The sequence below is a fragment of the Saccopteryx leptura genome, chromosome 5, assembly GCF_036850995.1.
Source record: "Saccopteryx leptura isolate mSacLep1 chromosome 5, mSacLep1_pri_phased_curated, whole genome shotgun sequence".
Taxonomy (NCBI): Eukaryota; Metazoa; Chordata; class Mammalia; order Chiroptera; family Emballonuridae; genus Saccopteryx; species Saccopteryx leptura.
This window is the reverse complement of record NC_089507.1, coordinates 216,516,497-216,586,285: the sequence shown is the minus strand read 5'-3', so window position 1 is coordinate 216,586,285 and position 69,789 is coordinate 216,516,497. Positions and strand designations below refer to the sequence as shown.

At 57.4% G+C, this 69,789-nt stretch overlaps 1 protein-coding gene across 4 annotated transcripts; it reads right to left on the bottom strand.

Moving 5' to 3' along the window:
* Positions 1-18,843: 18,843 nt before the first annotated feature.
* On the bottom strand, positions 18,844-61,584 carry LOC136405169 (tyrosine-protein phosphatase non-receptor type substrate 1-like). 4 transcript variants are annotated; one of them, XM_066384262.1, is made up of 9 exons: positions 60,513-61,584; positions 59,366-59,453; positions 40,202-40,558; positions 35,023-35,343; positions 34,144-34,473; positions 31,628-31,741; positions 28,625-28,649; positions 22,147-22,198; positions 18,844-19,993 (listed from the first exon to the last, which is right to left on the bottom strand). In XM_066384262.1, exons 2-9 carry the CDS (start codon positions 59,442-59,444, stop codon positions 19,739-19,741), a joined length of 1,533 nt encoding a protein of 510 aa, XP_066240359.1. In that variant the 5' UTR covers positions 59,445-59,453; positions 60,513-61,584; the 3' UTR covers positions 18,844-19,738. The 4 variants fall into 4 exon arrangements, with proteins under 4 accessions (XP_066240359.1, XP_066240362.1, XP_066240360.1 ...); XM_066384265.1 differs by having other exon boundaries at positions 22,159-22,198; positions 60,513-61,581; XM_066384263.1 differs by lacking the exon at positions 60,513-61,584 and adding an exon at positions 60,324-60,486.
* Positions 61,585-69,789: the final 8,205 nt, after the last annotated feature.

The window sequence follows — 69,789 nt, the reverse complement described above, 5'->3', positions numbered from 1 at the left end:
GACTGCCTCCCCGTTTCCAACTTCGGAAAAATACAAATAAAATAAATAAATAAATAAATAAAATGGAAAAAAATTTTAATCCCTAAAATATTGGAGGGGTATATTCAACTCCAGTAGTCATCAAAAATAATAATAATAATAATAAATACATAAATAAATAAAGATTAAAAAAATTCACAGACAAAATAGCAGCATAATTTGAAAAACAACCACTCACATATTAATGAAAATATAAGGAAGAGATGGTCTCATATGTTGCTGATGACATTATCCATCATTATAATACTTCTGGAAGGCCATTTAGCAGAACTTATCAAGAGCCTTAAATATGTTCATATCGTTTGACTCAGCAATTTCACAACTAGAACATTCTATCCTCAGGAGCCAGTCGGACAGGTGCACCATGATTTATCCATGAGAGTGCTCACTACAGCAGGGCTGATATTATATTAGTCGGAAGTACAGGACTTGATCAACGTGTCCATTTGGAAGGCCGCCCTGCAACCTTCGAAACCAAAGAACGCAGAAGAATGAGGACTTGGGAAATGTTCACGAACGATTGTTTAAGAAAACTCGGTTATAAAATTATATGCGTTGAATCGTCGCCCATACTTCCTGTGGGCTTTCCTGATGCCGTTGACTCATTTGGTCCCTACCGTGCTCTTGGGCAGCAGGTCTGGTCCTTGTGGGGGTCGGACCTGGAGCAAGGTGAGACTTCCCTGCAGACAGCTGGCCGGGGAGCAGGCGCTGGAGTCAGAATTCTAACCTCTGACGCTAAACCCCAGAGCCCGGGACCTCAGCAGCCACACCAGCAATTCCCAAAACGGGGTCCCCGGACCAGCAGCTCTGCATAAGGGCTGATCCCCAGGCCCGACTCCAGGCCTCAGATCAAAATCGCCGGGGGCGGGGGCCAGCCACGTGTGCGAGCAAGCCTCTCAGACCGATGCACCCTGCATTTGGAGGACCACCACTCTACGCCACGCCCCTCTCTCCGGAAGCTCTGTTTCGAAAACGCATATGTGTGTATATATATAAAAAGAATGTCTGATGAATTTTAGTCACTAACATTTTAACAGCATCATCTCTGGATGGTGCAACTCTGGGTGACTTTCAATTTTCTTCTCTGAGAATATTTTTTTGGGGGGGGGTCATTTCTAAAAGTTACACAGTGAACATTTGTGACCAGGAAAATAATAATAATAAAAAAAAAGACATTCGCCCTGGCCGGTTGGCTCAGTGGTAGAGCGTTAGCCTGGCGTGCAGAAGTCCCGGGTTCGATTCCCAGCCAGGGCACACAGAGAAGCGCCCATCTGCTTCTCCACCCTGCCCCCCTCCTTCCTCTCTGTCTCTCTCTTCCCCTCCTGCAGCCGAGGCTCCATTGGAGCAAAGATGGCCCGGGCGCTGGGGATGGCTCCTTGGCCTCTGCCCCAGGTGCTAGAGTGGCTCTGGTCGCGGTGGAGCGACACCCCGGAGGGGCAGAGCATCGCCCCCTGGTGGGCGTGCCGGGTGGATCCTGGTAGGGCGCATGCGGGAGTCTGTCTGACTGTCTATCCCGGTTTCCAGCTTCAGAACAATACAAAAAAAAAAAAAAAAAAAGACATTCTTTGTTTTAAAGAAAAAAGTCCCCAGGGAGAAGGAGCTCTGACTTAAAGCTCGGTGAGCGGGTCTATATTTGTGGGAGGGGGCTCTGTAGAGGGGAATAGTTTTCCTAAGTCATGCAGAGGTTCAAGCAGGGCTTCTAGAGGTCATGTGAGTCACCAGGGGGTCTTCTTAAAATGCGCACTCTGACTGGGCAGGTGAGGGTGGCTGGGATTCCAGGTTTCCAACCAGCTCCCAGTTAAAGCAGGTCCAGGGACCACACTTGGTAAAACAAGGGCCATGAACGATATAGGCTGTGGGCTCCCAGGGGACCTTTTCTGGTTCAACGATGTGTTCCCAGGGCAGAGAGCAGAACAGTGGAATTCTCGGACACATGTGTGGAAATCCTGTAACCCGGCGTCTCACTGGGGACCCAGGAAACTGGGGTCTGACCGTGGCTCTGCACCGGCTGCCAGCATCTTCCCGGGCAAGCCGCGGCCTCTCGACGCTCACTGGGCGGGCTGACCTCTCTGGGCTCCCCGTGTCTGTGACCTGATGTCAGTCCACCTGAGATTTCAGCCTTTGCACAAAACGAGAGGCACCAGGACGTTGGCAGGAGCAACAGGACCGGGAGGTGCCGTTCGAGAGGCCCAAGGAAGGAAGAAGTTGGAAATGGAGAAACAATCTCCTCATTGAGGTTTCCGTAGAAACGTGAACTCATCCACACAGTCTACGTGCTGCATTCGGATTACAGGTTAGGCGCGTAAGCCTGAAATAAATTACATACTCTTTGTATTATTCAGCACCGTGCTGTGTAATAATAAATTATATAGTTATAGGCCTCAGCCCGAGTTATAACAAATTATACCACGGTGTATAATTACCCTGCACTGCACCATATAATAATAAATTAGACAGCTACAATCCCAAGTTGTGATTCCAGAAAGAGATACGAGGGTGAGCGGGGGTTGTTGATCCACTTCTCTGATCAGATCCTTGTTGTCAGGCAAGCTGGGGGCCAAAGGAGGAAGGGACTGGTCCTTCCTTCCTTCCTTCCTTCCTTCCTTCCTTCCTTCCTTCCTTCCTCCCTCCCTCCCTCCCTCCCTCCCTCCCTCCCTTCCTTCCTTCCTTCCTTCCTCCCCCCTCCCTCCCTCCCTCTCTCCCCCTCCCTCCTTTCCTCCCTCCTTCCTTCCCTCCCTTTCTCCTCCCTCCTTTCCTTCCTTTCTTCCCTCCTTCTTCCCACCTATATGGATGCCTCCTTGATTCCAAGTACAGACTTGACCTTGAAACCCGGACTAATCAGAGCCAACGCCCAACCTCAAGGGTTCCCAGGCTGCAGGGAGAACCACCCGTAAACTGAGGATGCAACACGGTGTGATAACAGCCGCGTGATCGTACAACAACAGAGGCAGCCCGGTATCAAATGCATCGGCACAGGGGTGGCCTCTTCACAGCCCTGCGGGGCGGGAGTCACCGTCTCCATCTGACAGGTGAAATGAGCAAGGCTGACATGGCGGGCCAGGGTCACACAACGGGGAAATGGCAGAAGGGGACATGAGCTCAGGACTCTGTGGTGCTTGCTGGCTCTGGTCTTCCGAGGATGCTATTCAATGGAGTCAGCTTAGAGAAGTAAAAAATTTAAGAAAAAAAAATTAAGGGCCCTGGCATCGCCCCTGGTGGGCGTGCCGAGTGGATCCCAGTCAGGCGCATGCGGGAGTCTGTCTACTGTCTCTCCCCGTTTCCAGCTTCAGAAAAATACAAAAAAAAAAAAAAAAAAAAAAAAAAAAATTAAGGGTAAAAATCAGGTATGATAAAAATTGCACTTGACACGTGGTCCGTAGGAGAGCCCAGGTCGGAGCCCGCACACACGGCTTCCCGGTGAGTCCATGGTTAGCAGGACCTTCTGCAGCAACCGCCGGACCGGGCTGCCTTCCCCTCCGGAGACCGTGAGCCGGCATGGCGTTAGTGGATATGAGCACTTGTTGTAAGTGCTTTACAGGTGGTAAACTTATTCCACCCTCTCAGCAACCTTCTGAAGGAGATATTCTTTTTTTTATACCCATTTGACAGAGGAGAAAACTGAGGCACCGGATTGTTCAAGTTTGCGCAACAAGTTTAAGTGACTCAGCTGGAATCTGAACTTAGATGCGTCCGGTCGGCCGAACCCCTCATTCCTGGCCACTGGAATCCTACTATTTTGTGTGTGTGTGTGTGTGTGTGTGGGAGAGAGAGACAGAGAGAGAGAGAGAGAGTCAAAGAGAGGGACAGATAGGGACAGACAAACAGGAAGGGAGAGAGATGAGAAACATCAATTTTTCATTGTGGCTCCTTAGTTGTTCATTGATTGCTTTCTCATATGTGCCTTGACGGGGGAGTGGGGGGCTACAGCAGACCGAGTGACCCCTTGCTCAAGCCAGCGACCTTGGGCTCAAGCTGGTGAGCCTTGCTCAAACCAGTTGAGCCCGCGCTCAAGCTGGCGACCTCGGGGTCTCGAACCTGGGTCCTCCGCGTCCCAGTCCGACACTCTATGCACTGTGCCACTGCCTGGTCAGGCTGGAATCCTACTTTTAAAGAAACGCACACACATTTATCCTTAAGGTCGAAACTTATCAAGGGGTTGTAGGGCGAGAGTCCCCGAGGGACTGCATGTTGGAATGCATCTGATACTACAATACATTCCAATACATCTGTGTTGTGCTATTTTTTTTTTTTGTATGAAAATGATGCCGTAAGTGAAAAACCTGTATGTTCATTAAAGTCCCACGCACAGATGGGGGGAACAAAAGAGGCGATTCTCATAGATCTTCACCTGCGTCCGCTCAGGGCGTGCCTGTGCCCATTGAACCACTGGTGCCTTATTCAATTATTCATCTTTCTCTTCTTTTTTTCCTTTGTCGTAAGAGCATGTTAAACACGTAGAAGCTATGATTCCATCGTCAACTGAGTGCGAAGGAAGCCCCAAGGGCAATGGAAGTGAAGGCAGGCACCTCTCTGCCTGTGGTGGTCAGGGGAGGCTTCTGGGAAGAGGTGGTATGAAAGGTGCAAAGGGTGAACGAGAGCTTAAAGGGCATTCCAGCCGAGGAGAGGGGTGAAGGCCGAGCCCTACAGGCCAGAAGAGATTGTCTTCAGGGAACTATCGAGTCTTTCTGGGTGGTTGTGTGAGCTGGGGACGAGGTGAGGCGGGGCGGCAGGTGGAACCCTTCACCGCCTCCAGGAAAGAATGGGGACTTTATCCTGAAGGTGGCGATGGTCAGAGGCTGGAACTCAGGATTCCTCGGGGACCTCTCAGCTTCACAAGGTAGCCCAGGAGGGGGAAACGGAGGTCCTGCGAGGACCACCCTCAACCTGTCCTACTCCCCCCCCCCCCAGGTTGACCGAGGGCTTGTTCTTCTTGTCACGCCTGGCAGATGGAGAAGGCTCCATTGGTGGCCTTGCCGGGAGGACACCTATTGGGGGGATAAAGAGGGGGTGGCCAGATAAAATACAGAACGCCCACGCCCAGGTAAATTGAAAATTCAGATAGATAACAAATGTGTTTTTAGTACAAGCCTGTCCCAAATACTGCATGAGATAGACTTACACTAAAAAAAAGCGTTCGCTGTTTAGGTGAGGTTCACGCAGAGATGGACAGCAGGTCAGCAGCGAGATGGACAGCAGGTCAGAGCCTGCGTGAGTGGCCTCTCTGTCTAGCGCCGTGCCCCGACCTCCAGAGCTTAAAAAAGACGGGGGGCATCTTGGGCCTTGGGGACCTCCGGCACAATGCTTCCTGCCCATGGCCAACGTCAGCCCAGAACCACCCAGAACCTGAATTCTGGGACTTACAGCTCCGGCTTGGCTGGGTTGAGACAGTTCAAAACCCCGTGGCTGGAGGCGAAACACGATCGCAGAGAATGGGAGTCCTGGGTTTTGCGCCCCGTTTCCGCCCTTGACTGGCTCCGTCCCCCTGGGTCCATTCATACTTCCCGATGCCTCGGTTTCTTCTTTTGTACAATTTTTTTTTTTACAGAACTCATCCCCTCCCCCTCCCAGAGCTGCTGAGAACATAAAATGAGACAATGTGTCCGACCTGACAGCTGCCAACTTCATCAGCAGTTAATGAATAATAATGACTACTTGTTTCAAAGAGTTTGCTATCCATCTATTTCACTGTGGGAAGAAGAAAAAGAAGAAGAAGAAGAAGAAAGAAAAAAAAAGAGGCACTCGTCTTAAAAGATAAAATATTAAGGAACGGGTGTGTTGCAAAATGCTCTCCCAATTAAGTAACTCACCAGGTCAGTCTGGGAAAGATAACATAAACCTTCTTCAAAGCGTCGCCAGAGTGCCGAGATTAAAATCAAGACGCCCACCCGCGCGCACCCTTGTTATACGTCTCAGCAACCCTTCCCCTCTCCCGCAAATAAAGCACACCAACAAGCTTTCAGCGATGAGGAAATGGTGCAATTACGCTTGGACGCGACTGCAGAGGCTGCGGCTGCTGATTATTAAGAAGAAAATAACTTTCTTTGGAAAAGGGGGAACTCATGAAGAAGGGACAGCAAGTCTGGCAGCCCAGTCGCCCCTGGAATGTCAGCGGGGAGGCTGCCCGGCGGGGTATTGGCCACCAGGGGGAGCTGACCCGGCCAGGTGTGGCCTCCTCCACGCGTCGGGGGAGGCAGAGGGCGGGGAGGAGAGCAGCTCTCTTCTCCATTCCTGGTCCTTGATCATTTGTAAACTTGGGGCCTGTTGGTACTGACATCTCAGCGCCGTGCTTTGTCTGCACGGCTGAACAGAAATAAAAAAAAACAAAACCCAAAACAGTAGCAACTTCACCGTGGTTGGAAGAATAGGGGTAAACTGACCATCTTCACGGTGCTGAAGGCCTCTTTCTGACTCCCACCAGAACAGGCGGCCTGTGGGCAGTTTTTTGTGTTTTGTGGGGTGTGTGTGTGTGTGTGTGTGTGTGTGTGTGTGTGTGTGTGTTTTGTAGCCACTTAGCTTGCTTCTGAGATTTTTCTTTTTAACAACTTGTAATTCCAGATTGCAACAAGAAATACGAATTGCGTTCAAGACTCGTGGCTGTGCGCGCCAGGGGCTGGCGAGGTTGGGCGAAAGGGTTCCCAGGGGCAAAGCAGGAGCAGGAAAGTTCAGAGTGGAAACTGCCCCCCCCCACACACCCTGGACCGTGGGGGTGAAATGAAAGGCAACGTGGCCACCTGGATGTGAGATATATATATATATATGTATATGTAGATATAGATATATTTATATCTATTTATATCTATAAAATGTTTGTGTGTTACACCCATCCCCCACTCTTAGGAATTTCTGCGCAGCGATGTTTATTGCAAAACGGTATGCAAAGGAAGGGAAACGTTAGAAACAGTCCGATCCTTCCTCAGCGGAGATCGACGCCCTCCCCCTTCTCCTTCCTCCTCCAGGGCCCCTGCTCTCGGTTTCTACCCATCAGCGGAGTGGTTTGTGGAAATTTGCATGAGAGCAGGCCTCCGTCTCCCCCTGGTCCAGGGGCTTCGTCGTTGTCTTTGTTTTGTTGTGTTTTTCAGGAGAAAAGCCAAGCACTCACCATGGCCCTACCTCGCCAGGGCCCTCCACTGGCCTCTCCACCATCATTTTAAACATGCTCCTGGTCTCCTTGCAGTCTAACCACAGCGAGCTCAGCCCAGCTCTCCCCTCAGCCTGGGACATCCTAGCCCGGTCCTCTCCCCCTGGCCTCCCCGCTTCTCCCGCGGGTGGCCGCGTGACAGCCCGCGCCCCGTCTCCACGGGGAATTAGAACAGGGCCTCTCCATTGCTCCCTGTGTCTCGCCGCCCCGGCCCTCTCCATCACTTGGCGCCCATCTTATTTTCTTCGTAGCGCTCGGGCTGGCGAAATGGTCTCGATTATTTATTTGCGTGCTTGTTCACTCTCAGACCAGAGCTGAGAACCCAGGGCGAGCGCAGTAATGCGTCCTGTGTCCTTGTCCCGGCTAGAGAAGCTGCCTCCGCGCGCGCACGCGTGCGCGTGTCTGGCAGATGAATGGACGCGGGAACAAACCGCTACAGGAACCCTACGAAGCGGTTTAAAAGAAGGAGGAAGGCGCTACGTGCGCGACTGGGAAAGGGACCCTAAACATCAAGGACAGAGTGGATTATGAGCCCATTCACGTAAAAACAGAGCTACACAATAAGAAAATATTTTCACTAAATGGTGATGAGTGATGACCTCACTGGAGGTTGCGGGTGGGGTGGGGGGGCTGAGGTGAGATGCAGGGAGCCCTGGACGTCAGGGGAGGGGCCCGGGGCCAATTCTGTTATTACAGTGCGCTAGGTCCTCAGAGGAGGGACGCATAAGGCCTGAGGGGTGTTATAAGAAATTTATTTACCCACCTGCGCACAGGCCAGCGTCTGAGACCCCAGCGCCTTCACCAGCGAAGATGAGAAGCCTCCTCCCATTATCGGACTGAGTTTGGCGGTATTTCCTGCTGCAGGGGGGACACATCTGTTACTGGTCGCGGTTCAACAATGGGGAGGGGGTGCCGAGTAAGTAACAGATCACTCAGATAAGTGAGGAGGGGGTGACTGACTAGCAGGCTGTCCTCGGAGGTAAGGCACCAACCAGGATGGCTCAGGTCAGGAGCTACGGGAACTGTCGGGGTGCCGCGTCACCTCAAGTTCCCCCTGGCTAGTAGCGGCTTTTGGTAAGGGGGGGGCCCTGGCCCGTACCTACCCACCATGCATTCTTGAGCAAGTCACCCCTCTTCTCTGTGCTCACCTGGCAACCCCGGGGGTGGTCCGGAGCTGGCGGAGAGGACTACACTGGCTGACGTCCCCAAACTGCCTAGCCAGCTCGAGCTGTCCACACGAGGTGCCCATCAGCAAAGGTCGTGAGCCTTTGAAAACAGGCCTAACCTTCGCTGCCCAAAGTCCTGGTCCGTTTCTCGGAGCCAGGACCACAGGGAGTCTCCACAGAACCTGGGTGCTTGGTCCAAGGCGAGAGTCTTTCCCAGGCCCTCCAGCTGTCACCCAGCCTGCGGCTCCCGCTGGGCCGGAATGCCACTCGCTGGGTGGCCCTTGCCAGGGGACCAGCACAGGGGGCATTCCTGACATAGCTGAGCTTCCCAGCTCCGGGCGCCAACGGCAGCGGGCACGATTTCAAAGCGCCTCTGCCCGCTTCTCCTGAAAGACAAGATCTTCTTTTCTTTGTTAGTTCCCCCCCCCCCAACTCTGAGAGAAAGTTTATTTAGAATGTCACAGAGGTAGGAGAAATGGGCTCAGGAAGTAAGTTACAGAGGCAGAAGAAGGGCCCTTGGAGCTGAGGAGAGAGAGGCGAGGAGGAGGCCGTGCCGGGGACGGTGGAGGGCGGGGAAAGGTGTGGACTGCTCCCCAGAGAGCGCCTGGAACGACAAGATTGTGAAACTTGTCCTGCATCAGCAGAACCGGCGGCTTGGCAGGGAAACCGAGTTAGGAGCAAGTGGGCTCAGGAACGCAGCGCCGTTTCCGTGGAAGGGCGAGGTCCTGGGCAAACCTCCAGTGCGGGCGGTGCGTTTGGGCTCCGGGTACCCACGCCCTCGGAGCCCTCGTCGTGGACTGCGAGTTCACGTTCATGGCCGTGATTAGTGGGCAATCCCTGCCTCACCTGATTCCCTTGCCCTAGCCCCCACCCCTGTCCCCGCCAATAAGGACCTGGGGCTCTTCTGTTCCCCCTCGTGTGTCCACAGTATGACCTACAGTAGACGCTGGGGGGACCGTTCTTGGATGAATTTCCCCCTTCTGCCCCCGCCGTGTCATACTGGAAAGGCCCTGAGATCTAATAGCGCCTCTGGGACTAACGAGCTGGTCACTGTGTCCTCGGCTTTCAGAGCCCTAAGGCTGCAGAGACAGCCTGTCTGGGGTTGAAGCCAGGCTCTGCCTCCTACTGTCCTTATCACCTTGGGAAAGTTCCTTCAGGCCTCCGTGCCTCAGTTTCCTCCTCCCTCACAATGCCTAGGTCACAGGTAGGCACGAAGGATACATGAATGAATGGCTTGCACTAAGGATAGGGACAGGAGAAGGTCTAGATAAATATTCACTCGTCTGTACTTTTAAAATTATGATTTAATCAAAGTTATCAAGGTATAACTTCCAAACAATAAAAGACACCCCTTATAAGAATACTGTTCAGCCCTGGTGGTGGCTCAGTGGATAGAACATCAGCTTGGAGTATGGACATCTGGGTTTGATGCCCAGTCATGGCACATAGGAGAAGCGACCATCTGCTTCTCTTCCCCTCTCTCCCCTCCCCTTCTCTCCCCCTTCTCCTCCCGCAGCCAGTAGCTCCATTGGCTCCAGGCCCTCAGGATAGCTCAGTTGGTCCAAATGTGTCAGCCTCAGGTGCTAAAAATAGCTGGGTACTCAAGCATCGACCCCAGACAGGGTGTGGATCCCAGCTAGGGCACATGCGAGAGTCTGCTTCACTATCTGCCCTCTTTTCACCTAAAAACAAAACAAAACAAAACAAAAATCAGAATACTGTTTGATGAGTTTGGATAAATAAGCCACCTCAATGAAGACCAAGGGTGCTTCAAACTCCCAAAAGTTCCCTCTGCCCTGCAGTCAATCCCCGCCTCCGCCCTCCCCCGCCCCCCTCTCCCCCCCACCCCCCCCTCCCCCCCCCACCCCCCTCTCCCCCCCCCCTTGCCCCCTAGGTCTCTGCTTCCTGCCCTGATGGATGCGTTTTGCTGGGTCTGTAACTTCATGCAAATGGAGTCACCCAGCGTGCACGCGCACGACGTCTGGCGGTGTGTGTGCTCAGCATAACGTGTTTCCGCGGTCCATCCGCGCTCGCTGCTGCGTGGTACTGGTAGTTTGTGCCTTTTTATTGCTGTCGCGCATGCTATCGGCAATTATTTTCTCAGTTTCAGTTTCCTCATCTGTAAAATTAGGTTAATAATTTCCACCTGGTAGAACGCAGCGACGAGCAGACAGGAGGGTGAGCCACGCTGCAGCCTCTGTGATTCTCCCGTGGAGGACCCGCCACCCACACACAGGGTGGCTCCGCCCACCGTCTTCCCCCCATCTCCCCCTTCCCCCCACTGCCCGGATGGGCCCCTGCCAACGTTCCGGGGAGCCTGGCCCCCAAAGGGTCAGGACCTCGTGGAGCTGATGGGGGAGAAACTTTCTGAATAGCTGCACGGCCCGAGACGATGGCAGTTGTTGTGTTTGTTTTTTTTAATTCTTCGCCTTGTGTCCTTTTTCCTACTTCCCCGTTTTCAGGATAATTAAAATGCAAGCTGGCACTCCTTGCAAGGAGACAGCTGAAGATTTAATTGCCCCAAGAAATATTTTTCAGCGAAAGGTCCCGCAGTAATGGCACCTCCCGGCCCGGCCACCCCAGCGCCTCTGCAACCCTCACACGGGATTAGCGGTAATGCGTTCATCTGCATGGGCGCGGGGCTCTATTTCCTGGCACCCAGGGCGACGCGGGGCCTGAGTGGGAGCTGACAGCCTCCGTAGGGCCCCAGCCTTCTCGCCATTAAACTCTCACCCGGCCTCATTCCGGAGACAGCTCTGTGGCCCAGAGCCACGCGGCCGGCTGCTGCGGCAGCTGACCCTGCCTTGCCCAGAGCAGCCTGCGGGGACGCAGCACCTTCCACCACGAGGGCTTGGCCTGGTGTCCTTGAAGCAGGGCCGGGGAGGACACGTCCTACCGAGCCGCCACCGCCAAGCCCCCAGCCCTGCGGACTCTTGAAGTGGCTACGTCCCCAGCAGCGCCAGGGCTGTGTAATTTCGGGGGAGGGGAAGGCGCTGTGCCATCCATCTCTCATCCTGTTTTCCAAGTGGCCCCGGCTTCCCCAGAGGAGACATCAAAGGCTCAGACGGGGGTCACTAGCTCCTTGCCCGCTGGGGAGCGCGCATCAATTTTTTTTTTTTTTAAGTAAATGACTGCTCTGAACCTAGAGATCACGATGACCGTCTGGGGTTTGGAGTCCTATTCCAAACAATTTCCAGTTCTCTTAAAATGTCATGCAATCTCCAACTTCTAGCTTTCTTTCTTTCTTTTTTTTTTTTTTACATTACTCTCATGTTTTCCTTTCCGCCCTCCTCCTGCCTTCCTCCTATCCCTTCATTCCTCCTCCTACGCAGCCAACAGATATTTACTGGATGCCTTCTAGGGGCTGGGCGGAGGAGTACATTGCTGAGCAATGGCAACACCTTCCTCGCCCCAAGGCAGCTCCCAGGGCAGTGGAGGGGAGGGATGTTAATCAAATAATCACAGGGTCCCCGTGTGATTGCAAACGGTGACAGACCTTACAGAAGAGAAGTTCCAGGCAGGAGTGTTACCATGGTGTTTGAACAAAGAAACTTGGCCCAATCTTTGGATTGGAGGTCTAGCAGGAAAGACCCAGCAAGTGTTCCCGGCAGAGGGAGCAGCATATGCAAAGGCCCTGTGGTTCGTTCCAGGAACTGACAGGCCCCTGATGTCGCAGGGAGTGGTGGGGAGAGCAGTGCTGTAGAGGGCTGCAGAGTTCAGCAGGGGCCAGCCCACACCGGGCCAGCTTTCTTGGGCTTGGCCCTGCCTCTTTCATAACCTCTCTGACTCCTTCGTCCACATTCCTCAAGCCTCAGCTCAAGGATTTCCCTTTCAGGAGGCTTTTCTGCCCTGTGGTCGGCTGAGGGAGGCCCGTGGGCCTTCTCCTGAAACTGAGAAATAAGACGAAAGATGCTATTACGTCCTTTTTTATCGCCGTCCTGGGGCGTTGTTTAAAAAGGCCGTCGAAGGGGTTAGTTAATTCTGCGTGCTCTGTGCCTGAGTCTGACCTGGCTATTTGATGAGGGCCTAGGTTTTTGTAAAGGCGCACGCTAATTCGTACATTTTTGTCCAGGAGAGGTGCCACTGACTTCTGTCTTTAGAAATAATAACTCCAAAGGTATGATTCTTTTTTTTTTTTTTTTGTCATCTTAGAGAACATCAACCTAAAAAAAATCTTCTCTCTTCCTTTTTGGGAAATCTGTAAACACCCATTTACTGGACTCTTGGAATCAGCTGACCCCTCCGGCCGGCTCACTCGTTAATGTGTTCGTTCTGTAGCTGTAGGTCTCGTGTTTGATAGCTTCCTGGAAATCTCACGCTGCCCCCACCCACCACCCACCCCTGTTCTAGCAGCATTCCTAATTGTATTGGAATTACCAGATGCTCCGACTCCCTCACGGCCCATGAGCTCACAGGGGTGTGGCCCATCTTTCTTTCCTCAACAATGTTGCTGCAGAAATTTTGCACTGGGCAAGTTCACTGTGGGAGCTTGAGAGGTAATTATTGGCTGAGTGAGTGATCTTGAGCTTATCTCTTTACTGTTGAGAGACCCAATTTTCTTATCTGTGACATGAACCCCGCAGTACCCATCCTATATCCAAAGGCTGTAACGTTGTAACATTTCGGTGAAATCAAGAATTCAAGCCCCCAGACTCCTGTCTGGCACCAGGCGGCCTTCAGTCCCCCTTTCCCCAGGGGCTGGATCCTAAAGGTAGGAAATGAAGTTCATGGCCGTGGTCTGGTTGGGGAGGCACTACATTACTGCAGGGTGACTCACTGTGGGGCCAGGACAGTCACAGGGACATCCACCTGGTGTGGACAGAGAGCCCAGTCTGGGCTGGGGAAGAGCAGGAAGTGTCCTCAGGAAGGTCAGGTGGGGTGAAGGAAGAGGACCCTGAAAACCAGGCTGGGGTGCTGGAGTCCCCAAAGTTGGTGAGAGGAAGCCCAGGCTACTGAGGGAGGGAGGGAGGGAGGGACTTAATAAAACTATTTCAGCCGGAAGAGGAGTCCCACCATCTCTGAGCTCCTCCGCGAACTTGGCCTGTGTGTGTGTGTGTGTGTGTGTGTGTGTGTGTGTGTGTGTGTGAATATGTATGAATACATGGGTGTGAATGTGTGAGTGTGAACGCACATGGATGTGATTGGGCGAGACTATGTATGTAAACGTGCCAGTGATTATGAGCATGATTGTGCAGGACCGTATGCAAGTGTGGGGGTGTGAAGGGGTGAGTGTGAGAGTGTGAGTGTGTGTATATGAATGCACGTGAGGTGTGTGATGTGTGAGTGTGTAGGGAGGTGTGTACGTAGACTGCTCTCTGCCCCACTCTGTTGCACAGGGTCTTAGATCTAGGTCGACTCTATCTGACCTTCATGAGAAGCCCCTTGCGGTGAAGACATCTATTGTCCCATTCCTCAGGTGACCCAACCAAGGCTTGGAGGGGAAGCTGTTTGCCCAGGGTCACAGGGTGAGGACTGTGTGAGCTGCTGCCTCTGTCACCCTGGGGAAAGGGGAGGGCGTTGGATGAGTGAGGACAGTAATTAAGGGAGTCTCAGTCGATGAGATGACAGCTAGACGGCTCGCCCCGGGAGCCAGCCTCGGTCTTCACGCCCAGCTTGGCACTTTTTCTCTCACTGTTCCGTGTGCTATTTTGGTCACTGGGATGCTATCTTTCAAATGAACTCAGCCACACTCCCCCGAACCCCTCCTGGGAACCGGGCCCTGAGCTGGGCTTGGGGACCAAAAATAAAGCGTTGACACCATCTTTAAGAAACTGCCAGGCTGGAGCAGGCATCAAAGTTGGGGGTCAAGTCCCCAGGGGCACGGGGCACCAGTCTCTTTGAAACTCGGAGGTAAAACTTGCACACAGGGAAGTGCGGACGTGCGAAGCCACCACGGAAGGCCTCTTCCATGTGCGAGCCCGTGTGTAACCACCGCTTGGAGGGGGGAGCCACTCCCCTCACCCATCGTGCCTTCCAGCACCTTCCAGCACCTTCCAGCACCTTCCAGGGCCTCCATCGCCGCTCCCTCCAACGATAGCCCCCCCCCCCCGCCCCGACTTCTGTCACCAAGCCCTGCCTGCTTTTAACATCTAGGGAACATGTTTTTCGAAAGCATTTACAATTTCATAATCTTGCATTTGGAGAACAAACCCGGACCTTGGTCAAGCACCGTGCTGTGGTTAAGGGACGGGTGCATTGGGGACCCCAGAGGGTGGCAGACCAAACCTGGGGAACCCCCAAGGGCACATCTGCTGGCTGGTGATCAGGCAGGGGCCTGGGACAGCCCTGATGCTCTTTGGGGTGCGACCACGTGGTGTTTGTGGCTCCTTGTAGAGCTCAGGGCACCCCAACAGTGTCTGAGGGCACCGCTGTCTCTCCAGCAACCCCCAGCCCCCCCTTCAGCTGCCCACCCAGTGCCCACCCACACCCCCGGCTGCACCACTTCCTGGATGGCGGCCTTTGGACAAGATATGTAATATCTCTGTGCTTCAATGTCTCAATTAAACAAGGGATCATCACGGTGTCTGGTGTCTACCTCGTCGGTTTGTTAAGAGGATGGAGTGAATTGATGTTACATAGTTAATATTTGTACAGAATTGGAAGAAGGCTGTTAATACATAGTAAGGGCTTATATAGAAATGAAATAAGATAAACACATGTCTGGAGGGGATATGCTAGAAGACTCAGTGGCTTTGGCAGTTGGGCATTCGAGTCTTGAGGAGGGGGCGGAGCTTCCCCTGATTATCACGTAAAGTGGGCTGGGTCTCTGGGGGGCCTCACGGAGTCGGGGGTTCCCCTCTTTCTCCTTTGCACCGGGATCCCGCAGGAGGTGTCCAATAAATGCCAATGCTGGCCTGAGTTCTTGGCAGGCAGGAAGAGGGTCCCTTGGCTCCTATCAACGCTCGTTTGGGCTGCCAATCTGCACGGAGTTGGGGGGGAGGGGTTGGAGCCCTGGAGAAGCCCCGCCCGGGTGCTGCAGGGAATCTGTGTCTCCCCCCCCACCCCCCCACCCCCGCCCAGGTGCTGCAGGGAATCTGTGTCTCCCCCCCCACCCCCCCACCCCCGCCCGGGTGCTGCAGGGAATCTGTGTCTCCCCCCCCACCCCCCCACCCCCGCCCAGGTGCTGCAGGGAATCTGTGTCTCCCCCCCCACCCCCCCACCCCCGCCCAGGTGCTGCAGGAAATCTGTGTCTCCCCCCCCACCCCGCCCCGTCTCCTTGGACACGCAGTTCTTCATTCCTCCCCCCCACACCTTCCCAGAAAAACAGAAGGCATCTTTCCGCCCACTCAGCCTGGAGCCATGCCTCCAATACCTCATCCCGCGAGTAGCACACAGATGTCACAGAGCGCTGAGTTCTTCAGCGCAGCCAAGGTCCTGGCCTGGGAGGCAGGGGACCTCCCAGCCCTGCAGGAGGCTCTGTGCCTTCAGATGGTCACCGCTCACATGGATGAGGCCAAGGGCTCAGTCTCCGGGGCCCTAACCCATCTGAGTGCAAGTCTCTCTGCTCAAGTACAGATTCCTGTGTGATTGGTCAGGTCAGGTCACGTGCACGCCCTGAGCCTCATCTGTCCTTCTCTGCAAAAGGGGCGTGAGCAGCCCGGGTCGGGTTGCACCGTTGGTTAGAGATTCATCCCTTTACACCAGGGTTGCAGGTTCGATCCCTAGTCAGGGTACATACCAGAACCAACCAATGAATGCATGAATACATGGAACAAGTAGTCAGTGTTCCCCTCGCTCTAAAGTCAATAAAATCTTTTTTTAAAATTTTTTATGGCCATGAGCACTGCTGACAGTGATGACAGTTAAAGGAGGTGGCAGAGTGTGGTGGGGAAGAGCCAGACTCCTGGGGTTCAAACCCTAGCTCTGCTCCGGGACACTGGGGAAGTGACTTGACCCCTCTGTGCCTTCGCAGAGCTCATTCACCTGTACAATATGGATAACGGGAGTTCCGGTCTCACACGGTGGCTGGGAGGGATTAGACAAGTGAGTACCTGGAAATGCTCGGCATGTCGCCACCCTGCACTGTCCGCAGCAAGACGCGAGGTGTCGAGGTGAGCTCGCTGGTGACAAGCTGGGCACTGGAGTCAGGAAGCTGGAGTTCTGAGTCCCAGCAACATCACTCATTAGCTGTGTGACCCTCTGGAAGCTACGTCGCCTCTCTCTGTCTTGTCTATAACACGAGGTCAATAAAATGACCTCCCCCGAGTTGTGAGGTCGATGAGTTTAATCAATGAAAAGTACCAACACACCCGTGAGCATGAAATATTATAGCATGGCCATTCCTATTATTAACAGACTCACGGAGGGCAGGTGAGGAAGCTGGTGTTTACTGAGCACCTACTAGGTCCTAGCACTTGACATGGATCATCTGGCAAGGATCTTCTAGGACGCGCAGTAGGTTTCTGCATTTGGGAAAGTGAGGTCCTGCTTGTCCAAGATCCTGCGTGCGGGGAGGGGTGACCAGACCCCGGATGTGCAATGTTTGGTGGGGGGAGGGGAGAAAAGACCCAATGCTGAGTGAAGGACTGCGTGTCCCAAGCAGAGGGCTTGGTGCCTTCTGACCCCCTTTAATCCCACAGTAACCCTGGCTGGGGGTGTTACTGTCCCCGCTAGCTGATGACGGACCTGAATCAGAGAGGAGAGCGGATTGAATTCCTGCAGCGTCGGGGTTCAAACTCAGTTGTCTGTGGGAATCCCGCCCACGCAGGTGCCTTGGGCACAGCCTCACACTCACTCCCTCCGAGCCGGGAAATCAGAGTCTCTGTGTCTATTTAAAACCCAAGAGAGGGGACCCCACACGCCATCTTCTTCTGGGCTCCTGGACGCGGGGGTGGGGGTGGGGGGGGATATACTCACGAGAGACAAGGACACTCAGCACCCCAAGGGATTGTTGTTACCCAGAAATCTTTATTACAAAAATATTTTGCAAGCCAAAAAGTTTAAGTTGCAACTATATACAAAAATGGGGCCTGTTTCCTTCCCAGCAGTCTTAAAATAAACTCTCCAAACCACGCTCCTTCCGCACCGTTGTCTCGACCTCTTCCTTTTCCTGGGGTTCGTTCGATACACACGGTACGAGACTCCGGGCTGCCCGTCGGCTGAAAACTAACGACACGGCTCCCTCGGCCTCAGTCCCCGGCTCCCCTTCCAAAATCCAAAATTAAATTAAATTAAAATGGCACCAAGAAAACATTCTTTCAAGATTCCGCGTGAGTGTGTACGGGTGTGTGCATTCTCTCTGGGCAGAAGAGAGGGTGACCGAGGGTGACCAAGGTTTACAAGCCAACCTTTTGGAAATTTGGAAATGGCCCAAGCCAGGTGGCTGGGGGGGCACTGGGCTCCCAGATGCCACAGAGACATTCTAGCGCATCGGGCCAAAGCTGCCCACACGGCCCTCTGGCTCCGCTCATCCCTGGATGCCGTCATGTGAAACATCAAATCACCGTCCCCCAGAGAACAGAGTCTGTGCCCAGCTCCCCGAGTCCTCCCTGTAGGCTGTGCTGCCCAAGGCAGGACGGGCCAGCTTCTCTCTTGCCCTGAAGGCCTAAGCCAACAATTCCTTGGGCACCAAATGTCTGGACCCAGGGCGGGGGTGGGGGTGGGGTGGGGGTGGGCAGTGACGACGAGTGTCTCGGCTCCGAGAGCTGGGGGGTGACACGTGGAGACGGAATAGGCAGCGTGCCACCTGTGCTGGCCCCGGGCCCAGCCAGGCTGTGGCCCTGAATTAGAAGGGCAGGTGGGGGTCAGAGGACAACGGGTCACAGTCTCTGCCCGACCGCCTGAGACAGAGGGACGGAGAGGTGGGTCAGCCTTGGCTTTGGGGCTGCGCAGGCCACCTGTCTGTCTGGGATGTATTCCGGTTTCATCCTGATAGGGTCTGAGAGCAGAAACGGGAGATGCGTCCTGCAGGGCTCAGCTCAGAGAGCTGGAAGGAACGGGGGGGGGGGGTGGCGGCGGGAGCGGGGAAGGCCGCGAGAGGGGTGGAGGGAAAAGCCAGGCACAGCTTCCTACCCTGCACGGCCCTAAAGTGCTTATGAGGAATGGCGGGGAGGGACGGTGTCTCTCCTGTCCCCTTCCCGGGTGAACAGACGGACAAGACGGCAAGGTGCAGGGGGCAGCCTGCAGGAGCACTGGCGGGTTCGGGCTCACCACGCCGGGGGCAGGAAGGCAGCGGCGCCCACCACGTGGCGAGGCGGGGAACGTGGCCAGTTCAGTCCCGGAGAGAAGGCTTCAGCATCTCCGTGGAGCAGCCCAACTGGAGGAAGCTCCTTCCCCATCCTTGGGGCCCCCGGACACGGGAGGAACCCACTTTCCACTGCAGGATCTCCCCTCCGGGAAGCCCGACTGCTGAGCCCTAGACGGCATGAGACCCAACCCCGGATGCACTTCGACACGTGCGTGACAAGGAGCCAAGATATGCTGCCGTTGTTTTAAAGAAAGAAAGAAAGAAAAAAAACAACAACAATAAAAAAAATAAACACAAAACGAAACACCACAGAGCAAATTTTCTAACACCTCGGTTTCAAGATTGCACGTTTCACATTGATCAATAATTTACAGGCGTCCACAGCTGCATGTTGCTGAGTTAGTTTAGTGCTAGCCGGGAGAAGCAAGCTCGGGTCTAGAGAGGAGAGGCGGGGCCGCGCGGGCGTGGCGGTCAGGAAGCCGGGGCCTCCGGGGCCTCGGAGCCTCGGAGCCTCGGAGGGAGGGCCGGAGGAGCAGGGTCTTGTTGCTCAGTTCTTGGTGGCCTTGGTGGTGGAGGAGTCCCCGGAGGGTCCTCTCCCCTCCCTGGGGCTTGTGACTTGTCAGTCCAGGGCTGCGGGTCACCAGGACTGCTGGCAGCAACCTCAGTGAGTCTCAGGACGTGGTCCCAGGGTTGTTAGGTCGTTGTTTGTTTTTTTCTACCTTCTCCTTGAATGTGGCAGTTTAAGCTAAACAGAACTTCTCCCAAAGCCCCAGCGGGATGGTGGAGGTGGTGGAGGTGGTGATGATGGTACAAGAAGCGGGTGGACTTTTCCTCCCTCCTCTCCTTGGAAGATCAGACTGCACAGTGTCCAGGAGGCTGTTGAGCAGATATCTCCAAGGCCATGACCAGGCCCCGTGGCTGACGGAGAGAGGCCTGAGAGTCCTCGGACCCCTGGCAGCTCACGTTCCCCGATGGTCTGGTGGCATCAGCCTCCGTGTTTGGCAATGCAGGGGGAGCGGTGGGGGGGTGGGCATCGCCACCCTGGAATACTGGAAAGCCACGTGGGTTGGGGAGACAAAAGCCAGCCTCATCCTTGGGTCCCAAGCAAGACCTGTGCCACCCCGGCCCCTCCGGGCACTGGGCTGGCTGTCCCACGTGGGGCAGGAAGGCTCACGGGCGCAGACCCAGAAGAGAAGACCTAGGCCCTGTTCACTTCCGCGGGACCTGGACGCTGGCATACTCCGAGTGGGACGGCTCGGGCTTGGGGGCCGGCTGTTTGGGGGCCCGGTTCAGGTGGACCATGTCCAGGTCGGCGTAGGTCAGGGTGTCCTCGGGCGCCGGCGGCCGGACGGACTGAATGCTGGCGTACTCCGTGTGGTTGTTGGACTCCGCGGCCCGGGCGGCCGACTTCTTCCTCTTGGGCAGGTTCAGGTCTGCGTACGTGATGTCGTTGTTGTCCTGGATCTAAGTGAGATGGAGAGACGGTCATTCTGGAGCCCCGAGAGGCCTTCCCTGCTTGACTCATTAGCACCAGGTCTGGATGATTCTGTCGCCTCTCGACCGCCAGTGACTCAGCCGTAATTCACACCCAGCTCTTCTCTGGCCAACGTCACTGTCTCTGATCCACCCCCTCCACACACACACACACAGAGCCTGCGGATCTTCCTGAACGCCACGGTGGTCACCTCCCAGCCCTGACTCAATGTCACCCTCCTCCCACGGTTCTGTCCCGCCTTGCCAGTACTCCCCCCTCCGCCTAGCGCCTGTCCCCCTCCTTCTTGTCATGGATTCAGTCCACCTTGTCCATTCAAGGACAAGCACTGCTTGCCTGACCAGATGGGGGCGCAGTGGACTGGGAAGCACAGGACCCAGGTTCAAGACCCTCCGAGGTCGCCAGCTTGAGTGAGGGCTCATCTGGTTTGAGCAAGATTCACCCAAGCTTGAGCCCAAGGTCGCTGGCTCGAGCAAGGGGTCGCTTGGTCTGCTGTAGCCCCCGGGTCAAGGCACATATGAGAAAACAATCAATGAACAACTAAAGAGCCGCAACGAAGAATTGATGTTTCTCATCTCTCTCCCTTCCTATCTGTCTGTCTCTATCTGTCCCTCTCTCTGTCTCTGCCACACACTGAGACACCCCCCCCCCCTTCGTCTGGGTCCGGGGCTCCTTCCCCGCGCTTCCTCAGCCCATGTGTCTCCACCACAGCATCTACCGCGCAGGGCAGTGCCTGTTTGGGGGTCCGAGTAAGTGCGGATCCCCCGGTGGGCGGGGACCGTTATTCATGGACCTGTTTATTCAACGAGGCATGGGTTATGGTGCAGAAACTGAGGCTGACCCCTGGGTCATCTTATTTAGGTCCCCTCACAACCTTGCTTGGTAGGAATGATGAGCCCCCTTTTACAGGTAAAAAAAAAACCTCCAAGACCCAGGGAGGTTAAAGAAGTTGGTGAAAGTCACGCAGCTGGAGAAGAAACAAAGTCTGTGGGATTCTAAAGCTGTGGTCTGACCACACACACACACACACATACACACAGCCCCTCCGCCCCACGCCCTGCCCGCTCATACTTCTCTCTAGGAAACCCACACCAACAGCATTAAATGCCCTCCCTGGCAAGGGTTGGCACCTGGCACCAGAATCCCAGACACGCACCCCAAGAGCTGGGTGGTGACTGCCTTGCTCACTGCCCAGGGCCGGGCGCATAGTAGGTGCTCAACAAGCCTTTGCTGACTGAATTTTGTACAAGTTTCTGAGATCGGTTCTTCCTACTGCCATTCTTTCCCCGGAGGGTTCCAGAAAGAAGTCCAGAGGTAAAAATGACAAGAGAGAAGGTCCCCGTCTCCCACGGTTGGAAATTGTCTTGTTTTTCTAATTACCACCTGCGCTGGTGCCCAGGCCCAGCCCCCCCTCGGGGCCGTGCCGGGTCAGGAGAGCAGGCCTCACGACACTCTGGCCTACACGCGACCCGTGTTTTACCAGGCCCGTGATTCTTCCCCAACAGATCACATCTAAAGTGATGACAACAGCCAGGAAAATGTCAAGGACAGCTGGCGTTCTCTTGTTCCAGGGCCAGGGCAGGGCTTGTCTGGTTACAAGACGCAGGGGAAGCCCTCCTCCTCCGAGGTCTGACAGCATCAGCCCGGGGAAGGCTCAGCTTCTCGGGAGCAGGCCAGCCAGCCAGCCAGCCATGCCGCCTGGGAAGCCTGCCCCGGTCATGACAAGGAGATGTGGCCAGCTGGAGGGAGGGTGTCCTTGCAGGAGGTAATTGATGACACAGGGTCTCTCCAACAGAGGAGGGGCTGGCCTGCCTGGGCAAATGGCATGTGGGCAGGACGGCACCATCCCCAGGAAGGAAGGCTGCAGCCTGCAGACTCCGTTTATATAGGACACACCATGGAGGGCGCCCCCTGGAGGTGTGCAATGGGGTGGCACTGAGTCAGGCACCCCTGGCTGCAGCAGAGGGAGAGAATGTGCAGAGAACCAGGAAGAAACGCCGAACAGAGAGCTCCCCCGCCCACCCCTCCCCGGGCAGAGAAGTCTTAATTTAGCACAGAATCTGCAGCTCCGGCTGGCTGGCGGAAGAGAATCACACCATCGCGCTTCCCGGGAAGGGCATCTCACCAAGGACTGTACCTGGGTTACTTCTCTGGCGTTCTTCTCGGGCTCGTGCAACCTAAAAAGGAAAGAGACACACGGATAAAAATATCCTCCCTGTCTCAGACGCTCGTGCACATTGATAAGAATAACATCGAGATTCCACTTCCTCTACGGGCGGAGGACACGGAGGAGTGGCCCACCGCAGAAATACAATGGCTTACCGAACGTTTGGACGAAGGAGTCGGTCTCATGAGAAAGGGGTTTTAAGCAATGCATTACTTTTTTTTTTTCTTTTTTTAGGTAGCTACTCTACCGACAAGAATCTTTAAAAATGATAATACTCGGTGCTGGGGCTGATATGGCGAAACGGACATTTTCATACGTTGCCGGTGGGAGGGGCAAACCAGGACACTTTTGGAAAGTGTCCTAGCCAGAGCCAGAGCTTGTAAGGTCAAGCGTGTCATCTTTTTGACTCATAATTGCATTTTTTTTTTTCCGGGGTGAGGGGAGGAGGATTCAAAATATAGAAAAAGCTTTATGCGCACAGGCCCGTGGCTCAGGGCAGAGTGGGGGGCGGGGCGTCGGCCCCGTACGGCCCCGCCCACCGGGACTGGGTAAGGAAATTAGGATAGACTCCTCAATGCAGATTTAAAAGGCTGATGAAGAGGTTTGTTTTTTCATTACACATGATTACATGAAACGATGACTATAAGAGAGAGAAAAAATTCCCAGTGAAATGATGTCAATTACAAAAAAAAAAAACAAAGAAAAAAAACCCGTGTGGGTAACACTGGAAGGAGATGCAGTCAGATTGGCTCACAGCAGGGGTCTTCGGCTGCTAGTTTTTCTTCTTTTTTTTCGTTTCCCATATTCTCCAACTGCTCGGTATTATACACATCTAGGTGTTACCATTAAAATAAATAAATAGAAAGAAGGGGGAAGGATGAAGTGTCCTGGTTTAGCACAGACGCCACCCGGGCACCGCATGCTGTGATGGGAGGCGTGGCTTGCCTCGCTGCAGGGTCACAGTCAAGGTGGAGAGCAAGCCCGCGCCTCTGGTCCTGCACAAGTTGTACGGATTCTCCAGCCGTGAATTCCGGGGCCGGGAGCCTGGATAATGTCAGGAGTGAGCAACGGGGCCTGGCAGCGGGGTTATTAATGGACTTGGCACGAGCGCTTGGCTCAGAAAGCTGTTCTGGGGCAGGATGTGCCCAAGGTGGCCACAGAAACGACCCCTCTAGGCGCGGGGACAGCGTCCGGTAAGGGAGGTCACGCAGCTGCTATGCACATCGCACCACCGGCTTCCAACCCCTCTGGGGCTTCCCAGGCCCACTGGGCCAAGTCCAGCGCACTGCCCCTCCACCCTGCTGGTAAGCCCTGTGTGGTCTGGCCACTGCTGACACCCTGCCCCCCGAGACTCACTCACTCCCCTGTCCTCACCTCCCCGCTCACCCGCCACCAAATACTTCAAGAAGGCTACCTGAGGTGGCGTGCTTGATGTGTCCACAACAACAGCCTTGAACGGCGGTCTTGACCACTCCTGGTTAACTGGTGTATCGTTCAATCCCAGCTTTGTCCCAGGGGAGGGTCCTCTGGCAGGGATGAGCTGTCTGGGCTGAACCTCCTTGACAATCTCAAACCTCCTGGTAGATTTTCCCATCTGGTTTATGTGTCTATCTGCCTGCCTGCCATGCTTCCTTGCCCCACGGGTGCTCAAAAAGTGCTCAAAAGTGACTTGGAATGAATGCCAATCAGACTACCCCAGGGCCTTTGCACACCCAGCCTTCTCTGCTTCTTCATCAAGTTCACTCCTTCTCTCCTCTCAGATCCTATTTCACATAATCCTTTCTCCAGGACACCCTCACTGAACCCCACCGCTCCCCCAAACTCCTTTCTCAGAACCCTGGTTTCCTTTCTTCCAGGACAACATTACAGACTAGAAGAAATTATCCAATTTTTGTGTGTCTGTCTTTCCTCTGGTCTCCATCTCCGTGAGTGGTACTGCTGTTACTCATCCCTGTGCTCGGGCTAGAGGCGTGGGTGCCATCCCTGAGTCTCCTCTCTCTTCCATTACAACCCAGGTCTAATCCGCCACAAGGCTTGTTGCCTCTGCCCCCAAAACACATATCAGGCCCACCCACTCCATCACCTCCACACCCCAGCTCCCGAGACTCCCGGGGTGCCTCCTCCCTGTGTTCTTGCCTCTACTCCTGCCCCTCTGCGCACCATTCCCCACGTGTAAAACGCACAAATGATGGCATTAGCATTTTTCTGCTCAAAACTCTCAAGCCTTCCCCCTGACACAGTGAAGTCCATCTCTGTCACCTGCCGGGTGAGGCCCACAGGACCTGCCCCTGGTCTCCCATCTCTCTTCCCCGGGGCTCACTCCACTCTAGCTGCCCTGGCTGCCTCCACCACATTCACACAAATGTCTGCAACTGCTCCTGCCTCAGGGTCTTGGCCCTGGCTGTTCCCTCTGCCCAGTCCACTGGTCCACTACTGCTCCAGCTCTCCCCATGACTGGTGCCTTCTCATCCTTCAGCTATCTTCGAAATGTCGCCTCCTCAGAGAAGCCTTCCCTGATCACCCACCCCACCGCCTGCACTGCCCGGTGCCCAGCTTTATTTCATTGGGTCAGCACCTGCATCAGGCTGCGTACTAACCTCCAGCCTTGTGTAGCCACCTGCCGCCCAGTGGACCATGGTCTCCACGTGGGCAGGGTCTAGTAGGCCCATCTCTTTCCCCGCGGGAGCCCTGACACCAGTAATAGGCCGATGCAATGTCAGCGCACCTTACGTACTTGAGGAATGAATGAATAAATGAATGAATGAACGAATATCTCTCCCATTGAATCAAAAGTGAGACCGCGGCTAGTGTCTCTCCAGCTTCCTGTTGCAATCCCCCAGCTTGAGGCCTGGCGCTGAGCTGGGGCTTCCATCAAATGGATAGATGAAAGAATCAGGGAAACCCGAAATATTTCGAGGATCAACGCTGCGAACGTCTGACGAGTGAACAAATGGCCGACTGAACGCGCCCGGGTGCCCAATTAAGGGAGCAGACACACTCCGCCGTCTGAGCCCGGGGAAGATGACAGACAACGTGCTTGCCTGTACGTTCCACGCGCGGGGAGTTAGACATAGCCCCGACCCTCCACGGGCCCGGCAGCCTTCAGGGCCCTCTGAGCTCAAAGCAGCGGCATCCCCCTTGGCGCCCTCCCCCCCCGCACCCCCCGCGGTGCTCCGCGCTCCCCACGCCGCGGTCCTCCGTCCTCCGGAAAGCGAGCGTCTGATCCCAGCCCGCCTCGCGCGCGGAAGCAAGGCTGCTACGCGGAAAGCCACCATTAGTGCTCACTCGCTTGCCATCGCTTTGGTTTAGAGAGATGAAAGGGGAGCCAGCGATCTCCCGGCTCCCTGGGTAGGCTCACGCTGGAAATTTTTTTTTTTAGAAAAAGAACAGGCAGAAAACGGTTCGCTTCTCTGGGGAAGAAGAAACAGGCAGCACGAGGCATGGGTGCCGAGATCGTTAGCTCCAGCGTCGGAGAGATCTGGGCTGGAGTCCCAGCGCCCGCACTCACTGGCTGTGGGACCTTGGGAAGGTCACACGACTCCTCTGAGCCTCAGTGTCCTCAGCCACACAGCGATAGCCTCCTAGGACAGGGGCTCTAAAGCCTGACCTGTGGGTGGCGCCGTGGATGAAGCATCGACTGGGAATGCCGAGGTCGTCCGGTTTAAAACTCAGGGCTTGCCCGGTCAAGGCTCATACGACCAGCACCTACTTATGAGTTGATGCTTCCTGCTTTTCCCCCCACTTTCTCTCCTCTCTCTAAAATCAATAAATAAAAGTCTTTTTTTAAAAAAAATAATAGAACTGAGGTTCTCCAAGGCTGGCTCAGGAGCGAGTGGTGATGTCTCCGCAGCACCTGCACTTGTTGGAGATACGGATTTATCGTCCGGAGCTCTGGGGGCGGGGCGCAGAAATCCGTGTTCTACAGCAAGCCCTCCAGAGGGTTCTGATACACACGGAAGTTCTGAGAACCGCTGTTCAATTACTTCGGGGTAATAGTAAATCGTAGGGTTTCTGTGATCATCCAAGTCGCCTTGGGGCCAATATCGGCAACGGCATACAACAGGTTCCTGGAACCCGGTGAGAGCTCAGTAAACGTTAGCTGCTGGAGCTGTCGTCTGGTGTTCTTATTATAATTATAATAATGGTAATTATTATTATTGCTGACACTGCCCCTTTCTTCCAGAACTTACTGTCTAGTTGGGGAGATAAGTCAAAAACAATGACAACCATAATCACGAAACAAACAAAAAAAGAGAGATGCTCTCCTATCTGGGGCCGTGAAGCCACGGGGAGGGAGAGCGTCAGGGACTCAGAGAGGGAGGACACGGAGGTGGCCACAGTGGTTTTGGGGACGGTATTTGTTCATTCACCCACTCACTCATCCGCTCATGCATTCATTTCTTCATTTAACAAACCTCTCCCGAGACCCTATTCCATGCCAGGCCCAGAGCCCCGTCCAGCTGCTCTTAGCGGTGAACAGGAGGAAACAGTCCCGCCCTCGAGAGGGAGGGGTGACCACCTGGGGACAACTGCAGACCCAGCTCGCCCACGCGATGGGGTGTCCATGAAGGACTCCCCGGAGACTTCACACGAGGGGCTCTCAGTCCCGGAGGGGATAACGCCCTTGCTGAGACCAGAGGACACGCAGGTGGAAGAAGGGCTGGCCCGCTTTTGCTTCTGTGGCACACAACTCCAGGGGCGCTGTCCACAGAGCCCCCGGGGGCTGTGGGCACCCTGGGTGGTGAGTGAGCAGAGCTCGGGGAGCCCGTCTCAGGCAGAGAGAGACTCGCGCACAGGGCCAGGGAGGGTGTGAAGGGGGCGCAGCGTGGCTGGGTCACAGCACGCGAACCCCGCGGAGTGGCCGGAAGTGAGACTGCCCGTGCCAGCAGGGCCAGCCCGCGAGAGGCTTGGAGGCCTCAGGAGGCCACTGGACCATCCTGAGGACCACGAGAGCTGCTGAAGGTTTTTGAGCAAAAGGTGGAAGCCAAGCTTTGCCTTTGCAAAAGAGAATACTTGTTGTACACGCACATACACACAGCACTCCCATGGTCCCCAACCTTGGGACTGTCCTTGACTTTACATTCAGTCCATCAGCAAGTCCTCTTAGCTATACCTCCGAAATACATCCAGAGTCTGACCCATTTCTCAGCCCATCCCCCCACCCTGGCTGAGGCCATTGTCCTCTGCTGGGACCACCGCTGACGCTGCCTCCAGCCTCTCTGCCTCCCACCCTCACCACCTATGACATGACACACATAGGGTCACACTTTTAAAAACAAAAGTCCGATCATCTCCCCCCTGTGGCTCCTCATCCCACTGGGACTAAAACCCCACTGGCCTCCACTTCAAACCTTCATTTCCTGCTCTGCAATTCTGAAATCCACCAAGCCATAGATATTAAAAAAAATCAAAGATGGCCAAACCCATTTTGATGGCACAACCTGACCTAAACCGGTCTGAACCGAAGGATACTTTGTATTTACTGCTCCTAGGACAGATGTGTCTATATCTGCGAGCAGGTGCACTCACACGGTAGATCATGGGGGTGCTACGCACCGGCCTCTGCAGCGACTCCCGGCACATGTCACCTCGGTGCTCAGCTCGCAACCACCTCTGCTGCATGCTCTCCACGGCAGAACCCCCACTCACCTCTTCAGAGGTGGCCCCTCCCTCTGCCAGAGATAGCCCGGCCATAAATCTCCCTCCCCTGCCTCTGTGTGATCTGTCACCCTCCGCCGAGACATTCTATATCATTTTGCCTCCACGTTTCAACTGCCTGCTTCTCTCATGCTGCTGTCTGCACCCCATTTCCGTCCGGTCCGGATTGATTTCGTTCGCTGCTGTACCCCCAGCCCTCAGAACAGAGCTGGCACACAGTACAGGGACTCAGCAAACAAACAAACAAACAAAAATCAATGAAGACACAAATCAACACACCGCGGCACCATCTGTGACGTAATGTCATCGCCTCGGCCTCCGAGCAGGGCGCACGCGCCAGGAGGTCACAGGTGGCTTTTCTCTCCTGCTCGCCCGGCCTTCCCAGGGCCAGCCGTGCCAAGGGACTCAATAAATATTTAGTGAGTGGAGGAAAGAGCAAAGTACACAACTTGAATCTGGGGGGCGGGGGCGGGCGGGGAGGAGGAGCGTGCACGGGAGGCTTCTGCCACAGCCGGAACTGGCTTTCATAGGAGCCTCGCCATCTGTGGGCGGCGCGCAAGAAGCTAGCGCCTCCGTGCTCGCACGCAAGTCCCCTCGTCTGAGACGATAGTTTTAAAAAGGCCCGGCCCGACGAGCCTCCCAAGGAAAAGCATAGAAAGGTTGACTGGCGCGGGGTGAGGGTCACTGAATACGGATGGTGCTTTCTAATGCGGGGGAGGGGGAGCACTGGACCACAAAGTAACAATTGCAAAAGCGTCCGGCCCAGCGATGCGCTTACCTTGTGGAAGACGTGGAGCCCTTGGCTGGAAGAGGAAAGAAACAAAAGCCAGTTATTTAACCTAGAAACAGACTTTGCTTATGTGACTTTTTTTTTGGGGGGGGGGGAGGGCAGCGGACCAAGGTTTCCTCCGGTGACACGGAGAGAAGGTATTGAAATCGTACCTCCTCCCCACCACGGGAAACCCCACACTCGCCCCAGCGGGGTGGTCCAGTATTTCCCATGGAGGGAGACCTGGAGCTGGGCCTTCCTGCTTTCTCACCTCTAGGAATTGCCCTAGGTCAGATCCTCAGCAGCCTCAGGCCTGGGAGGAGCCACCTGCCCCACCTCTGCTTTGGGGTCCTCCCCTGAGACCCTTGAAGCCTGGGTTCCCGTCCTGCAGGGCCTGTCACTGCTGGAGAACAGATTCTAACAGGGCTGGGAGTCGGGGGGCGGGGCAGGGAGCCGGTGTGAATCCCACTTCTGCCACCAGCGCGATGGGTTGCTTCTCCCCACTCTGAGCTTGGGTTCCAGCCCTCTAACTTACAGGACTGGGTTGGACATTTCTGTCGCTGCTTTTCCCAAAAGAAAATAAAAAAAAAAGGATCTTGGGAGGAAAGAAAGGGTGCATCTGGTGGTTCAGAGGTTTTTAAACCTGTGATACGGGGCATCCCACAGAGAAGCCGCCGCGGGCCCGGGTTCAGCCACCGTGTGACTCGAATTTTACGGCAAAATGGTAATTAAAAAGCAACATGCCCACACTCAAACGGGCTGCGCACCTCACGTGAACAGGCTGGCAGCTGCCACAACGCCCAAGTCCTCACCACTAGCTTAACGCTGGGTGCCTGGGCGGGTACTGGGTTGGGAGGTGAGTGGGAACTGTCAGGAAGGTTGTAGCTTAGCCTCTAAATGTCTGGATGGAGGCAGACGTGTTGCAAAGCGCTGGGCCATGCGCCGTCTCAGGGAGTCCCCTGACGGATCTCCCCACCCCCCACCCCATTTTACACCAGAGAGACTGGGTGACCCCCCTTACGGTCACATAGATGATAACGGGTAGAATTGCAGTGAAGATATTTCCCTGGATGGAGGTAAAGGAGGGGCGGCCCCTTCGAGGGACTGATGCATGTCCCTGAGGTGAGAGTGATGTGCGGAGTGGTCCCCACCACTTCCCCGTGCCTCAGTCTCCTCACCTGTAAAATGGGAGTTAATAATGCTGGGACAGAGGCCGGTGGTGAGAACAGTGCCCGGCCCTAGTTCAGAAGGGCCGAGTGAGGGCCAGCTGTCCCTGTCCCTGGGGCCTGTGTTGGAGAGCAGGCCTGTGCACACATACGGACCCACCACTCCGGGACTGGGTGACCCGCTTTCCAAACCCCCATTCCTCTCCCGGGCGCTGGTGCCTAAGCCCGCTGTGACGAGCTCGCTCGTCTGCCCATTCCTCTCCCGGGCGGGCGCTGGTGCCTAAGCCCGCTGTGAGGAGCTCGTGTGTGCCAGGAGCTCAAGGGGAGGGGCTGGGATTTCACCAACAGCCGCTGGGAACACTCCATCTAACGGGGCGCCTTGTGACCCTTGGCGACCAAGGGGTCCTTCCTGCAACCAAGGGGTCCTTCCTGCAGGGGGCTCTCCGGAGAACGTTAGGGAAAGCACTGGGTGGATCGCTGGCTGAAGCTCTTCCAGATTCCAGAGACCGGGGGGGGGGGGGGGGGGGGGGGGGGGGGGGGGGGGGCCGAGCTGAACCTCCCGGATGGGGAGCGTGAGCCTCGGCCAGTCCTCATAGTTAATGAGCCCTCCCGGCCGGCCCAGGAGGGAGGGAAGGACACCCTGGGGGCGGGGCGAGGGGGGCGGAAGGGATGTGTGACTGATACAGGACACGCCCGCCCGTACAGCGAGCCTGCGGATCGAGCCCAGAGAGGCTCGCGCTTCTCAGGCCATGGCACACGGCCGCTCACGGCCAGGCTTTCGAAGAGAACTCAGCAGACACCATGGCAAAAAAGGGAAATATCAGAGTTCTAATTTTATCCACAGGGTGTGTACGTGTGAGGCCGAAACACGAAATGTATTTCTCACACTTGTCGTCAAGTAAGTTTCAGAAATACCGGCTTAACACTGTCCCCTCCGAGACAGCCGGAAAGAGAGCATGTCGTTTCGTGAGGCCCGAGGACGGGTCGGAGCTGTCACCTCAGGAGGCCTTCCCTGGTTGCAGAACTACCCTTCCACGTGGGCGCCGCTATACTCATGTCACAGGGGAGGAGACTGAGGCTTGTGGAGGCCCGGCGCCGCTATACCCATGTCACAGGGGAGGAGACTGAGGCTTGTGGGGGCCCAGCTGGTTGTTGGTAAGCCTGTAGCCAGCCTGGTGGGTCTGACCCCAAAGTCAGAGGCCCAGCTTGCCCCCGTGGCAGCTACGCCACTGTGCACACACACGAGAGCGCTGTCCTGGATTTGAACTTGGACCCTCCTGCCACCGTGAGGGGAGTTTTCCAGGGAGGCGGCTCATGTTTCTGGCCTCGCACACAATGCTGACGACAGCAGCTAACGTTTACTGCATGCCAGGTACTTTCCTGAGCTTCGACGTGTAGTCACCCTCCTAATCCTCCCCACAAACAGCCTGGCAGGGAGGTGGTGGCATTGTCCCCACCCCATCCCGCCTCCTGCTTAGGGGGCTGGGCATCGTCACCCTGGACAGGGAAGAGGGAAGCAGAAAGTTTGCCGGGGGTTCCTGGGAACACTACTCCCCCCTCCCCCGAAACCCTCTGGCCACCGGGGTGGCTCCCCGTTTCCCACCTCGAAGGCGGTCCCGGGACGACGTGAGGCCTGGCACTGAGACGGCCACCTTGCAACCGTAAGCGAAAGGCCACGGGAGGGACCCCCGTCCCCTCTCCCAGATTCCAGCCAGGGCACTGCTACCTCTGGACTTTGTCTTATGGCTGGATGTAACCAGACATCCTTATGGCTTAAGCTGGGAAGGACAGCCAGGGGCGGGGGGGGGGGATGGACTTTTGGGGAGGAGGCAGGGGATCCACCCACCTTTCTTCTGTCGCATTCGCAGGAGATAGAGGGCGGCCATCAGCAGGGCCACCAGCAAGGCACACACCACGCCCACCACAATAAAGATACTACGTCTAGTATCACTCGAATTACCTAGGGACAAGACAGAACAGAGAGAGGCTTTATGCACACAAATGAAAACACACACACACACACACACACACACAAAGAAAATCAAAACCCACCCGCCTCTTTTCACCAGTAGACGGGCACCGTTCACTGAGACTGCCTGCCTGGGTCTTCTCAGATGTCTCAGGCCATGTGGGCATGTTCGTGGTCCTGCATACACGTCCCCGCACGGGTCAACCCTAGTGCCGGAGGGACACTGTTTGGAGCTGACAGCTACAGTGAGAACCAGGCCGCCGGGCCCAGGCAGAAATGTCACTCCCAAGGAACAGAAATACGTTCTTCCTCATCTGAGTGAACCAGAGTGGCCACTGCGGTGGCCCAGGCCCCCCCTGAAACTCTGGATAGTCACGGGGACAGTGGGGAATGTGGTAGACATGCAGGTGACCAGTGGACTCTGTCGACATCCCAGGGACTGTCCACGGATTGGAGCCCAGGACCTGGGCACGGAGGCTCTGAACCCAGGACACTTGAAACAAAGACAAGGACTTGGCCAGCCCCAGGGCACACGTGAGGGAACCTGTCACTAAGGCACAGCGGGGTGGTCGGGGGCGGGGCTCTGAGCTGCAGCGGGGTGGTCGGGGGCGGGGCTCTGAGCTGCAGCGGGGTGGTCAGGGGCGGGGCTCTGAGCTGCATGGGGGTGGTCGGGGGCGGGGCTCTGAGCTGCAGCGCGGTGGTTGGGGGCGGGGCTCTGAGCTGCATGGGGGTGGTCGGGGGCGGGGCTCTGAGCTGCAGCGGGGTGGTCGGGGGCGGGGCTCTGAGCTGCATGGAGGTGGTCGGGGGCGGGGCTCTGAGCTGCAGCGGGGTGGTCGGGGGCGGGGCTCTGAGCTGCAGTGGAGTGGTCGGGGGGTGGGGCTCTGAGCTGCATGGGGGTGGTCGGGGGCGGGGCTCTGAGCTGCAGCGGGGTGGTTGGGGGCGGGGCTCTGAGCTGCATGGGGGTGGTCGGGGGCGGGGCTCTGAGCTGCATGGGGGTGGTCAGGGGCGGGGCTCTGAGCTGCGTGGGGGTGGTCGGGGGCGGGGCTCTGAGTTGCAGCGGGGTGGTCGGGGGCGGGGCTCTGAGCTGCATGGGGGTGGTCGGGGGCGGGGCTCTGAGCTGCAGGAGCGTGGGTTCCCATCAACACCTCTAGCGGTGTGACCCTGGACAAGTCGTGGAAACCTCCCCATACTGGTTTCCCCTCGGGGCGCGTAGGCCGAGGATAACCTCCTCCACCTCCTCCACACACTGGGTCGCTCTGAGGACGATCTCACGAACTAACCGAACAACCGACGGACTCGCTCTTTCATCCTTTCCTGGAAGTACTTCCTGCCTGCCTGCTACGTGCTAGGCCGCGTCCCGGGGCCTGAAGCTACGAGGCCCTGGTTCCTAGCAGCTGAGACTCAAAGCTGGGGGTCGAAAAGCTCATCTCCCTCCGCACCGCCGTGAGAAAGCCGAGAGGCCCAGAGAAGGGCGCTGGCTTGTCCCAGGTCACCCAGCAAGTCTCTGATAAGGACCAGGGATGTATCTGCCCGTCCTGTCCCGCAAGGGCGGTGTTAGCCCCTTGAAAACCGGACATCGGTGACATCCAAAGGACGCCCTGCCAGGGCCCCGGGGCTTCCTTAGAGCTCCCTGAGCCCATGCAGTCTGCAAGCAGGAAAGAAAGCCTTTATTCTGATCCATTCAAAGGGTCTGCTATGGACGAGGCGCGGCCGCGCTCACAACAGGTGATGGGACATTCCACGGCGGCACCCGGAGGCCCAGCTGGTGCCTCTTTTGATGGAAGATGACGGACGACCCGTTGGAAGGGGGCCGAGGAAAGGACACCCTGACCCCCCTCTCTTACTCCTCCGGGAGAGGGGGGGCGGCTTCGCCATCGTCTTAGGTGAGCGCGCTCTTTGACCTATAGACGCGCTCTTCGGGAAATAGCTGCACGCGTCACAGAATACGCGTGAGGACATCCATCGCAGCAGCGGTGAGACGAGATAGGCCACAAGCATCCGGAAGACGCTACCACCTTCCTGGTGGGCCAGGCACACCGCACAGCCAGGGAGACAGGGCGGAGGAGGTCAGAGAGAGCCAGCGGGAGCCGGGGCTGACCGAGACAGTGGACACGGGGACTGTGAGGTGGGAGGCAAGAGCACTGAGCAGAGGGTCTCCCTCCCCTCCTCTTTCTTTATGGATATGGAGTTCAAAAGCTGTATACAGGACACGTACGAACTCTTCCCGGGGGTCACTGTGGGAGTGTGGGGTTTCTGGGAGGGGAGCTCACCTCAAAATTCTAATTTCTATCCAGAGATTTCTAGAGTATTCTATCACACGCATAAATTACTACCCTGAACATGAAAAAAATCATAAAATTTAGAAAGCGGTCCAGTTGGAGGGGAGGCCTCACCAGAGGGTGCCGCGGTGCCCTGTCCCTTCTGCTGAGCAGTGGCCTCCACGGTCAGGTTTTTGGTGACCGCCGGCTGCCCTTCATGCTGCACCAGACAGGTGAGCGTCACCTCCTCCCTGCGGGCAGACGAGTCCACCAGGAGCCAGCTCTTCCGGGTGAAGGTCCCGTCCTTGTTCTCTACGCGGGTCGAGCCCATTTCCATGCGGGACGTGTTTCCGTTCTCCAACCAGGTCAGCTGCAGGTGCCCGGGGTAGAAGTTCTTCACCTGGCAGGTGACGTTCACCCGGTTCTCTGGCGCAGGGTGCTGGGCAACCTCCAAGGTGGGCGGAACTGCAAGAGCACCGGGCAGAGCTCTGACCTCGGGGACAGGCCGGTGACGGAGTGGGGCTCCATCACTCACTCCCCAGCCCAGGACTGGGGTCACAGAGGACAGGGGGACATGGGGACTCTGTGCATATGAATGAAATAGCTAAGCTCAGCGGCCTGCACGCTGTAGGTGCTCAAGGACAGGCTGCTGTTATCAGGGGACAGGAGTGACACCACCAAGCTCCTGCATGCAGTCGGAGCATAATAACTGTAGCAAATGAAATCACCAAGCACACCAGAGCCTGGCTTATAGCGCGTGCTCGGTAATCGTGGTTGCTATGGTAAAGTGATGAGATTACTGAGCACACTGCCTGGCACGTGGCAGGTGTCCACCTGGCATCTGCCGTTCAGCAGTGGCAAGTGACGGGCACAATCGGGGGCCTGGAGATGGAAGGACTCCCAGGAATCAGATTCCAGGTGACCCCAGGCCTGGAGCAAAGAGCACGGTGTGGGGGGCAGGCTTCCAGGTTGGGGGCCAGGTGTGGACTCAGCCTGGGCATGAGGGGCATCTACCTCGGAGGGTCTCAGACAGGTTGGCAGTCCCACGGAGAGAAGTGTCTCCCTTTAGGGTGCCGTGGGCCACCTCACAGATGACCTGGGAGCGGATATCCCCCCGGGTCAGCTGCACCCTGGCTGTGCTGGAGATGCTGTAGGAGGTGCTGTCTCCCTCGGGGTCCACGCTGGTCTGGGAGGCTCGGAGCTCATTCCCGTTTTTGAACCATTTCAGGACGATGTGTCTGGGGGAGAAGCCGTGGGACTTGCAGGTGAAGTTCACGGTCTGCCCCGGCGTGGCCCTCTCCGTGGGGCCCGCTACCACGGGGAGAGAGGGTTTGGCTTCAAAAGGAGAATAATACACAATGAACATGACAGTGATTATCACCACTAACCATCAGCAGTGACACTGCTAAGAACCTTCCCATGTAGTTAGTGGGCTTTATCCCTCTGATTACGCTGGGAGGGCGTGTCACTGTGTCCCCCCACCCCCTAATGCACTCTGGGGGCGGGACAGGCCGGCATGCCATTCCAGGCCTGAGATCAAAGTCCACTTCTGTCCTCTCCAGGGGCTTCCCCACATCTGGGCTCAGGAACGAATTACCGATGGGTCTCACTCTTCATAGTAACTGTTCCTAGCTGCCTCCCCCGGAAACCTGTCCACCTCAGAGCCAGTGTTTACTGAGACACATGCAGGGCTCAGTGGGGACGCAGGAACCAGGCCTGTAGCTGTGGAGTGTTGTGGCCAGGACATGTCCCGGGTCCCCAGCTATGGAATGGGACAGCGGGCATTTCCCCTCCCAGCTGCAGTGAGTGTTAAATCAGGTCATGGAAGCACATTTGCGTTCAGCAAACAGAAGAGGCTTCACAATAGTAAACAAACGCAGCTCCATCTTGAACCTGCACTTAGTTTACATCCAGAGCTCTCCCTGCAGGTATTTATGGATTTACTGGAGAATGGTCATTCATTTACCAGATTCCAGTAGGGTCTCTAATCTGTGCCCACCCCTGAATTTGAAAGGTGGAGTTAGGGGAGATGGGATGTTTTTCTGAATCTGAGGTCTTCTCTTGGGTCAGTTTTGGGTTGAACACAAAGGTCACTGAGTGCTGAGAAAGATAAAGGTGGTTAATGTCTCTTAATTTGCAAGAAAGAGAGAGACAGAAAAGGAGAGAGACGAGTAGCATCAACTCATAGTTGTAGCATTTTAGTTGTTCATTGATGACTTTCTCACAGGTGCCTTGACCAGGGGGCTCCAGTTGAGCCAGTAACCCTTTGCTCAAGCCAGTGACCTTAGAATTCAAGCCAGCAACCTTGGTCTCAAGCCAGTGATCATGGGATCATGTCTATGATCCCGCGCTCAAGCCAGAGACCTCAGGGTTTTGAACCTGGGACCTCAGCATCTCGGGTCAATGCTCTATCCACTGTGCCACCACCGGTCAGGCTTGGTGGTTCATTTCTTAATCGTATTGAATTAGACAAGACACAGACACAGGCCTACGAAGCAGGGAGAACACCCCCTGTGTCCAGAGAGCAGCCACACATCAGCGAATCAGAAGCGAGAGCAGTTTCTCCCTGTAGAAAGAGTCCACAGGGCGTCTCGAAATCATCAATTATTACCCAACAGCTCCTCTCACAGTGGGCAGAAAGCAAACGCTCATAAATTCTTGCGCGTGTCAATATCTCACTCGCTTCCTACAACTCGTCAAACATGTTGAGGACATCGACAAGGGGGCGTCACCTGAATGAGTCAGGTCACAGAACCACCAGCCACCGGCCACCTCGGAAGATGCTGGGTTCGGTTGCAATGTATGAGGGACGTCTTGGCATCCCTGCTGCTGGGCTGGTCCCTCTGAGCTCCTCTGCTCCTCCTCCTCCCCTCACCCCGTGACACAGGCCCTGTGTGGTCTCCCTTACAGGACACGAGGCTCAGGGAGGAACCCGGCTGGCCAGGGGCCACACAGCGAGTAGAGGGCCGGGCTCAGCTCGCCGCTCCCGGGACTGGTTAACGTGAGCATCTCTGTTCTCTAGCCTTGAGCCTCGGTGTCTGTTTCCTGCGCACAGTGGGTCGAAACACCACCCCGGTAAGAGCAGTGAGCACGTATGTAAACCTCAGAGCCTGGCACATAGTAGGGGCTTAATAAATAACGCCTGTTGTTATCCTAAGACCCGGTCTTACTAGTTCTGAAACCACCTGCTCGCTAGAGCAGGGGTCCCCAAACTTTTTACACAGGGGGCCAGTTCACTGTCCCTCAGACCATTGGAGGGCTGGACTATAAAAAAACTATGAACAAATCCCTATGCACACTGCACATATCTTATTTTAAAGTAAAAAAAAAAAAAAAAAAAAAAAAAAAACGGTAACAAATATAATATTTAAAATAAAGAACAAGTAAATTAAAATCAACAAACTGACCAGTATTTCAATGGGAGCCCCTTCCGGAAGTGCGGTGGGGGCCGGATAAATGGCCTCAGGGGGCCGCATGCGGCCTGCGGGCCGTAGTTTGGGGACCCCTGCTCTAGGGAGTAAGAAGGCCCAACAGAAGCACACACGAGACCACAGGCATTTCCCTACAGGTCCTGCCCTTTCCAGGAGCTGGGAGCATTTGCAAAGGGGACAGGTTTCCGCAGTGACGTTCCGCTGTGCTGGGGCAGGAAGGGCTCTCCGGCTGCTCAGTGAGTACTATGTGGGGATTCAAGAGCCTGTGTAGGCACACGCATGTGTAGACACACACATGTTTAGACACACGCATGTTTACATACATGTGTAGACCCACACATGTTTAGACACACGCATGTTTAGACACACGCGTGTGTAGACACGCGTATGTTTACACACGCATGTGTAGACACACGCATGTTTAGACACACGCATGTTTAGAGATGGGAACGGGTCCCCGGCAATGGTGCTCAGATCTGAACAGGGTGTCCCAGCTGCCCCTCCTCGGGGCCGGAGAGCACGGGACGGCACCTTCAGCTCAGGGCTGCTCCGTGGGAGGGCGTCTTCCCTGGGCTTCCATGGGCGGAATCCAGCACACGCTATTCTAAAACACCCGCATCCCTAAAAGTCGTCCTGGCCGCCCCAGCAGCAGGGGGCGGCACCTTCACCAAGGGGATAACAGAGACCAGGTTTCCTCCGTGACCTCGGAGACCAGCTAGCTCAGGGCTGCCCACACTCCCTGCACCAGCATCCCCTGGCCGTTGAGAAGTTCACCTGAGCAATGAAATCAGAATTCCTAGGGGGGGGGGTCTGGGACCTTTTCGAAGTTTCCCAGGCGCTTCTAACCAGCAGCCAAGTGGAAGGGCGCCCAAGCCCCCCTCCCGCCCCGCCGCTATGGAGGTGTGGAGGGGAAGTGACCGCCTGTCCCAGGTCCTGTGGCTCCGGCAGACCAGAGCCCACACTCATCGCGCCTTTACTCGTGCCAGGCACTGCGCTACGCACTTCACAGGGGTTCGCCCATTCAGTCCTTACGCCTGCTCAGTGCGATCAGCACTGTCCCCGACAGGTGAGGACACCGAGGCCCCGTGTGGGGAGTGAGGCATCGGGGGTCCCAGAGCCGGGAAGTGGCAGGGCTGGCACGTGAGCCCAGGCAGGGGCCTCGGCCGATGCTGTCACCACTGGGCATGGACACCCGGGAACACCCTGCACCAACTCATCTAGACGCCCTCAACTGTCCTCACAAACTCCCAAATGGGAGCCGTGATTGTCACCACTCCACGGACGGGGAGACTGAGGACAGGGCCCCAGGCTCGCTGCTGCTCCCCGCCCCCTCCCGCCTCCCTGCCTCCTCATCCAGGGGGCCCTCTGGGCAGGCGGCCCGGGGAAGAGGAACGAGAACTCTACCGGGAGGCCGCCGACCTGCGACACGATGGAGCCACTCACTACCTGAGGTGGCACACCTGGGACCTTGTGTAATATCCTCAAAATCACGGTAGAGCCACCTTCCCTGCCCAGGTCCAGAGGTTGTGGAGAGACTCTGTGGCCACCACACCGAGGAGGGAAATGGAGCAACATCCACACAACGTGCAATGCACGTGCCCTCTGATCTGACACCTGGTCTGGGGAGATGTGGCTGAAGGTGGGGAGAGGCCCCCCGTCACCTTGGGCCTCAGGGTCTGACGGCGAGGGGCATCTGAACCTTTGGGAAACAGGGGAAAATAGTCTGGCCCCCTGTTCAATGGTTCGGTGCAATTACTTTTATTCAGCACCTACTATGCGCCCGGTCTTCCATGGAAAGAGGGTCCCACGACAGGGCAGGAAGGAGCCTGCCTGGAATCAGGTCGGGGGGGCCTCACTCACTGCCATGTGACTGTGGGCAAGGGCCCTGTCACCTCCTGGCCTCAGGCTGCCCTCTGCGTGTGGGTGGCTGGGCAGGATGCTCTAAAGGTGCTGACAGGCCAGGACTCAAGTCCTGAGGCTCCGGCAGAAAACCCGAAATGAGCACTTTTGCTAAGTCACCCCCGTGGGGAACCTCTTCCAGGGGTGAGGGACAGTCTGAGAAGACTCTGCTCGGAGCCTCTGTGACAGTGACAGGGGCCCTGAAATAAAGGGGGTTTCGGACAGACTCACAGGGACCGTCCAACCTCTGAGCAGGCCCTCTGACCAGGGCTGTCATTTAAACAGTGAGACTGTAACCTTAGGAACCATCCGTGTGACGTTTCTGAGGCTGAGATAAAGAAACACGCTTTCCCCTCCCACCCTGGGTGGGGGTATCCCCACTGGAGGGACAGGGACGGAGCTTCGAGGGAGGGGAGTGGGGGCTGGTCTGTCCCCTGTGCTGCCCCAGCACCCAGAGCAGACAGGTGCTCGGTGACAGTAAGGAGGGGTCTTGGCCACATGAGGGGACCACCCTCAGGAGGCAGGGGTGAGGTGTGGCCTTGTGACGGGCACGTCACTCAGACCTTCAGCTCCTCATCTCTGGAAGCACGGGGCTGGGCGGGACTGGAAAAGGGCCAGGGCTGGGGACTCAAGCTGCTGAAGGTTCTAGATGTTTCCAACCTTTTACCAGCCCTGGGACCTGAGCCAATAGCACAACCTCTCCAGGCCCCGACCTCCCTGATCCACAGGTGGTGACATCACACCCCGAGTCAGGTCGTGACCATGAGCTCGCACCCTGACCCTAGCTGTTGCTCAGAGAGCGGAGGGTGTTCTTCCTGATGGGTGTCACACACCAGGGACGACGGGTCCCCCTCGGTACTCACCGCTCACAGTGAGCTGAGTGCCTGTGCCCGACGCGATCTCCACGTCACCAGGGCTTTGTCTCCGGAACTTCACGCAGTAGTAGACGCCCGTGTCGGCGGTGGTGATGTCACTGATGCGGATGGAGAAGTCCGTGTTGTTTCTCTTCGTGGTGTCTCCAACTGTTGTTACTCGGGGGAAGTGGCCTCCTGCTTTGAAACTGTAGACTAACTCTCGGCCTGTCCCTGTCCCCCTGAACCATTGTACAGGCCCAATGGGGTAAATGGAGCTCACGGTGCATCTCAGAGTGGCAGTCTCTCCTGCTGCGACAGACACAGACTCCTCAGGCTGAATCACCCTCAGCTCCTGACTGGCCCCTCCTGCAGGGAAACACAGAGCCGTCACTTACCCATCCACACGGGACCCCGGAGGTCTGTCCACTGTTTTTTAGCCGCAGCGTCCACTGACCCCGTACACATCCTGAGTGGGCCTCGAGCTCGGGACACAGCATGTGTCATACATAGAACCCTCACAACAAGCTTGTAATATGAGTCCCCATTACAAATGAGTAAACTGAGGCGCAGGGAGGTTAATGATGTGGCACAGAGTAAGTCTGAGCTCCTGATCCCTCTCTGGAAGTGTCTGTCTGAGCTGGGCTCTGAATTCGAATCTGAACTTACCAGGAAGAAAGGGGAACAGTGTTCCTAACAGAAGGAACAGCATGGGCAAAGGCTCAGAGGCGGTGGAAGCGTGGTATGGGGTGGGGCTCTCTAGGGGTTTAGACTGTGTTTCGGGCCTGACCCAGGAAGCAGGCCCCTGGCAGGGGGGCCGGACCCAGCAGCTGGGGTTCGTGCCGGCTGTGAGGTAGGGAAGTCGGAGGACTTGGGTTTGGCTCAGGGCTCACCACTGCGTGACCTTGGCCATCACTTGGGCCACCGATAAGACCCAATGGGAATTCTTGTGAGTGGTTCTAACAAATGCAGCGTGGATGGCAGTGCTGCCCTCAGCGGGCAGGTCCTTTGCTGTCCTCTGAGCCTCAGTGCCTCATCTGTCAAACAGTCATATGACCCCATTTCCATGAACTTCTGGCAGGACCACCCACAGGCCTGGGCCAGGACGGTGTCAAGGAAGCGCCTGGGCTCTGAAGCCACCTGACCCGGTCGGAGCCCAGCTCACCTTCTGTTTACACGTAGCCTAGTGTAGTCACTGGTTTTCAGTGTCCACTTTTTTTATCTACAAGATAGCACTCTGCAGCTGAGCCCCCTGGTTCTGACTGAGCAGGAGGGAGACCTTGGGCGTTGGCTCACCAGCTGGTGTCCTGGCACCACCCACTGGCAGTGGCAGGGCGCCCGAGGGAAGGGAGGCCGTGGACTCTATCTGCCCTCCCTGCCGGCAAGCCCAGGGCCCCAGGACAGGCCTCTCACCCCCCTGCATGCTGTCCCCGCCCTGACTCCTGGCCCAGGGATTGGCCTGTTCTCATGGCAGGTGAGCCACGACTCAGCTTGACAGGCTGCGGGCAGCCAGACCCTCGGGCTGCAGAGTGCCCAGAGGACAGGGGCTCGGGGTGTAGCTGGTGGCCAGGTGTGTGACAGGCACACAGAGCAGGCCGAAGAATCCAGCAGAGACCCGAGACATCAGGGGGCAGCCTCAGCCACTGCCGACCGCACCCCGCCGGGGACATTCCCAGTGGGTCTGAGTTCCAGCATGGCGACTGGAGGCACAGGAAGTGCCGCCCGGAGACGCACACAGGGTGGGGCCAGCGGGCCAACGGGCCAGCGGAGAGCGGGGGTCCCCCTGAGCCGGCTCGGCTCCTGCCCTCCCCGGGCCTCCTCTTCACCTTCCATAAAGAGGGGTCCCACCACCCCTCCACCCCCTCCCCCCCCACAACGGTCAGGAGGACCGTGACACAGTTGGACACAGGTGCCAGCTACAGATGCTGGTTACATTGTCGTTTCTGTGCCCACGGTGATCACAGATACATTATTTAAATACGTGATTTTCTCTGGATTGTCATGCTCTCCCCAAGCTAGATGTAAGACCCACAAGAGACTTTCTCCAAACTGCTGTCTACAACAGCGTCCAGCACACCCCAGGCCCTCAGTAAATATACGTCGAATGCACGCACGCACGCACGCACTCACGCACGCACGCACGAATGAATGAACGAATGAATGAATGAATGAGGGAAGGAAGCTTTTACCCACACCCGGGAAATCCCCTCCCTGAGCCTCTTTCTTCCTCGGTTCGGGGAGCTGCTCCAGGCCAAGCCCGGAGCCTGGGACCCTGCCTGGCCCGCAGGGCGCAAGATGCCGGGGATGCACGGTGGTTACTATTATCCTTTATCAATAACACCACAGGGCTGTGAGTCAGCAAGCGGCCAGGCGGCGGCGGAACCGGGCGCGCGGCGGCGTGTCTGAGCAGGGCTATTCCTGTGGTGCCGCGGGAGGCCCGCAATCCTGCAATCACACCCGGGCGCGTGGGGGGGGGGGGCAACTATAAAATCTGGAGCTTCTGTAGGGCTGCCCTTCCCCCCCCCCCAAAACCTTTTTCAAGTTCCCTCCACCAACGGCAGCCCGATTTAGGCAGCTTTAATTAATTAGCTGGTGTTTATAAAGCGTTTGAAGAATACGAAAAGTGCGACGTAAGTGCCAAATATTATTTTAATCGTGTGTGTGTGTGTGTGTGTGTGTGTGTTTCTCTCCCAGCAGAGAGTGGTGTTGGTTTTTTTTGCCTGCCTGCCTGCTTTTCTTCTTCTCTGCAGGTTCTGTTCTGGGAACCGGGCTTGTTAAAACTCGACTCCTGCAGTTGTGGGCCCGGGCTCCTCGCGCTGGCATCGCGGACAAAGCCATTTCCTGCTCTCTCCTGAGCCCCTGGCAGAGACAGCGACTGTGCAGGGGCTGGGATGGTCCACCCTAACCCCCCAGCTGGGTGGGCATTCTCACACGCTGCTGGTGGGCGGGGCCACTGGGACACCCTTTAGGGGAAGCAGTTTGGCGGGTGTACCAAAGCTGTGAAGGCTGTCTGCCTGGGGGGGGGGGGCCGCCCCCACCCTGCCCAACAGATCTTGACAAAGTTGGGAGAAAGCCCAAACGGTCAAGGACAGGGACTGGTTAAGTGAATCGTGGCCTATCCCCTCCCCCCCCCCCACCCCCCATGGAAGGGCGGGTAGCCATGAAAAGCAATCCTAAGGAAAACGGTGGTAATCCAGACATTTTTGCACGGCATAATTTTAAATGACATCATGATTATGCAAATGAAACCTGTTCGTTGCAAAGCAAGTGTTGAGAGGAAACAAAATATATATTATATAAGCACAAAATAATGATCTCATAGAATGCCGTCCAAGACAACCGAGATCAACATTTTGGGAGGTCGTTAAAATGAGTGAATAGAAACCATGTAAAAACCATGCTCCGATATCTAAGGAGGGGTGCAAACATTTTGCTTCCTCCATTTGGTTCTTCTATGTTAAAAAAAAATACACACAAAAAAAACACCCAAAACTGGAAATATCCTCATATCCAAGGAAGGAGACTGGCTGGTCCCACAGATGCTGACCCCAGGCCACGACCAAGTCCACAGCCGCGAGAATGAGCGCGGAGACTTACAATTACCGACGCAGGGATCCATTAGGCATTCACAGTCAGTTACTGAGTGGCATTTTCAAGTCTGATCCCAAACTTCTTGTTTCGAAAAAGAAGGATAGATGATATTAGAGATTAGCAGTGATTTACCGTGAGCGGTAGACTTACAGGGGTTTCGTGTTTATGTTTTCTGTTTGCACGACTTGCACAATAAAAGGAAAGGAAAATCTATCCTTCCGGTAGGCTCGCGGCAGCGTCACCATGTAAAATAAAACGATACATAAACAAACAGCTGCGAGGTGCGATACCAAGCTATAAACCACAGCTCTCCCTGGGTCACGAAGCTAGAGAGCTGGTGGGTGATTCTGACTTCTCCTTCCTATTTGGGGGATTTCTGCAGCTTTTTCTAAACTGGAGGGTTAATAAGGAATATTCACAGTATCCCATTCTGTAATAAGAAAAACCTATACAGGTATTAATATGGACATTACATACACGTTTATTGTTTGAATGAACCTCCTTTCCAAGACGTCTGTCTATCTGTCTGTCTGTGTCATTTACTCTGTGTTCCTCAGCTTCCTCTTAATCGGGCTTGGCACAGAGCACGATATTTGCAGATCGAATAGCCGATTGAATATCTAGAGAAAAGAGGTCTAGGATGACAAGTGCCCTCAGGTTGAAGTGTGATTCCGTCTGGGAAACGGGACCAGGTGGGCACATTTTCTAGTAAGCAATATATTGAAGTCTCTTTTTCTTTCTTTAACTGTGAACATTTACTGGTTTGGGTAAAAAAAAAATAATGATAATAATGAAATAAACGCTGTAAGTTGTCTAATGGAAGAAGGCGGCACAGCAGGGGGTGCCTGCCCCGTGGATGTGAATCTGTTGTTCCAGGAACTCGGTGTGCGTGGGACACGGGAGCCCACGGCACAGGGGTGGTCGGGGATGAATGATGGGAACCCACTGTGCGCCAGGCCCGGAGCTGAGGGCCGTGGGACGGTTCTGGCCCTGTGGGGCTTGCTCACAGGCACAGACGGTGGACTTTCAAGAGATGAATCAAAGAGTCACATCTGGAATGAAGCACAGCCTCTGGGACAGGTGACACCTGCCAGCATCTCTGACTGAGCCCACGCCCGGTCCCGGGTGCTCCTGCCCCACCCCCTCAGCCTCCTCGGTCCTCCACCAACAGGCCGAGGGGGGGGGTGTGCGAGAGGAGGCACAGGGTGGGGGCGGAGGACTGACCACCAGGCTTGTGTGGATACATATATATCCCCACCCCCACCCCGTGCTCACGTGTTGCTTTTGAGATGAAGAAAAGATGAAAACAATTTTCATTAGAAGTGAAAAACATAAGCACGGATGCTTTTCTAGTGGGAGAAACAAATCAACTTAAAATCGAAACTTGCTAGAAGGAAATCAGGGCGACTGTGACCCCGGGGAGGGGGGGCTGACGCCTGCAGAAGCCCACCCCGTCGGGGCGCAGGGAACAACGCTGACATGCACACACTGCCCCAGAGCCAGCCTTGCCCAGGAGGGCGCCCACTGCCACTCCTGCAGGAGTCTGACTGCCCCCCAGAAGCGGGGACCTTGGGGACCAGATGATGGAGGCCACCTGCCAGGTTTCCACAAACTTAAGGATTAGCCCAGGGCTTGGGAGGCTATGTCTGGAGCCGGGCTGTGCCAGCATCGCAGGATGGCTCGAATGACATCCACTGTCCCCGCCCCGACCCGCACACCGGGGTAGCTTGGCACCCCGCTCCCTGACCACGGTCCTGATCATTACTGGCCATGGGGGGGGGTGAGGGGGGCGCGCGGCTGGTCTGTCAGCCCGAAGCACAGCAGCACCTCCCTGGTGCCGCCTTGGACGTCCTCTGGGTCATGCGTGTGAGTGTGTGCTGCAGGAGCATGGTGGCAGTATGCACATGGGTGGGGGTGGGGGGGCGCGCGGCTGGTCTGTCAGCCCGAAGCACAGCAGCACCTCCCCGGTGCCGCCTTGGGCGTCCTCTGGGTCCTGCGTGTGAGTGTGTGCTGCAGGGTGGTGGCGGTATGCACAAGGGTGGAGGAGAGCAAGGCAGGACTGTGGACACACGTGCCCGAAGGTGCCGAGGGCTAGCATTCACACACGGACGCCTGGGTGGACCCGGGGTCGTGTACACCGGTGAGCGTGTACAGGGACGACACGTGTGCTGCAGGGTGGTGGCGGTATGCACACAGGGGTGGAGGAGAGCAAGGCAGGACTGCGCACACACGTGCCCGAAGGTGCCGAGGGCTAGCATTCACACACGGACGCCTGGGTGGACCCGGGGTCGTGCACACCGGTGAGCGTGTGTAGGGACGACACGTGTGTGCTGCAGGGTGGTGGCAGTATGCACACGGGTGGAGGAGAACAAGGCGGGACTGCGCACACACGTGCCCGAAGGTGCCGAGGGCTAGCATTCACACACGGACGCCTGGGTGGACCCAGGGTCGTGCACACCGGTGAGCGTGTGCAGGATGACGTGTGTGTGTAGGAACGTGCGACCGCACAGCTCAGAGTGTGTCTCAATGGGGGCCAGTGACCAGGGGCACGAGGGGTGTGAACTGTGCGCACACGTATCCAAATCACAGACGGCCCGGGTGTGAGCGAGCGTGTTGGCAGCAGGGGAGGGTGTGTCTTGCCTGAGGGTGTGAGCAGATGTCTGGGAGGGGTGTGCGCACGGCAGTGCATGCGAGTGTGTGTGTGGGAAGGGGGCAGGAGAGACAAGCACGTGGAGTGGGATGTGTAACGGGTGTGTGTGTGTGTGTGTGTGTGGAGGGTGTGCGCAGGGAGGGCCCGTGTGCTGCGGGAGAGGTGCACACGTGAGTGTGGGTGTGAGGGGGTGTGTGCTGACACAGCGTTGGGGAGCAGGGATGCAGCCTGCGTGGGGCCCACCGTCTGTGTGCGCCCTGTGTGTCCTCGTGTCCCCTGTGAACATGCCAGGCACGCCCGAGTCTCCACGCACAGGGTGCAGAGAAGGAGGAGGGCGGGAGAGATGCTTCCCGTGAGCCTCTCGGCAGCTTCTGGTGGGCAAGGCCCTGCGTGGCACCTGACACGGGTCCCGCCCTTGAGAGGAGGCCCAGACCTTCCCGGGCACCAGCTTTACCAGGTGTGGCCGCAGGGCCCGGCACTGAAGAGGCCAGCCTGGAGTGGCCCTGCTGGGGCTCACGACGCCGGGCGGGGGGACAGATGGTGCCTGGGCTGACTCACGGGGTGGGGGTGGGGGTGGGGGTGCTGCACGGGCGGACGGCGGTGTGAACTCTGCGGTTCCCGCGGGAACTCAGGATACGAAGCAGGTGTGCCCGGGCTCCCACAGCCACAGCGAGGCATTGATTTTTCCCTGGCGTCAGACAGACTCATTCACGTCCTCTCAAAGCTCACGCCACAGGACGCAGCTGGGTAAGACGGGTCCCTGCCCTTGTAGGGTGGAGTCCCGGGCAACGGCAAGAACCACGGGCAGGGTGAGGAGTGAGCAAGAAGAGGCTTGGGGATGGGTCTTGGAAGAGGGGTGGTATCTGGAGAGACTTCCTGGAGGCGGCGGCCCCTGAGCTAGGTCTGAAAGGCTGACAGAGGCTAGGGAGAATGAAGGCATTCCAGAAGGGGGGCACCACACGGGCAAAGGCGAAGAGGGGAGATGAGGACCCTGGACAATCCAGGGGCCAGGCAGAGTCCTTGGGACAATAAGCTTGTTGGCGGGGAACAAGCTGGCATAGGGCCAGCCTGGGACGGGGCTAAGCTGACACCCCACAGGGTGGCTTCAGCTGCCATCTGAACAACAGGCTGTCGCTGGGAGCGGGCTGCAGCTTGTGACCTGCACCGGAGCCAGTAAAGATGGGGGACACACACGGCCTTGTCAATGAGCTGGGGCGGGCCCAGCAGGCTCAGGGTCCCCCCGCCTCCACCCCCACTCCAGGCAGCTCAGGGAACTGGGCGCCATGCCATGCCCTTGCGGAGAAGAGGGTAGAGCCTGGCAGGCCCTCCACGCAACAGGTCAACGCTTACGGGGCCAACGCAACCTAACGCCCGGGCCGAGTATGTCTCGTTTCTAGCGGGGTGACTCAGCAATGTCACTTTTCTCTAAGCCCCCACCCCTTTCTCACCTGTGGAGACATGAACACCACCATTTGTCTCCCCAAGGTTAGGCGGCGGTCAGTGGTCAGAGGGTAGAGGGGCAGGACAGAGAACTGGCCACTTCCTCAGCGCTCCCCCGCCCCGTCCTGCACGCCCCGTCTAAGAGCAGAGCCTGCCAGCTCAGCTTCCAAGATTCAGTCAGACTCTGGCCCCTTCTTACCACCTCTCCCGCCCCACCATCCCGCACCTGCATCCTTATTTCAGCTTCTGAACTGGGCTCCCGCCTCTACATCACCTCCCTCCGACACACACCCTCCCCGTGCTCAACACCCTCCTGCAGGCCCCCCTGCACCCACAGTGAGACCCAGAATCCTTCTGGCGGCACCCAGGACCCGACAGCCTTGGTTCTCAGCCATGCCACATTCTCCACTCACCACAGGGCCTTTGCACTTGCCATTGCCTCTGCCTGGCACTCTCCTCCCCTATATGCCTACATGCCGGCGCCCTCACCTCCCTCAGGCCTACCCGAGAGGCCTTCCCTGGCCACCCTGTACGAGATACTGCCTCCTCAGTGCTCTCTGCTCTGCTTTGTTTTTCTCCTATCACCCAGCATATCTATCTGTTCATGTCTTCCGTGTCCAACTCCCTGTCCTAGACTTACCATAAGCCCTTGGAGAGGAAGGATTTAGCTTCATTCCCCACAGGACCCTCCAGGGTTGACACATACCAATGCCCGGCATCGGCCGAATGTATGTGTTGATTTGGATTCCAACTCGGCTATTTAAAAGACCTCAGGAAATGTCTTCACCCCTCTGGACCTCTGCTTTCTCAGCTGTGGAATGGGGATGGGGATGCCGATCGTGGGAGCAACTGCAGACACACCAGGGTTGTTTGAGGGCGAAATGAGGGTCCAGACCTCCGCGCCGGGCCCGGCGCGGAGGAAAGCTCTCGGTGCTGGGCAGCCGTGCCCACCTCCCGGGTATTTCAGGATGAGGAGGATGACACAAGTTCACAGCCTCAAGCGTGAGAAACTCAGGCTATTCACTCGGAGGCAAAGCCAGCTCCGCCCCAGCGTCCGCCCGAGGCCACTCGGAGCAGGACCCGAGCCTGTTGGCAAGGAGACCGGGAGTCAGGGAGGGCCAGGGCCCTGGCCAGTGCTTGCTGGGTTTCGACTAGGCCTGGAGGTGACAAAGAAAGGCCTGCGGTGTGGCCCTGTTTGCAAAGCAGGAAGGAACAACGACCGAATGCGTGTGCTGTCAAAACGCCCTCTGTGTCCGCCAGGCCAGGGGAGACCAGCTGAGCCTGGGACAGCATGTGGGAACAGTAACGCCCACCATTCACTCACACAGTCACTCAACAACCCAAGGCCCTTCCTCCCACCTCCCCATTCTGTAGAGGGAGAAACTGAGGCCTGGAGAAGCTGAGACCTCTTCCCCCCGACCCCCGGTGTCCTGCCAACCTCCAGGCCCGACTGCTCCTCTGAGAGAGGCCGTGGAGCCGCCCGGCCATGCTCTGGTGGTGGGTACAGGCTGTGGACGAGGCCAGAGAGTGGGGAAGCCCTTGTTTAACTGTCACGACTGCCTGGTCACCATCCCCTTCCTCCAGGCGAGGACGCTGACACCTTGAGAGACAGGGGAGGTGCAGAGGCAGGAGGACTCAGACACAGACGTCTCCCTCAGCCATCGCCATCGAAGCTCCTGTGTTCCGCTCGCTTCTCCCTCAGCCATTGCCATCGAAGCTCATGGGTAACGGTCACTCCTCCCTCAGCCATTGCCATCGAAGCTCCTGTGTTCCACTCGCTTCTCCCTCAGCCATTGCCATCGAAGCTCCTGTGTTACGGTCGCTCCTCCCTCAGCCATCGCCATCGAAGCTCCTGTGTTATGGTGGCTTCTCCCTCAGCCATCGCCATCGAAGCTCCTGTGTTCTGCTCGCTTCTCCTGGCGACAGGGTCCCCTCCATCTTGGGCTTCCAGATTCCCCGGCTGCCAAGGACACGCACACACTTTCCCAGCCGAGATAAAGGCCCCCTTAAAAGCGACGCACATCTATTAACTGGCATTCGCCAAGGTTTTTCAGCACACTGCTGCCTACAGCAGACAAGTCTCGGACGAGGTGTGTTTTCTTCCCCCCTCGAGCTGACACTATTTGCTGATGCCTTTTATAGACCTTTTTGCAGCTCGAGAAAGCACTTTCCAAGGCTTTTAATTCCCTTAACCCTCGACAGTCCCTGTGCGAGAGGAGAGAGGGGGGTGATGTTTCCATTTCACAGAGGGGGAAACTGAGGCTCAGAGCAAACAAGACACTTGCCCCAGAGCGCACCGCCGGGAAGCAGCACATCAGGCACGTGACCCAAAGCGCGTGTCCATTTCACCGCCTGGCCCCGTTAGAGAGGGGTTTGGGGGTGTCATCAAGACGGACAGATGGGTATCCGGGCTGCAGCGTGAGGGTCGGAAGGGGACCTGCAGGACAGCAGCCAGGCTGAGCCTCTGCTCCGCGGAAGGGGAAACTGAGGCCCAGAGGGGCAGCATAGTAAGCTCCAGGTCTCCTGGATGGTTTGGGATAAGAACAGAGGGGCCCCCACCTGCTCTCGCAAGGCCTCAAACCATGAAATAACGACCACACAACAGCAAGAGTAACAGCAATAACGGCTAACAAGCATCGAACGCCAACATTACTGGCAGCGTGACAGGCCTCCTCACACCTCCCCACGCCTCCCCACACCTCCCCAGGGACCCAGCAAGACGGGGCCAGGACTACGCCCACTTCACAGAGGACAAGACGGAGGCTCAGACGGGTTCGGACACTTTGGCGAAGGTCACGACCTGGCTCCACCTGCCTCTTCCCCGCCACGGCCCCCTGGCCCTGAGCGAGCGAGCCCCGAGCGAGTGAGCGCGCCCTCCAAACCAGGCCCTGGCTCGGAGACCGCGGCGCTGACTGCGCCCCATGTCACGGCGTGCCTGGTCGCTTCGTCACGGTGTCCACACCGGGGCGAGCTGTCTTTAAAATTCCGTGTCGCCAGAATTTTAAGGACACATCCTGGGATGGCTTGGCCAGCTCTCTCTGCCCAGGCTGACACTGATATTTTTGTACTTCCTGGTATTTTAGGGTTTCTTGTGTCAGCACAAATGGGCCAGGGATTTGCGGTGTGCTCATGGCCTCGGCCGCAGAGGGACTAGCTAGTCGTTAGGGCACGACTCTGAACTGCTTTGAAGCAGGGTAACTGCCCATGTGACCCTGTGGCGGAGATCTCAGTACCTCACCCATTGCCTTCATTCAACCGACACGGTGTTAACTGACCCACTGTTTCCACTGGGTGCTAAGGTCCCAGGAGGCCTCGCAGTGACTAAGACAGACACAGTCCCTTCTCTCCTGCAGCTGGGATCCTGTGGGGGGAGACAGGGCTGAGGTAATCAACAAATACAGAAACGGCCGGGTCTGCTAGGAAAAGAACATCGTAGCCTGACCTGTGGTGGCGCAGTGGATAAAGCATCGACCTGGAAATGCTGAGGTCGCCGGTTCGAAACCCTGGGCTTGCCTGGTCAAGGCACATATGGGAGTTGATGCTTCCAGCTCCTCCCCCCTTCTCTCTCTCTGTCTCTCTCTCCTCTGTCTCTCTCCTCTCTAAAAATGAATAAATAAAATAAAATTTAAAAAAAAAAAAAAAAGGAAAAGAACATCGTAGGCGTCATGAGCGTGGATGAGGGGGGGACCTCTTTGAGGTTGGAGTGGTTAGGAAAAGCACTCTCTGACGAGGCGAGACCGCAACTGGAGCCCGGAGAACGCAAAGGCCGCCGAAGGTGTTCCATAGGAGGGAACAGCTGCTCGTGCAAAGGCCCTGAGGCAGGAAGGAAGTTGGTGCATACGAAGACCGGAAAGGAGGCTGCTGTGGCGGTAACCCACGGGGAGGAAGGGGAATCGGGTACGAGATGAGTCTGGAGAGACAAGTGCCGTCCAGGAAATGTCGGGCCTCGTGCGTAAGGAGTTTGATTTCACTCTAAGGGCAGTGGGAACCACTGGAAAGTTTGGAGCAGGAACAAAGAGGATTTGATTCACTCCATTCCTAGGGGTGAGGGGCCTTGAAGGGGCCGGAGTGGAAGCTGGAAAGCAGTGATGAGCTTGCTGCCGTCTGTCGGGGTCTGGGCTCGAATCCTAGCTCTGTATTTACAAGCTGTGTGACCTTGGGCAAGTCACTTCACCTCTCTGAGTCTCAGTTGCTGCATCTGTGCAATGGGTATAACACTAGTTCCCGTCTCCCAGCGCCGCGGTGAAGATTAAATGAGGTCATCTACAGAGTAAGGATCCTATCACGTGGCTGTCAGGTACTCCATGAACCAGACTCTACTTGGTCCGGCCTTGACCTCTCTTAACTCCCCTACCCCGTCTCCCTTCACTCCAGCCTCATGGCCACCTTTCTAGCCCTGGAACATAGCAAGCTCGTTCCAGCCTCAGGACCTTTGCACTTGCTATTCCTTCAGTGTGGCGTGCTCTTCTCCTGATATCCCCCTGGCTGCTCCCTCTGACTACTTCAGGCCTCTGCCCCTCAGAGGGGCCCTGCCTCTGTGCCCACCCCACCCTCTACCCCCTTCCTCCTGCTTTAGTTGCCTCCATGGCCCTTGTCTCCACCTGATGCAGTGTTTACTTGGGTCTGTTTTTATTTCCTCATGAGAATGTCAGCTCCATGAGAGCGGGCGGTTTTGTCTGTCTGGTCCACGGTTGTATTCCCAGCACTTAGAGCCATCTGAGAACATAGTAGCTGCTCAGGAAAAAAAACTTTTTTTGCTGAATGAATATTTCTAATGAACATAATCATAGTAAGGACAGCCAACTGGGTACGAGTCAACTTGGAGCCGGTTTTAACTCTCCCTGGCTTTGTGGCCTTGGGGAGCCTCGGGGCCCTTAGGGGGTGAAGGACTCCATGCTTTCTGGCTCACTGTGAGTAGCCCCTCAATGTATTGATGGGTGAAATGATCCCCCATCTCTAGCCTTTGCTTTATAATATCTCCCCTGAGCCCCAAGGGGAGAAACAAGAATGGCAGATTGGCGGTCAAGCTGGGGTTCCCTATTAGACCAATAGTTTTCAACCTTTTCACACTTGGGGAAAACAGGAGGATGATTTTGGGGACCGCTACGGCAAAAAAATCACCCCGAGCGTCAGCAAATAACAACTTAGACCACCGAGTCCATAATCTTCGTACAACGGCGGGGTGGCTGACCCTTTTGCAGAACCACACGCAATTTCTGGCGGCGATTGGAAAACACTGCCCTATACCATCCCTCCTCGTTTTGCGTCTATTTGCCATTTTCCCAAATATTAAAAAAAAAAAAAAAAGAGGAGGAAGAGAAAATGCAAATTCAAGGCTCAGCTCGTGCTACCACAAGCTTCCACTTCTGGAGGAGATGTGCCCTTGAAGAATGGGGTGCACCTGAGAGTCCCTGGCATCGGCACCCCCACCCCCTCTCCCCGGCCATCCCACGGGCTGGAAGTTCATTGCTCACTCCCCGCATCCAGCTTCTGTCCGCGCACGCATGTCCTGAGCCTGATCGGCCACCTGATCTCCTTCAGCTCCCGACGCTAATCTGCAGCCAATCTAACACCCTGCGCCCCCAAATGGCTGTGCCGGGAAACCTCACAGACACAAAGATCCCATTCTGCATCCTTTCCCACTTCCACCTTCGCTGTTTTGCATCTCCGCCGGGCTGGAGGCCCAGCGGGGCACCTGGCAGGGACAGTTCATCTTTGCAGATGGCTCCTGGGCTCTGGGCTCAGGGCTTCCACAGAAAACCGGCCTGGGGAACACCCAAGCGGACAGGAAAGTCGTTTCAGCTGTGCAAATAGATGCTTCCTTCTCCAGGATGGGACGGAAAACGCATGTTCTTGGGAACAGCTGTCTGCCGCCCTGGGAGAGGAGACACTGATGGATGTTCGAAGGAAAGGCATGCCAAGAAAGCAAGAGGCTGGCAAGAGGCTGGCACCCCTACTGGGCCTCAGGTCCCCTACCTGTCAAACAGGTTTGTTTACATGATGTCCAGTTTCATGGCATGGGGCCCGGCTGCTCTAGAGCATCAACCCCCAGCTCTGCCACTCACTGTGTGGCCTTGGGCAAGTTGCCGCACCTCTCTGAGCCTCGTTTCCTCATTGGTCAAATGCAGCTGATGGTCGCTGCACACACTCCCTAAGGTTGCTGTACCGTACCCCTGGGGTTCTACGCACCAAGGCTGGAGCCCAGGAAGTGGCCAGGAAAGACAGCTCCCATGATCACTATAGTCTTTTTCCCCACGGAATACGGGATCCGGTCAGATTTCTAGTCTTAACGGTGGACACTTCCAGCACACACACCCCCCCCCAGTGTTAAAAAAGCCTTGGCCCGAACAACAAGGGAGAGCTTGGCGTGGCGTCCCACCCGCTCCTGGCCAGGGGTCTGCTGAGGGAGCCCACCCGTCCCTTCCTTTCTCGGGCCGGCCCAGCCACAGGGTTCTGACTACCCCAAGTTCTGGAGGAGAAGAGGTTGACGGCGCTCTCAGGCCCCCTCCGGCTTTCCAGGTCTGGGAACCCACAATTCCAGACCCGTGGATAAGGGACGGAGACACCTAGAGGCAAGCTGTGTCCTCAGCGTTCAGTCAATTAAATCACAGCTTGGGCTTCTGCTCAACGTGTCCACCCCCCGCCGGCATGAAAGCAACAAGGGAACCCCCCGCCCCGGGGCTGCAGACGCCCCCTCCCTCGTCGGCTCCGTTGTTCTGTGAGTACCCACTCTGTAAACGGAGCTGTGTGCGGGGTGCTTCACAAGAGCGTGACCCGCTTGTACGGAGGAGGAGATCCAAGTCGAGCCAGGACGATGATTACAGCGCCGGCCAATACGTGCTGAGCACTTACGACGTGCCGGGCATGGCGGCGAGCATCACGCACACAGTGAGTGCATGGGCTCAGCCCTGGAAACGGAGTCGTCGATGTCCTTTCCGTTCCCCAGAGGAGGAGACCCAGAGGCTTCGAGTTGGGTTAAGTTATCCGAGCGGAGAGAGCTTGGCTGGATTCGCCCCCCAGGGGTGTCTGATCCCAAGCCTGTGTGTGACTCAGCACCAGGCTGGCCTGTGTTTTTCTACCATCAGGAGGCTGAATGGTCCACCGAAGGCCGATGCTGGGGTTCGATAGGCACCGGCACGATGGATGGTCCACGCGAGGAGACAGCAGCAGCGTCCGCAGCCCCAGGCGGGCGGAGATCAACGGCCGGCCGGCCGGGAGAGGGTTCAGAGGAGGAGGCGATCCCGTGCCAGGCGGGAGAGCACAAACTGAAGGGTGCACGAGGGGACACGGAGACACAGAGATACCGGGAAGGGCACTTCTCACGGCAGGAACAGCAGCAGCGAAGGCACACCTCGGACAGAGTTTCCGCTAAGGGCGTGGATTTGTACAAACGCGTTCACCGAAGTGGGCTCGGCCCCGCCAGCGGGCGTGACGCAAAAGCAAACGCCTCTGGCTCTTGCTCGTAGGTCTGGAACCCAGAGGTAAGCAGGGTGTGAGCAGGGATTCTACAACGGCGAGACCTTGAGGTGGGGACCTCTCGAGGCCTTTGAGGTGCTCCTGTCGCCACCCGGAAAGCCCTGGCCCACAGAGAGGCAGCCCGGTCGCCCTGCAGCGCCTCCATAGGTCAGCTCTTTGGAACATACACGTGGCTGAGAAATAAGACCTGTTGTGAAAAAAAAAAAAAAGGGCCCTAATGCAAAAAAACAAAAAAATTATAAAGAAAATTGGGACCCACTCAACAGTTTTGAGCAGGGAAGTGACATGATTTGAGCTGTGTTGACAGGCCAGACATCTGAGCACATTTAAGGAGGGAGTGTGTGTGTGTGTGTGGGGGGAGCAGGGGGAACCTCCCATCAGTCCAAGACCACAAATAAAAAAATAACCTGTCACACGGAGCCATTGGAAGCAGCGAGCGAGTGTGGGATCCGCACACTTTTAGACTGCCTTCCTCTCGCACACCCCCTCTCCATCTGCCGCAAAGGGCACCAGCGCGCGAGGGAGGGGCGCGGAGGAATATTCCAGCTCTGGGGGCCTCCGGAGCGGAGCGCGGCAGCCCAGATGGGGGCCCCTCGGGCGGGAGTCACGTCGCTCCCGTGAGTCGTCCTGCGCGAGGGCCAAGGGGCTGTCAGCCCTGCCACCGTCTTCAAAGGAACGCTGTGACTCAGTTAAAAACTTCTGCCCCCAGAGGAACCCTTCCAGGACCTTCCATCCGAGCCTGGAAGGGGGCTCCCCTCCGCTCCCTCCAGCGCGGGCTAAGCAGCCCCAGTGACGTCCTCAGGAACCTCTTCTTTCCGTGGGGGGGGGGGGCACAGCCAGGAGGCGCCGGGATTCAAAACCCAGGCTCCCTACCTTGGATAAGTTGCTTCTCTGGGTTTTGGACTCTATTTTCCTCATCTGCCTAATGGGGCGTCTTTGTTGGTTTGCTGATGGGTGAGATGAACGCCCACTGGCCGTTGGTCAGGGTCTGGAGCACGGCTCCTATGCAAAGTCTCCTGGCTGCTCTTGGCGTGTGGTTCATGCACATCAGGACTTCAGGCCCAGGCCGGGCGAGGAGTGAATCACTCCCTGAGTCTCCCCCCACAGGGGTGGGTACAGGAAGAACGAACGGGCAGAAGTCACCCAACGAACACGAACACGTGACTCTGAGGACCTTCCAATAGCCAGAGCCCAGCGGGAGTGACAGCCCCCCACCCTTCTCTTCTGGTGAAAGAGGAAGCGAGAAGAACCTCACCACTTAGGAAAGTACAGAGGGGCCAGCAGCATGTGACCTCTCTACCGAAAGGCTGGAACTTCACCGGGGAGCCCCAGGTTTCCCCCCAAAGCCTGAACCCCAAGTTGGCCTCTCCAGGCCGGAGAGGGGAGAGAGGTGAATGGGAGGGGGCTCATAGGAGGTCAGCCCCGTAGGCGATGTCCCAAGACCTAGGTGGGGCCGAGGCAGGGGCCAGCAGAGTCACGTGCTGCTGCTGCTGCTGCTGCTGCTACAGAACCAGGCTGTGCAGGTGGCCCGTCCTCTGCCCCTCGTCCTTTTCTCAGTTTCACCCTCTCCGTCGGCGAAGTCGTTTTTAAGAAACAAGCCTCACCCTGGCTTCAGGCACCCGGGTCGATGACTTCACCGGCACCTTTTTTAGAATTTCCCTTTGGCGGCGCTGGGGCTGAAAGCCTGTCTTGAGAAACTTCTTCCCTGGCCTCCTCCGAACAAGATCATTGTCGTGACCAGCCAGCCCCCTCTTCAAGAGGGTACGGTCATGTGAAGCCACCGCGATCACGTGACACCTTCCAGGCTGTCTCGGTTTTTGCCGGAGACGCGAGTCATCATTCAATCCAGACCCGCCTTCCTTAAACCTGACATATTTGAGTGTCTCACTCAAACAAATCCATTTTCTCAGGAAACGGAACGACTGCCTCCCGCCACCTTCCTGCCCTTCTGTCCCGCCGCTGCTCCGCTCTGGCGTGCTCAGACCGACGGAGGGACGGGCCTGAAGCCCCCTCCTGCAGCCAAACCTGGCGAAGCCCAGTCCAGGACCCCCCGAGCGTGAGCGTGACCAGGAACCTAAGAGTGACCGACAGAGCAGAAGAGTGAAGGATGCTGGGAGGCCTGGGCGATGATAGTGACACCCCACCACCACCACCACCACCGCCACCGCCGCCCTCAGCCTAGGAACTGATTCTCGCCTCCTAAGATTTATTTATTTCAAAGTTAATCTCGGCCCCTGTGCTGCTCCCACTTTTTCAGGCTATTGATGCTGAATGGATTGGAACGGAAGTTTTATGGTCTAATCTTTACCATTTTATAGATTGTTTTTATAGACAAAAAGGGAAGAGATTCTCTCCCAAGAAGGGTGGTGGTGATCCCAACCAAGCCAGAGAGCCCTGGGAGAGGCGGGCGGGTGGGCAGTCCATCCGGACGGACGGTTGTTAGCCGGTGTGACCGCGCATTTGCCGGAAACCGAACCGCACGGGGTCCCGGTTGGAGAAGCGTCTGGGACAGACATTGAGGAACTTGGACCCAGTTCCCTGCTGTAGGAAAAATCAAGCATTTGTGAGAACGCTCGCTCGTGCGTTTCCAGGCCAGGAAGGATGGCAGGGGCAGGGGCTGGGACTATGCAGGATGTGCATGGCCGGCTCAGGCAGGAAAGAGCAGATCCGAGATGCCAGTCAGCAGAGAGAGGTGAAGTCTGTCTACCTGCTTCCTTCCGCCCAGCAGGGCCGCAACTTGAACCGAAGGACCCCGGGAGTGGGGAGGGCATGCCCGAGGACGTGGACCCCCCCCCCCTGTTCAGGGGAAAGTGCGGGGCAGAGAGAAGCAGCTGTTTGCCCCCACTTCTCCCTCCACCCACTCTGCCAGTTCTCCCTTTCTCGCGGCTTTCAGACGGTTACCAGTCTCTAGGCAAATGCAGCAGGGGGAGGTAGATACTGAGCTCATCTCTGCCTCTTTCCTCAAGGGAGGGAGGGTGCAGAGACCCCTCTGGCTGACAACACGGCTTCAAGAAGCCAAAAACCGAGACCCTCATTTCTTCCCCCCACCCCCACCCACTCTTTAATGCCATTTCTCTGTCCCCTACTCCCTCTCAGGAGACCGTGGCTTTTTGGGTTTTGTTTTTTTAGGTTTTTTTTTTTTTTTTTTTTTGCAAAACCGCTTTAAGAAGCAGGACTCCTGAACGGTGACCTCACCCCTTGGCGAACACATGCTAGTCTTCAGAGCCAGCCTGCTGGAGACAGCCAGGTGTTTGATGTAGGCCAACAAAAAGACCTGTTCAGAGCCACAGGTAATAGCCCCACAGAGCCCCTGAACTGCAGGGAGCTGCCTGGCAGCCCTGGGAAGGCAGGAGGATGGGGGCGGGGGGGGGGGCAGCAAGGAGAATGGCCAGCCAGAGGCTTTGGCAACCACAGGGACAATCCACGGTGTTTCCATATCAGGATCTGTTGATCGCAGCAGCTCACCCCAGGGTTACAACGGCCTCCCTTCTCCTCTCTCCCCATACAGACACGACCAGGGTTTTACTCTGCGCACCACAGGGAATGCTCACTCTTCCCTCATTGCAACAGCCTGTTTCTCTGTTCCATCCCAGGCAGAACCTGGAAGACCTCTGCCCCCACCCACTCCTCTCGGACCCCGAAATCCGACCCGTGGAAAGCATCAATCAGTGCAGGAAGAGAGCTTCCAGAGAAGTCAGGGTGCCTTGCTCTGAGAGCCACTGCCGGCCTGCCTCCCCCTGGGGACTGGGCAAGGGCCAGGGGCACCACTCATCCGGGGAGGTCCCAGTGCCCGGCACAGGGGCACACAGTGAAGAGTGGGGAGGGACTGGGTTCCATCCTTGCCTGTGTGACCTTGGGCAAGTAGCTGGCCCTCTCTTGGCCTCAGTTTTGGAATCTGTAACCCTGGTTACCAGGCGTCTCTACCCCTATGCCTGCTGACAGCCCAGTGGCTCCCAGGGGCGGTCTGAGAGGCCTGAGCCCGCAGTTTCGAGAACGGCAGCGGTGGCGGGGGTGCTTACCTGCCCAGGTACAGAACGCAGCGATCAGCAGGCAGAGCAGCGGCCCGAGGCGGCCGGGGGCCGGGCCGGCGGGCTCCATGGGCCGCGGCTGCGGAGCGAGGAGGGAGAGCGGCCGTGAGTGCGCGCTCGGGCGGGCGCGGGCTGGAGCGGGGAAATGACTAAGCCCCCCCTCCACCCCCCTCCCCGCCCTCCCCTCCCGGCCGGGCTCCCCCTCTTTCCCTGAACGGGCGCCTGGAGCTGCTTAGGAGCCGCCGTCACCGCCGCGATTTTCGGAGCAGCCCCCCCCCCCCCAACCCAGGAGAGATCGAGAGACTGGCAGACCCCAAGCGCGCGAGAAAGGGAGCCCGGGGCGGCCAGAGAGAGGCGGCGGGAGAGGGAAGCAGACCCGGGGTAGCCAGGCAGAGAGCCAGAGACACAAGGAGGCGAGAGAGGGGGGAGAAAGCGAGGGGGGGGGGAGGGAGAGAGAGAGAGAGAGAGAGAGAGAGGGAGAGAGAGGAGTGCGCGAGGCGGCGCGCAGACCGAGACAGACAGCGCGGGAGAGAGGAGGACCGCGAGCCCGGGTCCAGGGCAGCCCCGCCGGCCACCCCCGCCGCCACCCACCTAACCCCGCCCGGGCTCCTCGCGGCGGCGCCCGCGGCTCGCCTCGCTCCGGGCCGCAGTCCTCACCGCGGCCCCCGCGCGCCCGGCCGCGGCCCCCTGCGTCCCCTCCCCGAGCCCCTCCGCTCTCCCGCCCGCGCGGGGGCTGCGGGGCCCCGCCACGCCGGCCCGCTCTCGGCGAGCGCCCGCCAGCCGCGCGCCCGGGGGAGGGGAGGAGCGGAGAGAGGGCGGGCTGGAGCCGGAGCGCGGCCGGGAGGCCAGCGTCGCCCCTCGCCCGCGCTGCGCCCCGGCGCCCACCCCCGCTCGCGCCCACCGCAGCCGCCCCGGGAGGCGGCCCCGCCAGCCCCCGCCGCCAGCGCACCCGGCTCGGGCTCCGGCTCCGGCTCGGGCTCCGGCTCCGGCTCCGGCTCGGGCTCCGGCTCCGGCTCGGGCTCGGGACTCGACCAGCCTCCGCCTCCAACAATGTGCCAGTTCAGAAGCCCGCGCGGCTGTCACCAGCCCCGAACCGCCCCCTCGCCTGCCCCCCTCCCACGGCCAGCCGGACTCGGACCTGCGTCGCCAGCGAAGGCTGGAAGGCTCTGCGAGCGCCGCCGGGGCTGCCCAGGGCCGGGCCCCCCGCTCCACTTTGCGCAAACTTGTTTTCCTAAGGTCAGCGCCGCGAGCTGGCTACATCGTCCTCTTAAGGTGGACTGGGGAAGTTGCGGCCGGCCTCCCCGGCCTCCTGACTCCGGCCGCGGTCAGTCCGCGCTTCCCTCTGACGACAGGCTGGAGGCGGCGAAGGACTCGGGGAGCGGAGGGGGTACGGGGGTGTCTGCCTTTGCCCCTCCCCAAGTGGCCCTGCCCCTTTGCCCCAAAGCGGAAGGCCCCTGTCCGGGGGGAGGGGGGCTGGGGCTAGAGGGGGACCCCCGATTCCTTCGGAGCTGGGCCTAGGTGCAGGAAAAGCAGGAAGTAAGTGAATGTCGGGGGGAAGGGGGAGAGGAAGGAGAGAGTGACGGTACAGAAATAGCGTGTGTGTAGGAAGGACTTCAGTGCCGCCTGGAAGAGAGGCGCAGGGTGGAGAGAGCAAGAAAGGGGGCTAGGGCCAGGAAACTGGAGAGGAAGGGTCCCCACCTCCCTGGGGACGGTGGGCTCTCTGCCAGGTGCCCCTCTCTTGTCAGGGGTGGCAGAGTCAGGGGGGTGGAGGGGAGAGGTGACTTGAAGTCCTGGGCTGCAGGGGAATAAATGCCAGGCAATGAGGACTATGACAGAGAGGGAGGGGAACAGAGGCCAGACGGCTGGAGTCCGAGAGGACAGAGCTCAGTATCTCTCTGTCTCCCCCACCCCTCCATCCTCCTCCTCTCCTTCTCACTCTATCGCTTCCCCTCTCCTTGGCGATAAGCAGTGTTCCCAGGAGAAGCCGGGTTAGTGATAAGGAGTTGCAGTGTTGGCCACCTGGCAAAGGTGGTTCCCGGACTGTGGGGAGGCAAAGAAGTCCAAGATGCTGGGCTAACAGGAGGGTCTGGGGCTCGGAAACAAGCCATAACCAGTTCTGCTCTGCGAGGCTGTTGAGTCAAGGCTGTGGATGAAGCAATCAGAGGGGGTTCTGGCCCCCAGAGAGGAAGCGGACTTGTCTCAGGCCACACAGCAAGGCCAGGGATAGAAACTGACATCTGAAGTTCTGAGTCCCAGGCGAAATAAAGACCTTTACAGAATGACACCCCACCCACCCACCCACTCCCATCCCAGCCTCCCTGTCAGACGCCTGGTTCCTGGTCTTGACCTAGAAGAGAGACAGGCAAGGGCTACAGCTGTGGAGAGCATAGACCAGACCCCTTGGGGCTCAAATCCTGCCAGCCACCTCTTAAGAGCCAGGTAGACGTGGGGAAATACCTTATCCTGTCTGTACTTCAACCTCCTCCTCTGAAAGGAGGCCACCTGGAGTATCAACCTGAACAGGCTGGTGTGAGGATCGGATGAATTAATATTTGTACAACACTTTAAAGAGTGCCTAGCGTGTCCCAAGTGCTCCATAGCATTTGATAAATAAGTCAAGTGTTTGACAACAGTCCTTGGGAGCCCATAGGGTTCTGGGCCGTATTTAAAGTGCAGGGGGAGTTTTTGTGTTGTTGTTGTTGTTGTTGTTTTTTCCTGTGAGTATGGGAGATACAGCCGGGACCCACACAATGTCCCCGGCCATGACGCATTTATATTCTAGTGGCGAGACAGGTAAGTAGATGAGTAGAAATAATTAATGAACGACAGAAGATGGAGCTCAGAGCGCGAGAAGGGTGCGCTCGCTTAGATAAGGGGAAGGCCTCCGTGGATAATGGGGAGCTGAATCACATGGAGGGGCCGCCAGGGGGCCTATCGCTGGACTCCATCTGGGGTGAGGGTTTGGGGCAGGGGCTGGTGCTGCTGAAGTTCACAGATGAGGCAGATGCCTAGGGATGTCCTGTTCCAAGAAGAGAGGAAACAGCATGAATCAAGGCCCTGGGGCCAGTTTGGCTAGTGGGGAATGAGTGAGGGATGGGGGAGCGTGGTCCAGCTGGGTGGCCTCTCAGGACTTGGTAAAACCGTGCACCGATTCTGCAGATAGGAAATCCCTGGTGGGTTTGAGCAGGAGAGCGTCACGGTCTGATCCTCGTGTTTAAAAGGTCGGTCTGGCCGCCAAGGGAGAGTGAGCTACAGAGAGGCAGACAGGGAGCCCAGGCCCGATGAAGAGCTGGTTCCGGGTCCTCCTGGTATCTGAAGTGGGGGATAGGGAGGCTCTAACTCTTCAGGCCACAACTGGCGGAGACCATGAAGTTGACCAGCTGAGACTTCTGGGAAAGCCCATCATCACTGGACTCCATCTAGGGTGGCGGTTGGGGCAGGGGCTGCTGCTGGAGTTCACAGATGAGGCCGACGCCTGGCCTGGGCTTCCCGAAGGCCCTGCCATTCACCTTCCCCAGGACACGGACACACACACACACACACACACACACACACACAGACCTGCTGGGATTAGAAAACTGCGGATTACGGGAGGATAATAACTGAACCACCTGCTAGTTATTTATAGCCCGACAGGCAGAGGCTGTCCACGGGGTTTCCCAACACTAGGGCAGTTCCTCTGCCCCAGGAGGAGGCCTAGGCCTTGTTCTCTCGACCCAGTGTCCATAGAGAAATCACCCTTGGCCCACCGTCCAGGCTGGGAGGTCACTGAGACCGATGAGCATCCTGAGGTTGGGGGCCACTGTATTTAAGGTCACACGGTGAGATTATGGCAGATAGTTGAGGCGAATCAGCCAGCTCCATCGAAGGCCTTCTGGGTTGGCTTGGACTACAATTGTATTTCCCTTCCTACATATGCAATCCGTGCACGCGCTCAACAGGGTTAGTGATGCATCTGCTGTGAGCCAGGCTCCATGCTAGGCGCTGTGGGTACCGCAGGTGGGCAAGAAGGCAGACACGGAAACTCTCGCCCCGGGGCACGGACGCTGCAGTAGGGGTGAACACACGGGCCAGTATATGACCTGCTTAGCCGGTCAGATAGGGAAGGGGGCCAGGGAAGGGCTCCGAGGAGGTGGCATTTGAGTGGCTACCCGAAAGGCTCAAAGGCGGAAAGCCAGAAGTGGGGTCCACCCGTGGCTGCCCTGCCTCTTCTCCGTCACCCCTGTGCGCCTCCTGCCAGCAGCACGGCCCACGGCTGGACCTCCCCTCCCCCTCCACAGCCAAACCGCTGCTCAGCGCCGACGTGGCTGCTCCCGCCCGGGGCGGAAGCCTCCACCCCCTCCTCCCACCCAGGGCACCCTGTTTCCAGCTTTAACCCCCTCTTCCTCCATCTCTTTCTCCACTGAGCCGCCAGAGGGGTGTTTTTATGGGACGCCAGATCGTGTCCCTTCCCTGTGGGGAAGACCAGCGGCGTGGCAGGAGGAGGGGGCCACCAGGGGCTTTTGCAGCCGAGAGTGCCCGGTCTGACTTAGGTGACCTCGGGGGAAGACGTGTTTGTGAGCCTCAGTCTCCTCACCTGTGAAACGGGAATAAAAGGTACAAGAGCAGCTGCAGTGGGTGCCTATCTGGAGTTCGCCTCCGCGGGTGGGGTGACGGTGACAGCGTCCCTGGGGGCGCCTGGCCCTGGTGTCTGACAGCCTCCACAGCTCCAGGGGTTCCAAGAGGTGGGGGGGACTCGGCCGGGGGCGGAGGGCGACTGGGCCACGGTCTCTCTGCCAGAGGAGGCTGGAACCTGCAGGGACCCAGCTCGGCCTGGCACCGGCCCCGCCGGGCTCAGCTCCTCACTTCCAGTAACCCTGGGCCGGCGTCAGCAGGCAGGCCCGCCGTGCCGCCTTTGTGTGGGGCTTGTCAGGAGGCTGGAGCTGCCAACGACCTATTTTTCTGGGCAAGAAGAGCCATTTGGAGTGAGAGCGGCCTCAGCTTTGGAGCCAGAACAATCAAAATAAAAACAGCAAGGACTCCTAGGCGGCCCCGGACCAGGGTAGCAACAGCCCCAGAGAGGAGCCGCTGACAGCTGGGCAGGGGGGCGGGGGGGCGGGGGGCAGGGGGCGGTGGGGCAGGGGGCGGGAGGCCCCACGGCGCCCCTGCTCGGCTGGCCTGCTGGCCGGTGCCCGGTTCTCACCAAGGCTTCTGCTGGCCATTTCATGGCCGGCAGAAACCAAAGTTCAGAGCGATCGGGTGACGTGGCCCCGGGACGCACAGATAGATAGTCCAGGTTGGGACTCAATTCTTCAGAGAACAAGTTCCGAGTTGTTCCCGCACCTCCTGTGCCTCACAGGCACGTCCATGTGACGTTCACGCCACACCTGGGAGGGATGCTAATTATACATTTCACAGATAAGAGAGCTGCCATAGAGAGAGAGAGAGGATTCTGCTCACAGGTTGCCTCCTCCAGGAGGCCTTGCCAAACCACCCGGTTAAAATAGTCACCCTTGCCCTGGCCGGTTGGCTCAGTGGTAGAGCGTCGGCCTGGCGTGCAGGAGTCCTGGGTTCGATTCCCAGCCAGGGCGCACAGGAGAAGTGCCCATCTGCTTCTCCACCCCTCCCCCTCTCCTTCCTCTCTGTCTCTCTCTTCCCCTCCCACAGCCAAGGCTCCATGGGAGCAAAGTTGGCCCCGGGGCGCTGGGGATGGCTCTGTGGCCTCTGCCTCAGGTGCTAGAGTGGCTCTGGTTGCAATAGAGCAACATCCCAGATGGGCAGAGCATCGCCCCCTAGTGGGCATGCCGGGTGGATCCCGGTCGGCCGCATGCAGGAGTCTGTCTGACTGCCTCCCCGTTTCCAACTTCAGAAAAACTTAAAAAAAAAAAATAGCCCCCCCCACCCATGCCCCGCTGCAGTGCACTCTGTCCCATTCCCATCCCCTGTGTCGTTTTGTCTTCAGAGCAGGCATCGTGAGCAGCGGCACTGTGTGTCCTTATTGCACTGTGTCCATCTCCTCAACTAGCCACAGCCCAGCACAGCCCCCGTGGCCCAGCGCGTGTCTCTGAACACACAGCGGCGGCTCAAACCCCAGCACCGCCAAAGACCTGCAGCGGGCGGGTTACTCTGCCCACATGGGCCTCACCTGCCCAGATTCAGGTCATGATAGAACTATCACTGAAGGTTTCCAGTCAGGGTTAAATGAGGGAATATAGGAAAAGACGTGGGCTGTTGCCATGGTTTTTTCCCAGCCATGTAGCCCCGCCCCCTGGGGCCTTCAACAGTAAAGAGTAGGCTTCCATCAATATGTATCCACTTACAAAGCGGCCTGCCCAAGATCGCACGGAAGACCTCCGCAGAGCCTGGATCAGAAGGTGCGTGGGTCTCTGAATCTCTGTTCCAGCACACCTCACTCTAGAATCACCTCTTTACACAGCATGCCTCCCCTACCCCGTCCCCTGGTCCCCAAGTGAGCAGGCATCCGTGTCCCCCCGGAGAGATTTGTTCAACATGGATCCTAGGGACGCATCCCCAGAAGTGCCGGTTCAGCAGGTCTTGGTTAAGGTCCGAAAGCCTGCTTTTCTACCAGGTGCCGCTGCCAGAGCCAGAGAGCCGCTGACCAGCCTGGTGGGAACAGTTCACGAGCCCGGGCCCCGTGTCCCTGCCGGTCCGCCCATCCATCCCTCTGCTTTCTGTCCTTCCCCCTGCCAGAGCCAGAGAGCCGCTGACCAGCCTGGTGCTCAGAGCCAGAGAGCCGCTGACCAGCCTGGTGCTCAGAGCCAGAGAGCCGCTGACCAGCCTGGTGGGAACAGTTCACGAGCCCGGGCCCCGTGTCCCTGCCGGTCCGCCCATCCATCCCTCTGCTTTCTGTCCTTCCCCCTGCCAGGCCGAGCGAAGGGGGAGGTGACAAGCCTCTGGCTCTGAGACAGCAGCACGGCTCCGAGGCCGAGGGGCTGTGACAGATGACAGAGCCAGGACCCAGGGGAGCCCGGCAGTAATTAATGCTTTCCTGGGGAAGTCAGAGACCAACTGTGAGCTCGGCAGGCAGACAGGCCAGCGGCTCTACGGCTCTCCTAGCCCTTCGGGGGTGGGGCCGCGCTGTCAGGCCCTACACACTGTTCTCGGGCCCTGGGGACCTGGCTCTGCTAGGAGCTGAGACCCCTCCCCCCCCCTTATCCCTGGCTGGAGGTCCCCTGCAGGGTCATGGTGCAAGGGCTGTCCTCGAGACAGAGAACTCAGAGACCTGAGTTTAAGTGCCGACTCTGCCCGGTAATAATACCAATCATAGCAAAAATGTCAGAGGCGCCCACTGAGCCCCAAGCCGGAAGGAGTTTAGTGAATTCTCTCATGCTTTTTCCCTCCCTCTCTCACACGGACATAATTCACATCCCCATTGAACAGATGAGAAAACCGAGGCACGGAGCGGTGACAGGGACTCGTGTGCAAGAGCACACGCTACACAAGTGGCAGGATCCAGGCGCGCTCGTTCCCCAGGCCCTGGTCCCGGCCTTCCGTACATCTGGACTCCTACCCTTCTGTGCCTTTGGGCGGCCCCACGGTGCCCTCGCTGGGTCCCCCCTCCCCACCCGGGGGCGGGCTCGCTGAGCTCCAGGCCTGCTGAGGCGCTGCAGGCAGGGACGGATCCCCTGAGTGGGGAGGGGGCGGCAGAGCTCAGCGGCTGGCTGAGGGACGGGTGAGCCACTCCAGGCCGCGCCCCCACCAGCTGTGCGGTCCCGGGTGCGTCTCAGCCTCCACTCCTCATCTGAAAACAGGCTGAGGGCAGGGTTAATAAATAAAAAAGGGTGGCGGGGGACAGACAGACGGACAGAATCGGCGGACGGCGGCTGAGAACCCTGGTTGGCGCCTGCCCCGTCCTGTTTCTCCATCACGGTCCCCACTCACGCAGTTGCTCAGGCAAACTCCTTGGCATCCTCCTCGAGCCCTCTTTTCCTCTTCCTCTCCCCTCACGGGATTGCCAGGCAATCGCGGTGGTTTTGCCTTCAAAATAAACTCGGAATCAGACCTCTGCTTACCCGCCTGCACCACCCTCTGGTCCTGCCCACCTCCATCTCTCACCTGGATCAGTGTACTTACCTCCTCCCTGGCTTCTTGCTTTCTTATTGGACCCCTCCCACCCTCCCACCCCCACTTGTCCTTCTGTCCTTCCCTAAACCTCCCAATAACCTTACTTCTCATCTCTTGGAATATGACCCAAGCTCTTCAGGGGGCCCACAAAGCCCCCGGTGATCCCAGCCACTACCCCCTCTCTGATCCTGCCTCCCCCCTCTTTCTCTGGCTTAGTCTGCTCCTTGAACATGCCCCGTGCGCACCCACCTCAGGGCCTTTGCACTTGATGCTCCCTCAGAGAGGTGCTCAGCATCCTCTGTCCTCATCTGGCTGCCCGACTTGTTCTGTCCCCTTCCTTTGAATCCTTACTCAGATGTCCCTTCCTTGGAGGAGCCTGTCCCGACCACTCTATCTAGAAGTGTCCCCATCATTTCTTATCCCTTAACCCACTTTATTATTTTTTTTGCAGCGCATGCGCACGTACACACACACACACACACACACACACACACACACACACACACACCATATGCTTCTTGGCATCTGTGGCTTTCCCCGGCTCGGACGTAAACTGCACGCAGGGTCCTTGCTGTCCAGCGCCCAGGGCAGTGCCCACACAGAGCGGGGCCTCAGTAAACGAGGGGAAGAAGGAGCCCGGAGTGAGCAGCTCTCTGTCCACGAGGCCCGTGCGGCTGGGCCGAAGGCTCCTGTGCCCCGGTGGCCCGCCTGGGCCTGGGTTTCCTGGCGGAATTGTCCTCGTTGAACTCGGGTTTCCTTTCCAGGCAGGGAGGCCGGGGCTCCAGCTGGCCTCAGTCCTGGCCCTGAGAGGAAGTCTCTGTCCCTGGGCGGCCTCTGGCCGTGTGGAGGGAAAGCCGACGCAGCAAGAACCACTTTCTCTGCCCCCAGCGTCTGAGGAGCCGGCACCGGGGCCGCAGGGGAGCGGGTGGCCACGCCGGACTCCACGGTCCCCGTGGCCCCTGCAGCGAGGAGGAAGTTGGGGTGGGAGGTCCCCCCAGAAATCATTTCCACCTCGTTGGGACCTCACAGCCTGCTGTGTGAAGGCTGGCCTTGGACGCTGGCCTCACCCGGCTGGAGTTTGTGGCGTGCACACCCACCCATTTGTACAGATGGGCAAACAGAGACTCCGTGATAGGCAGAGACGGACTCCCTGGGCGGTGTATTGGGCCAGTGGCCCACCAGGGGCACGAGCCCAGATCTTTTGATACAAAACCCCTCTTTGTCCTTATCCCCGACCTCCCCTCCTCCCTGCCCGTCTCCCCAAAGTGCCTGGGGCTCAGGGTGGCTCATGCCGGCGATGCCACCTTGGCAGTTGGTGCGATGCCACCTTGGCAGTTGGTGCTCTCCTGTCCAACCGAAAGCAGTAACTGACCTCTAAAGTGGACAGGAGGGCTGAGGCACAGATAGGGAAGTGTGGTCTCACCACTTGGGAGGGTGACAGGTCATATTAGAGCCTGTCAGTCTGTGTTTGTCCTCCTAGTATTTCTGCTCCCCGGGGCTTTGTAAATACCTGCTGCAGGGATTGGGGCAGAAAGGTGCCCACAGTAAGGCCCCTTGGCTTTTGGTAAAGTCTAAAACCAAAGGAATTACCCTGGGGAGAGACTAGGGGAGAGGCAGAATGTGTCAGAGAAGCGGGAGGGTCCCAGACTGGTGGGGGTGCTGCCCCTCCCCCAGTGACACTGGGCTGTGCGGACAGAACTCGGGGCGGGCCTCGTGGTGGCCCCAGGAAGCCAGACCCAGGTTCCAACGCCTCTGCCTCACCACAAGCCCCACCTGCACCAGCCGGACCCTTTGCGTGGGACAGAGGGCCCGGTCTTCATTCAGTCGGCGGATTATCTATTGAGCCCCTTCTACGAGCTGGGGCTGTTCCGGGTGCTGGAGGCATTCGCGTTCCAGTGAGAGAGACGAAAAGAGTAAGCACACAAGCTATGAAACACGCTGCATACTCTGCAGGCATGTCAGCTCCTCAGAAAAAGGAAGCAGGGTGAGGGACCGAGACTGAGGGGGCAGGGAGGGGGCCCTCTGTTCTCTGCAGGCGGCAGTGAGGGTCTTGCTCAGGGAATGGTATTTCCTGAAGGCAGCGCAGAGGAGAGCCACAGGGATACTGGGGACAGGAGCAACCAGTGCAAAGGTCCTGGGGTGGCCAGTTCGAGGACAGCGGAACATCTAGGAGACGAGAGCAGAGAGAGTAAGAAGGATGTGGAGGGAGGTGAGCTTGGAGAGGAAGCAGAGCCCAGTTCTCGTGGCCGCACAGCCCAAGGTGAGGCCCCATGGCTTTTACCTGGAGCAAGGTGGGCCCAGGAGCTACGGAGAACGTGGTGTAGATGGATGTCTGGAAGGCAGCCCAGACT

Coding starts and splice junctions, on each gene's coding strand:
- LOC136405169 (XM_066384262.1), bottom strand. CDS start 59,444: ATGGAGCCCGCCGGCCCGGCCCCCGGCCGCCTCGGGCCGCTGCTCTGC. Junction 28,650..31,627: donor GCGAATGCGACAGAAGAAAG/GTGGGTGGATCC, acceptor TTCCTCTTCCAG/CCAAGGGCTCCACGTCTTCC. Junction 19,994..22,146: donor TAACCCAGGTACAGTCCTTG/GTGAGATGCCCT, acceptor CATCTCACTTAG/ATCCAGGACAACAACGACAT.